The following is a 53,681-nucleotide window of genomic DNA, read 5'->3' as shown; positions in this document are numbered from 1 at the left end:
TTTTCGGTCCTTTGCTTGCTGCTACCACCTTGGCAATGTGAGGATGTGAGCTTCATGGTATAATCCGATGTCACGCTGAGGAGAAATTTGGTAGTCCATCTAAAGGAGTAATTGCCAGGGCTCGGCGTGCACTAATGGGCCTTAATGGCCCTAATCAGCCTCACCTGGGGCCTCCACCCCACACTCCCTGCCCAAGGGCACAGGAGACCTATTCAAGCTCAGCCCTGGGCCCTCGGTTTTTGTTTGAGCTATGCTGTAGGTGTGTGTAGTCCTAGCCTTGCTTTCTGGCTTGATATTAGACTTGCCTTGTCCCTATGGGCCTTCCTGATTACCATCACTAGTCCTGGTCTGGGGACCAACAGCCTGGCTTCACCTTGGACCTGTTTCACCACCATGAACTTTTCTGATGATCTGGACTCTTGGTTGAACCTGGCCGCTATTTTTGGGTCTGCCCACCTCACCTCAACCATGTACTGTGAGATGTACCCAGGCTGGTGAGTCCCTAGCCCTGCTGGCTCTCTTACTGCAGGTGGCTCCATGTCCCTTAGGGAGCCACTAGCCCTCAAGGTATCCTCACAGTGGTCTTGCTTCCTTCTTCAAGCATTGGTCTTCCTTGCTTAGTTTAAGCTATCTCTAATTAATAGGCTCATTCCCTGAGTTTACTGTAGGGTTAGACAAGAGTCAGTGCCAGTGCAAAGGAAGGGCTAGGTACAGGCCCTTCAAGCTCAGATAGGAGGGAGCAAAACCATCCCTTTTGTAGCAGCAGCTAGATGGTTCAGTTGTGAAGTTCAAGCCACCATCTGGCTTCTGTGGGCTGCCAGATCTTCCTGAGGAACATAAGCAGGAGACATTGAGAATATTAACATTTTTATTTTAATGTCAAAGCAAATTATGAATAGAACATTATGAGACAGTTTACAGAAAATGAAAAGGATTTCTGCAGGATATTGTGTAGCCTGTGAGCTATGCTGTGCTAGAATATGCAAGATTAATATCTCTGAAAGCTTTTCAGAGAAAGTGCAAATAGCCCTTTTTTAAATGCACATGCCTGTGTGCGTGCATAGGTACATATTTATCTACAACAAATACAGTTAGTATATAAAGTACCATGTGGACTTTCCACTTTCCTCTTGGTTTTATTACCTGGTATTCAGGGTTATACATGCAGCAGGTTCAACTGCTGTGCCTGGCAGATGGAGTCCTGGAATGAGGGCGAGGCTTAGCGCTCCAGTTGCAGAAGTTCAAGTAACCCCCCGAGGAGTGTGAGACAAGGGCCAAAAAACTGGGGCATGCAGAAAGCGTGGAGCTGGCAGGTCTTGTCCTGGCTACACAGCTCCTAGAGCCAGCACAGAGGGGATCAGCACCACCGAGTTAGAATGCCCAGCTGTAGTGAGTTTTGAACAGTGTAATCGTTAGTGTACCATAGCTGACTGTTCTTTATTACCTAATATTTCCAAATAATGCTCCTGATTAGTCTCGCTAAGCTTTAATAGCAAAGTCAAAAGACAAATAGTAGAACTGCTATAAAAGTATGCTGATGACTTTTTGCTAACAGAAGCATTGTTTCACTATAAAACATTAAATCACACCCACAAACACTTACTGTAAGGCACTCTACACAAAATATCCCATAGCTGGATTTATTTTTTTCCTTCTTGTGAGTACAAGTGTTTTCTGCAAAATGATAGGACACTGAGCAGGAAAAAAAATACTGCAGTTCATATGGAAAGTGAAATAAATCTCTTAAGTAACTCCATTGCCATCTCTTGCTATCAGTTTGTGTTCTTCCTGAGTCTGCATTAAGAATGACATTGAAAAAGAGCAGTGTTGGTGCATTTCATTTTACTGAATTACAGTGGAATTTACATTTGAGCACCAAAAAGCATAGGATTTCTCTCAATATCAAGGTGCCAAGTCAATCGCAGTTTTGCAAGGGAAGGAGTTGAAAGACTGAACTCCCTGGCCATGAGATCTCATGTTTCATTTTATTAGTCTTACCAGATGCAGTTCTTAGGTGGCTGTGGACCCAGGCACCAGTCCAATAAAATAAAGGTGCAATATTTCTCTCCAAGCAATATTATCTCACGTTGTTGTACCATAAACACAAGTTTGGTGTATTATTCATCAAAATTCAAATAGATCAATCTAAATTTCAGTACTGCTTCCTCTATAGACCCTTTGTAGTTCTGTGGATTGGCATCTAGATTATCTTGGTGGATATTTTTAGCGTAGAAGTCTTGTGCTCAAATTACAAAATTGAGCTTATAAAGCTAAACTTCAGCTAGATCCAGCAGGATTGCAGTGCTGATGGATATATTTCAAAACTTCCTTGCATTGAAATGTTTTCCAACCCTTACTTATTTCTTCAGTACAGGACTAGTAGGAAAAGCCTACTGTGTGTTTTCATGGTGTAATTTTCTGAATCTTTTCATCCTCGTTTGGCCAGAAGTCAGTTCCAAACTTATGCAAAGCTTTTCACTGTTTCAGGGTGTACCAGAAACCAAATTTTTAATGTGTAGAGGCAATGTCTTGGTATGTTCTCGATCTTACCAGTGGAATGGGAGTGAATAAAACCCTAAATTGCCTTTCTCTGGTACCATCCTATACAGCAGACATAATCCAGCAATATCATCATTCTGTGATGCATCACAGTCCAGCTTTTATAAGCACAGTTAGGTTGCAGGTGATCTTTTCCTGAATATCCATGATAACAGAAGTAATTACCATTGCAGAGCATCTTCCTTCTGTTGCTGTCTGCCTCCAGGCAGTTTACAATGTAAATACAAAACAAGAGAATGCAGATGCATACAAATGCATAAGGAATGAGAAGATAAAAGTTCAGAAGGAAAGTATTTCTATTAGTCAACAAGTAAACACAGGAGCATTCTAACAGTTTGATTCGGATGGAGGGAATTTTCAGACAGCTTTCCGCAATTTTTATATAAAGAAGTCTTGGGGCTCCAAACTTTTCCATGATGCAGGTATGATTTACTAGCTCCAGCAATACTACATATTAAAATTTCACAAGTCCTTCAGCCTGAAGAAGTGCATACCTAGACAAAAGCATTACAAATCACTTGCTAAGCTACGTGGGAAGCTTTTCAGCATCTTGCTCATTCTGGATTGTTTTAATGTAGTTAATGGCCTGCCCTTGAGCATGCAGAAAGAACAACTCTGTAAACCCATATACAGATTGAGGCCTGGGAAGCACTGTGAAGTGCAAGGAACAAGAAAAAACAAAAGGAAGTAAAAGTTGCAGGGGTGAAGGGATTTCGGAAATTCCCAGGAGGGCTGAGAACCTGATCTTGCCCGGGTCAGCATGTTGCCACTTAGATTGGTATAAACTGAATTTAAAAGGCAGGTTAATATCCAGTACATCACACTGAATGTCCCTTAAGCCCAGGTAAAGCTGACAATAAAAGCTACAGAAACATCCAAGGAAAATCAGGTCTAGATTATCCATTAGACAATAGTCACTTTATTGTAAGTATTTATTATAAAGTACATTGCTTAATAATTTATCCATCATGTTCTGAGTATTTTAATATAATTAAGTTTTACCAATAGTTCATGGAATACTACAGACAGCTAAACAAGAAAACATTTTATCTACCCTGGTATATGATGTATGTAGATTTCTTCCAGGAAGGGCCACAAGCAAAATTATAGTGTTATTGGTTGATTTTGGCATAGCTATAGCAACAGCCATATGGGAGGCATGTAATTTCATGGAGCTGCACATGGTGAAGTCATGGCAAATTACCAGGATCTCATTTGATGTGGCTACTCTCCAAGAGTTCTGACTTAGATCAACTAAACCCATTAACTTTCAAAATATAATTAGTCCAACCATATTTTTTTCTGAAATAACGAATGGGAAAAAAAAAGAACTGTGATTCTTTGTACACTGAAACAAGGTATGTAAGGAGAGAGAGAAACTTATAAACTGGGCCTTGTTTATATCCTTGGGCTATTATTATGGTAACACCACTATTGCCCATTATATTTGCTAGGAATAATACCAAAATGTGTGTCAAAAGATCAACCTAGAAAATATAAAGGAAGAATTTGACTGAAAATGTGATGACTTAAATAGGAACTTGATGTTCTGGGCAGAGGCAAAACCTGCAAAAGGCATGCTGTCTAGAGAAACACTGCATTCCTATTTACAGCTTGTTTTTCCATTCAAAATTGTTTATCTTTATGCTGCTATTCTGTGCTTTCTCATAACAAGTACGTTTTGTTCCTTTATAAAGCTTCTGTAAGTGAATTAGCAGAATGATGGCAGCAGGATTCCTACAACAGCAAAACAGGGTACGATTCTCTGCCTTTGTGTTGTATCTATACTGCACAGGCTCCACATGGTCACACCTGGGAGCCAAATAACAGTAATACATAACTTGGCCATGATCAGAAAATCTGTGCTTTCTCCTGTAATGGAAACATTATTATGTGTTCTCAGTTGTACCTATTTACTTTCTTGGCTGGAACAAATGTATATTGCTACCTTTTTCATATGATTTAATTATATACTTCAACAGAACTGAGAACCTAAATCAATCACAGCCATAAGTATCTGACTTGCCTTAGCGGTTGTACTTGAGGCATCAACTTTTGTGGTCACCATGTCATGAACCATTAATTTGAGTAAAACCCATAATAACTTGCAAACATATGTAAAAAATATTTTTTTTAATTTAGTGATCTTTTAATTTTTATTCAAAGATGTCATCCATGTGCTAAATCAAATCAGTCTGTCACTACTTGGTAAGTTTGCAGTTACAGCAGACATTGGAGGTAGCCATAACCAATGAGGATTCCAGCAGAGCACAGAAGCTCACCAGGGTAAAACCAAGCCTTAAAAAAGTGGCAAGTATAAGAGCAAGAAAAGTGCCAGATCATCAATGCTTAGACCAGAGGATCAACATGATCCAAGTGGGTCATTTCACAAAAGTAGTAGCATGAAGAATCATAGAGCATGCAATGGCACCATGGATTTTTGAGCTATGCAAACATTTGAAACTGCAAGCAATTGAATGTATGACAAGTAAACAAATTAGTTTGTGTTCTGAGACACTTGTTCAGACTTTAACAGATATTTACCAACTGTTGAGAGGGTTTTGCTGCTAATATTTGAGCTCCCATTCTAAATGGCATTTTGTAAGAGGGTTGTTTAGAAAGACTTGTATTATACCTTTTGGGTTTTTTCCTTGTTTTGTGACTTTTGAAAAAAGTATATTCTCTTCAGTTGATCCACACTGTTGACTCCTCAGATAGCTTTTAGAAGACAACAGATGTTAAAGGCTACTATATCACACCTATGGTCATTGTGCTATGTTACTCTTATTGTACTTACTTCAAGATAACACGGGGGGAGAGGACAACCAGGAGGAGAATTTGGAACTCACATAGACAGATGTCCTTCTCTGGATGCAGCAGTGTGCTGCTTGAAAATGGTACCAACCTTTCCAGTCAGCTGGATATTATAGCATCCACAGTTCTATTGGCAGAAGCATGAATAAGCACTCCCTAATTGTCTCCGGACAAAATGAGACATAACTAAAAATATCCTCTCTGATAGGTTAAATAATTTGGCTGCCTTCTTTCTAGCAGGATAAGGAATGTTCTCTCTAGCTGAATAAGGAACACTCTCTCCAGCAGCGCTGGGGGATAGCAATGAACAGCTCATGCAGTATCTTTTTCAATTATCACAGCTATCTGGAGCCCAAGTTTCTTGTTAAGATGCATGATTTATTTTAAAACAATGAACAAGAATAGTCAAATTAGTCAACAGTGGAAACACTTAAAAAATACTGCATTCCTTAATAAATAAATAAATAAATCAGTCTATTCCTAATGACAATGCTGCATGCATTAAAAATGGGAACAATTTCAAAGCACTATTTCTGAATGCTGGGTACCTCCACACTAGGTTTATTCAGTCTGTTTGGTAATATATAGAGAAAGAAACTGTTAACTCATTTCTGTAAAGTTGGGGTTTCTTGCTTGTCCTGCTGAAAGACTGTAGGATATTTTTCTGAAATAATGCCTTAATGTATCATCAAAAAGTATAAAAGCTGATTTCAACTCTGCAGTGCTGTGTCACCACTGTAAGGATTATATGTGTGTCTTTGAAGAAGACCACAGTCAATTTGTAAGAATATGCTCTTCACATGTCTAGTATCAGAAATATATCAAAACTAACAGAAACATTGTATCCAAGCATTTCACTCACTCTACTGCTTTTAAAAACTGTACTAAAAGCAAACACTGTGGCAAACGATGAAAATGAATATGTAAGTTGGGCAAAATCTTATAGACAAACAGATGACATGAATTATGTTAGCCCTTATTGCAGGAATAGGGGCATTATGCTTTTTCAAGTTGGTGTGCCATCCTAACAAGCCAACCAACTTGACCTTTAAGGACAACATATTTTGAAACCTTGCTATCTGAAAAGAATGCACTGGCAAAGCCCCAAATCAGTAGCTCTATCAGTGCAATTTCTCATCTGATAAACTTTCTTTTTTGGTCCAGTTTAAGAGAGTCTGCATTGAAAAGACCATAGGTACTTGTTAACATTACAAGATGTGAAAATCAGAAACTTTCCCTCCTGTATTTCCCTGCAGAGTAACTTCCAGTTTAATCCATTTGTGTGCTTCTATATATAGAACCTATATATACACAGTACAGTACGTCTCCCATGCTAATACTGTAAGAATCAATATGAGACATTTGTTCCTTTGCTTTAGGCCCTTCTTATGAGAATACCTGACTTATCTTGAATATTATGCATGCCCAGCAAGGGATCAGTTAACTGTTACCATACTGGGCAATACTGCAATTCACTTTGAAGAGTACCTTATGTTGCAATGAGCCCCAGTGAATCATTGTGATTATTCATTCAGGAATGTGCAAAAGCACAAATATCAAAATCTGTTCTGTGTTCTCCTGAACATACAGGGTCAGGTTACATGCAATTCCAACTGTTTAGCCTTGTGCTGGGAAAACTGCCTGACTTGACCTTTAGAAAGTTGCTTTTATGGAAATATTCGGTGTAAGTAAAAATTACATTTGACTCTATGTTAAGCCTGTTTGGTTTTTTGGATTACATCTCCAGACAGAGCAGGTACTCATGCTCACACATGCATTTCTGCTAGCTATGGTATTCAAATGACTCTCTGCTTGTCAACATGCATGAAGGTTATGCGTGCAGTCCCCTCCTGCATATGAATTCTCAATGGCATGGTAATTCCGTAATTTGGGATACTTCTGAAGGTTTGCTTTCCATTTACTTTTTGTTTTGCTTGGATAGGCTTCCAAATGGTTTTTTAAATTGTCTTTTTTTAACAAATTATGATCACAGTTCATCTACTGAAAATAAATGAGTGATAGCAATTTAGTAATTTTCAGTCTGGGAAATCCCATTGCCAATTAAGATTCCCGTTTTCTTTACTATTATAAGTCAGCAAAGTAAAGAGACTGAAATAAGTAATGACAAGTTCCCCAAACGAGTTGTTTTACTAGTCTGCAATCTTATTACTAGCTAATATTTGCAAGTAATGTTCAGTAGGAAGCAGAAAAGCTCTCAATTCCAGTTCATTTTCTACAGCTATTAAAAGTAATGGTTGATAAAAAGCTACATTGCAAAAATATTTGTGGTTTTTGCTTCTAATAAATACATCTGCAGCGTAACATTTTTCCTGTAAGTACCAGTAGTTTTCATAGTAATCAGCATAAATTTTGTTCAAAATAATACAGTTTTAAGCACTGAAGTTTCTTAGAGCCTTGTCATAAGGTAAAACAGTTAAGAAAATAGCCATGTAACAGCTCAGCAAGGGTCAAAAATACAAAATGTTCGTAAATACACAAAAGAGGACTGAGAACGAAGTGAAAATTGTAACTGTCACAATCTGCCTCATGATATACCCAAATGTTGATGTTTTAATTTCAGCATCTCAAGAACTGGATCGGGAGCAGGGGAAGGCAGTGAGGGCAGTTGAGCAATGGAATTGTTTCCTCAGTTGCGAGTGGCTTCATGCAAAGTGGGACTTAGGACACTTCAAGGGCAGTTGAGGACAGCTATAAGACACATTAAAACTCAAATGGTGCAAAGAAGGTGAAGTGGAACAACTATTACAAGCTATGGGATAGGATTATTAACCAGTGGGCTAAACCCAAGCAAAATGAAGCATTTTCTTTTATGCCACAAGGCTCTACCTAAATAAATCCTTCAGAGCTAATATTTTACAGTATAACTGGGTTCACAGAAGGGATTAGCCAAGTTCATAGGTCCATCAAGAGCTATTAAATTGTGCTGATTTTGGCTGGGATAGAGTTAATTTTCTTTGTAGTAGCTAGTATGGGGCTGTGTTTTGGATTTGTGCTGAAAACAGTGTTGATAACACAGGGCTGTTTTAGTTGTTGCTAAGTAGAGCTTACACTGGTCAAGGACTTTTCAGCTTCCCATGCTCTGCCAGGCGCACAAGAAGTTGGGAGGGGACACAGCCAGGATAGTTGATCCAAACTGACCAAAGGGCTATTCCAGACCATATGGCGTCATGCCCAGTATATAAAGCTGGAGAAAGAAGAAGGAAGGGGGGACATTACGAGTAATGGCATTTGTATTCTCAAGTAACCGTTAAGCGTGAGGGAGCCCTGCTTTCCTGGAGATGGCTGAACACCTGCCTGCCCATGGGAAGGAGTGAAGGAATTCCTTGTTTTGCTTTGCTTGCATGTGTGGCTTTTGCTTTACCTATTAAAGTGCCCTTATCTCAACCCGCTAGTTTTCTCACTTTTACTCTTCTGATTCTCTCCCCCATCCTACCGGGGGGGAGTGAGCGAGCGGCTGTGTGATTAAACCACGACATAAATATATTGGCTGAATTACAGACTTCCAGATAAGGATGCTGTAAACCATTTATTTCTAAAAACTGTAAGGATGTGCCATGGAAACAACTACTCTGTAAGTGTCTTGTTTCCAACACCCTTTTCCCAGGCATCCATTACGAGTCATCGTGGAGACAGGATTCTGAGCTAGATGGACTTCTGGTCTAACCCAAGAGAACAGGGGAAAACTCTGCTGTCATGCATCCTACACCAAGTCTAGTCCTGAACACTTAGATTACATCCTTCCCCTAAGGAGGACAGAAGTTGATCAAAACTGAGTTTGTAAGTTTAAATTTTAATACAGTTTCTTCTGCTTCTGCTGCTTTGTCTTGTTCATCAGCATGAACATCTTGTTCATCAAAGATCTGATCCAAATCCTTCTGAAGGAAGCATTTCTCTAAAATAAGTAGATTCAATTCCTTTGTAGAGATCTATTATGAGACCTACAGGGTATTAAATTTCCTTCTTGGGATGTGATTTATTTCATCCAAATCAGCTATTACGTTCTCGTAAGTAGAACATACATAAGCAGAAAATAAATTCTAATTTTCTTTGTAAGTGCAATTTAGCAGAGAAAATTGAGGATGTTTTCTCTTATGAAAATATTACAGTGCTGCTGGGAAGTAGATATAATTTTGCTTTGCCTATAAAAGTGCTATTTATGTAACTAAAATATTAACAGCAAGAAAAATAAATATGCAATATGTGTATATTTGCAATATACATACAGTTTTATTACATGTGATTACTGAAACTCTAATTCCTAAAAAAGGAACAGTAAAAAAAAGAAAAAGGGGAAATCATTCTTGTAATAGTTTCTTTCAGAGAAGACGTAAGATCTTCATATGAACTTCTACAATAGGAAGCAAATTACTTAGTCGAGCTAAAAATACAGGAGTCCTGTGATAGTTCTAAGTGTAAAAAGTACAAACTTCTGGGCTTCTGACAATGCTGACCCATTTTTCTTCAAAAGCCTCAGGAACCACAGCATAAGCGCCTCATCCTGTGATGAAGAGAAGCTTGCCACTCCACCTTAAGAACTGCAGTTTTCTCCTCTTTGCCTGCCTCAGTCAAAATGTTTAAACTCAAAGCATTAAGAAGTTGGATTTAGTTGCATCACAATGCTGTGTGACCACATTGAGATGCAAGCTGCATAGCCTCATAAAAAATAAAGAAAACTCACATACAAGAGAAGACGTGTGGAGCTACGCTCAGAAAGATGGTTTTAAATCACAGTCGGGATTTCATATGCTTTCCACTGTGTGCTGGTTTTGGCTGGGATAGAGTTAATTCTCTTCCTAGTAGCTAGTATAGTGCCGTGTTTTGGATTTTAGTATGAGACTAATATTGATAACACACTGATGTTTTACCTGTTGCTAAGTAATGTTTATACTACTGAAGGATTTTTCAGCTTCCCATGCTCTGCCAGGGGCACCAGAAGCTGGGAGGGGGCACAGCCAGGACAGCTGACCCCAACTGGCCAAAGGGCTATTCCATACCATACGGCGTCATGCCCAGTATATAAAGCTGGGGAAGAAGAAGGAAGGGGAAATGACAAACACGATGGCGTTTGTCTTCCCAAGTAACCATTACGCGTGATGGAGCCCTGCTTTCCTGGAGATGGCTGAACACCTGCCTGCCCATGGGAAGCAGTGAATGAATTCCTTGTTTTGCTTTGCTTGTGTGTGCAGCTTTTGCTTTCCCTATTAAACTGTCTTTATCTCAACCCACAAGTTTTCTCACTTTTACTCTTCTAATTCTCTCCCCCATCCCACTGGGGGGGAGTGAGTGAGCGGCTGTGTGGGGATTAGTTGCTGGCTGGGGTTAAACCATGACACACTGTCAAAGGAGACTAAAGGAAAAAAGACACAAAGTCTGTGCATCTCCAGATATTTTGCCATCCCTAGCACCAGGTATTGCCACTCACTGTGGGACAGCACTTGTCAGGGGCAGCAAACCAAGTTGAGCTTTATTATGCTAGCTCTCAAAGGTGGATTCCCCTTTTCCAGAGCTTTTCTATCACTGTGTGATCAGGTAAGACAGAAGAGGCTGAGAATCTGCACCTTCCCTCTTGTCTTATTTATTCTCCCTGTTCACAAGAACACATGCAGCTTTTTTTTAATAGAAAACATGCACCCCATTTTAGTATAAATTATGCATAATGATTTTCAAGATATTATTTAGTAAAAGCACTATTAGCTATAAAAAAGTATTATGTGTAGTTTCTCTGTCAGAGTACTGTAGTCATAACTCTTTGGTTGTCTTCTCAGGTTTTGCCGCTCATTAACTAACTGACCTTGGATAAGCCATGTAAGTTTACTAAGTCTCCGTATAAATACTTAGAACAAAGATGTGCAAGACCAAAGAAAATTAGATGCTGTGAGATGCATACACATTTTTGTAATTACATTTTATATAATTTTCAGCTCCTCCAAATTCCACAGAAAGCGCCATTTGAAGAGGACTGCTATTCTCCTGCAGTTTTGTGTAAGAAATTCATTTTACCTAAAATCTCTTTCCAAAGTTGTAAAGTCAAAATTTCATATAAAAGCCCCATATTGCATATTTTGGCCATTTTGGCTTCAAGGCAGAAGACAGTGAGGACAGAAGCACAACAAATCAATACAGTATCATTTATAATATATACTCAGAATACATACAAAAAAAGACAGTTTGAACCAAGAGCATAATTCACTGCATTTCCTTGTGTCGTTTAGACTGCAAATGCTTCAGGGTAGGGATTGTATCTTACTACTTCTAACAACCAGTTTTATAAAGCATCAAGCTTGTTGGATGTCTCTTAGTGCTGCTATATGCAAATAAAAATACAGCTATATTAAGAAACAAAGGCTCACAAAAAAACCAAACCAGTTTCAGAATAAAAGTTCTTAAAAGGTTTTTATTTTCTTCTTAAGAAGTAACTTTTATTTATTTACAGGAAATAATTCAAGTCCAACAGTAACACTAACCCAGACATACGATGGTAAGACGTAACATATGAGAGATAATGGATCTCTTCAATCAGTAACTTCCAGGAAGGGTGAATTATCTTGTTTTATTTCAACAGTTTGCAAGTGTGAATAGCACTTAAATTAATTTCACAACTATATAATATGTATCACCTAATTACAATTAAATATCATTTACCTTTTCACTCATCTGTATACATCCCTTACTATTATTTCCTAGCAGTTTTTACTCTAAAATTCCCAAAATATATAATAGTTGAATTTTGCAAAAAGATGCATTTATGTTAGCAGGTGAATAATCCGCAACACATTACATACACCATTGGTTATCTTTACGTTGGTACTATGAGCTCAATTCTTAAATACTAATCAACACTGACTAAAAGGAGGTAATGTGGACTACCAAACCAACACAAACAAGACCAGAACCTGATTTTGCAATTTCATCTAAGCCTATGCTAGTTTCTGTTAATCACTATTTTTTGGTAGATTTTAAGTTTGCCTAATATTTCCTTTTACAGCTTGGTTAGTCAAGAACTTACGCATCTCATAATTAAACTTAAGGTAACTGTGCTTTAATGTAGCTTATACATCTATACGATTTCACTTTTTTATGCTATTAAAAGTGTGTTGATAACGAAGCAGACATCTATTTTGAGAATTTAATTAGTTGCCACTACTCCCTGGTCCTGTGAGATTTTGTATCGTAGAGTGTAAGGATTATGGTAACTATGAAACACAGATTCCACCATCTCACTGCATTTTAGGACATTTCTCAAGGGTCTTGCTCACTTTGGTCTTTCTTTCTTCCCTCTTTTTGACAGACTAGTTTCAAGCTCCATCCCACTTCTCCATCTCTAGTTCTTCAGTTCGTGCTCTCTTCCTCTGCCTTCTCTGTTCCTCCATTTTTGTGGTTCCTTTCTTTTTTTGACCTGCTTATCTCACTGCTTTGAAAAAGACTGTATAAGTGCTAGGAGATGGCTCGTCTATCCGAAGGAAACTCTCCTCCATCAGAGCTATTCTACCCGTTCTCTCGTTAAAGATGGCCAATGCAGATGGGTGCTGCTGCTGCAGACGGCAGTCAGCCCTGCTCCGCAGGAGCCAAGGCAGCGCCACCCAACCGCAGGGGGATGACCCACGCTTCTGATGGAACGAGCAAAAGCCCGGGTTCACTACGCTTTTTCCCAGCCCATTGGCGGCTCTTCGCCATTGTTAGGAGCGGTGACTCCGCGTTTCTCGTTCCCGCCGGTCACGAAGGCACCCGCCGCCCCCCAGCCGCCTCCGGGCGGGACCCCACGCCTGCCTGCGGCTGCCTGTGCCGGGCGGGGCCCTCCGATGCCACCCCAGCACCGGCGTAGCCGGCGGCGGAACGCGAAGTGCTTTCAAGTGAGAAATAGCGTAAAGCTGCGTTCCGCCGCCTCCCGGCCCTGGCTGCTGCCCGTCCCCGAGGGGGCGGCGGCCGTGGCCGGCTGCGGCGCAGCGCGGGCACCGGCACCTCAGGCCTTTACGCACCGAAACCTTTTGGCTCCGTGTCTGAACAGACAGAAGCGACGGGGAGGCGGAGGCGCCCTCTCACCAGCCCCTTCAAACCGCGCTCCGGTGCCAGGCCGCGGAGCGGGAACACCGGCCGCCGCCCCGCCCGCGCCCGCTGAGGGACAGGGGGCGACCGGCCCCGCCAGCCGGGCGGCCGGCAGGGGTGGCGAGCGGCTGGCCGAGCGGCTCGATGGGGCCGGCCTGCGGGCGGGGCGGGGCCGGCGCTCGCTCGCGGCCTCGGGGATGGATTCTCGGCGCGCGGCGCAGCTGCCGCCGCTCGCGTACGCCACCATCTTAGAGGGCGGGCGGAGGGGAGGGAAGCGGGCGGTGCCGCCGCTGGACGGAGCTCCGGGCCCCTTCGCGGCCTCAGGTACCGCCGCCTTCGCGGGGACGGGGCTGCGGCGAGCCCCGAGCGGCCGTGCCCCGCGGGAGGTGAGCCGCGGGTTCCGCGGCTGCTGCTCCCGCAGCTCCGCCGCGCCTGTCAGCCGTCGCCGGGGCTGTCGTGGGCAGGAGGCCTCGCCCGCCCCGGCCCGCAGGGCTGAGCGGGGCGAGACCGGGCCCCGCCTCGCTTCGGGAGAGGAACTTTGCCCCCTCACGTCGCGCGTGGGCGGGGGGGCCGCGCCTGCCCGTGCCGGGCCGGGGAGTGCCGCGGCGCTGCGCCCGTGTGTGTGACCCGTCCCCGCCGGCCGCTGCCGGGCATCCAGCGGTGGTCGGAGGCAGCGTGTGTCGCCCCCTCCCCTCCGTCTGCCGGATCTCGGCCTCATCCCACGCACGTTTGTGTCAGCGGTGTTGGAGAAAGCGCTTTCCTCTCCCCGCCTCAGTCAGCCGAGGGTGCCCGCCCTGCCCGGGGAAGGAGGGGACGTGCGTGGAGGGATTCCGCTTTCCCGGGAGCGAGCTGGCAGGTGACGAGCTCTCTGTCCTGCCTCGCCTGAGGTGCGAGGAGGCTCGGGCTTCCCCTGCTTGGGCTGCGTCTCTCTCCCCCTGCGGTCTCCAGCGATTGTTTTACGTGCCAGTGCAGGACGGATACTCATTCCTCCTCCTCCGTGATCCCCAGGGCTTGAGCCATATTTCTTTCTCCTCAGGCATCCACTTTTTTTCTGAGTGTGTTAAGGAGATTTACTCGTTTCCTTCTCTTCTTTGTTCCTGCTACTTTCCCCCCAAGATAGCTGTCGGCAGGAAGGAAGGAGAAGACCCCATTCGCTCTGAAAGCACGTTTCTGAATGCGGTGATTTTGCCGATTTTTAGCATGCCTGGAAGGCTCAGCTTTCAGGTGCAAGAGTGACGTGTAGTTTTGAAGGCTGCTGTGCTTGTTCTTATCAGAGATCTGTGGCTGTTTATCCTGTGACAAAGCGTGATATGTTTAGATCTTGCACTAGACAAGATCAGATGGGTAGCATGTGAAATGGATATCACTTGTAATTCTTGGCTAATATTAAATGTAGAGCTGCTGGTGGCTAAGAGATTGCTGTCTACATGGTAACACTTCAAGAGGCCTTGGCAGCTTGACATGAAGTTTTTTCTTCTGATGTTATCAGAAGAGCATCAGAAGGAGGGCAATGTCAGTTCCACTTGTCAACTTTCACTCTGCTGGTGTGTTTCTAACTTGATGTGGTCATAGATGTTCATGTCCAACAGGGTTGTAGTCATGCTGGGATGCTGTATGAATGAACCTGAGAAGTATGTGGTTAGATACTCTGGTAGCTGGTAAAGACTCCAAAGTATGCAATAGATTAATATTCTGCATTACCATTTCTATATAAAAAAATCTGTTTGAAACTTTGTTTCATTAATTTTGAGTAAGTGCTGAATAGGAAACTTTTTAAAGTGTTCCTTTTATTCCTTAGATACGAGGATCCAGCTCTGCCATGACAGTTTGATAGTATGGCTGTTACATTGTGCACTGCCAGATTCCTAAAACATTTCTTTATGTTAAGCTAAATTCTGTTATTTTAGTGCTAAAATTAATGTGTTTTCTGTGCAAATTTCGGTCTTGTATAACTTTTTATTTAGCTAGGAAGGGTGATCTCTACTTGCAGTACTCAATAGTGGCGTGAAAAACTTGGCTTCAGTTTCTTGTTTTGGGTCGTTTGCTTCACTATATTCTACAAGAAACTTTCCTTGAATAAAGATTACAGGGCTATAGTGAATGTAATTGTCATGTTGCATAAGACTCACCTTTCCATCTCTTCTAAAGATTACTGCTTTTGCTCTCATCCTGTGATACCCCTTGAAAGTTGAGTGGAGGTCAGAGTTGTGTTAAATTAACGTTGCTTTAATGTACGTTTCCAGATTTAGAAGGATGGGTGTAAAATGTCTGTCAGTTTACTTTCAGCTTTTTTCTGGTTAGAGTCAAAGCGGTGTCTCTGTTTATCTTATCTTGAAAGTAATCAAATATGAAATGAGAATCACCTGATGACAGTACGTGTTAAAGGAGGGGGTTGTGTCCCAGAACTTGTGTTATTGGAGCAGCTGGTATAACTGGAAAAACTAAAACAGTTTCTTCTGTATGCAAACCTTATCTTGGTATGTTGTCTTTCAAATTGTATATGAAATAATCTTGAGTAAACACAAGGAAGAATTTCAGGTTGACTTGCACCATGGTTTGTGACTGAGCTGCTGTTCTGGGTCTCTTGTTATTCTTGTTATTATGTACTCTTTTGGGCAGTGTGTGTGTTTTCTTCATAGAACAGCTAGAAGCAATACTCCTGTTTTGCAATGATTTGGCATTTCTTTTACTTATAATGTTGTCTTCCCTAATTGACAATACAATAAAAGCTATTTCATATTTTGTGAACTTCATAGGATTTTCTCTTTTAGGGTGGAACTTTTAATATGAAAAAAGTGATAATCTGCACAAAGAAACATTCAGCGCTATAGAAATAAGATTGCATGTTAAGTATCAATGGTGGAGTTATACATCCTGTCCTCGGAAATTACTTATTGCATGTTCAGAACAGTAGAGTTGGACAGACTGTTGGACAAGCCTGTTGACTTTAGTGTAATCAGCTACATGAACATACGTTGTAGACTACATAGACCATTTTTATCTTTTTTGTGTATCATAAATTACCGTAACATTTCAAAAACAAAATACAGTGTCATGACAAGGAAAGTTAAGTATGGTTTTTTGTGTGTTTTTTTTTCAGAATATCTTCATGTAACTGGCTGAAAAATGGTTCCACAAGATGACAGCACCAACTCTAACACTGTTAAAATGGTAAATGAAAAAAAAAAAAAAAGACTTAAAAAGATCTCCATGCTGTTTGTTGAAAATTATAATGATATTAAGAAATGCCTTTTAAATGAATATGCCTTCAAATGTCAAATTTCAATTAGTATATTTAAAGTTACACCATGTGGAAAGCGTATTTATTTCCTAATAATGGAAACAAAAGGCAAACATATGCTGAAGTTTCTACTGTATTTAATAGAGTAGAATATTGTATTTACTTTTAAACCATCATTTCTATTTCATCCTATATGTCTTCTGGTGGCTTAAATTTATCGTAACTCTGTGCACTTGAGTAATTCAATGTTTTGTAAGGGTAAAGCCATGTTCTTAGAGAGAAGTGTCTTGTACAGTTCTTGTTTTAGGTGTCAGATGTTATATTAATATGCTAAACTTTTATCCTTATCCTGAAATGGGTTAATTATTAGTAATGAGCATTGAACAGGGTTCTGTGTGATCAGCTCCAGTCAGGACTACAGCCCACAGCAGATCTTGCATGCTGATAGAGGGCAAGATGTATGTCTTGCATAATAACTGAATTTAGGTGCAAGTTCTGCACCCGGTTACTTGAGTATAGCTAATGTGGATTAAGTAGGGGCTGAAAATAAGCAACTGAATAGTATCTTTTTCTTAGTGATATTTGGTTTAGTGTGCATGGAGGGAAGAATTTTTAAGCATCTTTTTTGCTTTCTGTTTATTTTTGTTATTGTTATACTCAGTTCTTTTGGGTTCCTAAATTAGGCATGCACAAACTGTTCGAGCTTTGTATGGATAAAAGTCTTCTGGTTTAAGTCTTGGTTATCTGAGATACTGATCTTAATCTCTAATTAGGTTGGTATTGTAAGAAAAATATGACCAGCAGCTACTGTTTGTATGTGAGGGCACTGAACTCCCAACAAGGTTGGGAGGTTGAGCTAAATAGGTGTTCAGGATCTACAGTGAGCAGAGGCTTTGTGGTATAGAAGATGGATAACCACATGCCTGTGTCTTAAAACTACATCTTCAATTTTTTTTTTTTTTTTAAACCAGCTACAATCATTTGGTAAACTGTGTGGTAAAGGGCTTGGACTTGCTGGATGCTGAGCAGTGTGTAAATCTTGATGAGTTCAGCGGGGGCTGAAGCCGTAGGCTTGTGTGGTCCATCTTTATAGTCTACCTTTTAATCTAATCTGCAAGAGGTGAAAAGCATCATTTTAACTTTTGCCTCCTATTCACAGTTTATAAACTTTCAGCCATGCTTCACAGGTAATCAAAGGCAAAATTTAGGGTAAGCATTTAGTTTTGCCCTTGCTGCTACCTCTGTTCTGCACACTAATTTGTGACTCATTAATATAGGGTGTGACTCCTGTTGATACAGGAAATCCCTAAAACAGAGCTTAGCAAGGTTTCACATGTATAAGAAAAGAAAAAAATTCCAGTGCTTCCAGGCAATAAAACTTATGGCTTTATTATTCTTGGTTGTCAGTTCCAGTTTTGTTGTGCCCTCTCTTGGAGTGCCATATACTTGCCAACATCTGGATTTGCAAATAGTTGCAGATTAGATGGGCTTCCGATTGGTCTAGTGTAACAGTTTTTCTGAAGTCCCTTATGTGTAATGTTTCTTTCCCTATATAACAATTTTAAAGTGGATTTTTTAAAATGTCTTTATAGGATCTGAGCTTTAAAAAAAAAGTTTTATGTAAGGTTTTTCTTTTTTTTTTTTTTTTAATACAGTAATAATACTGTATCAAATTAAGGAAAGATACTGGGCTTCCACAAGAAATAATGTGGAAGTGTCTTATCTTTCTAGATTATTTTAAGGCCAAAGAGCATATATGCTATTCCACTGCCTTCCTAATTCTAATGTTTAAATTCTTTGCTTAGGAACGTAGGCTTAAGAAATAGGGGTGTTCTCTGCATAGCTTAAAAATTAGAACTTAACATCATCAGGTTCTTCTTTCTCATGTGAACTTCTTACATTCAATTAATAAGGAAGGGATCGTGTTCTTTGAACTATCAAAAATAGTAAATGATCCTGTTCTCTTGCAATTCAGTGCTGTCCTGCTAGCATTTTCGATGTGGACTGATTCTTAAGGTTCTATATCTGTATGTCCCCAAAATTTAGGACTTGAGCTGCGGCAGACACTTGCAGAACTTGAAATTTTAGAAAATGTTTTGCAAAGATAAGTGCATAATATACACATGCACACAATTTTTCAAACTTTGCTTTTCTTTTTTTTTCTTTTTAGGAGACTACCTGCACTTTGACATGACGTGTGAAGTTTGTTAGCCTTTTTTTGTTTTTTTTACAGTTATTGTGGAAGGTATGTATGAGAAAAGTAAATTTTATTCTTTCTGTGTTCATTTTTATCAGAGCATATTGCTGTCAATATACAGAAGCCAAATATAAAGAAATATGTGGAATTGTATTTCATTACAAGTTCATGAATAGTGGCACTTTGTCAATAAGTGGGATAATATGTCTGTCTAAAACTTCTCAAAATAGTGATTTCTATCTGTCTTGGCATTCTCTGTGAAGCTTTACAGGTTTTAATTCTGTCCTAAAACTTATATAGTAAGTTTCAATAGGGTTCTGTTTTTCTGCTGAACATTCTAGGCATTTTAGTATTGCCACTTTGTAATTTTTTTTAGTCAACTACTAGCTTGAAGGGGTGTCATGCTGCATGATGAAGACTTTGTAGTCACCCATTCTTGTTAAGCTTTTCCTTGTTATGGAAGAACCAAGCAAAGGGTTATATTAGGCAGACAGGAATGTTAAACAGACAGTTTGTAGTCAGATGAGAAAGTAATAGCTGCTATTACTGTAACATATAAAAAGACTTCAAATTCAGGACAGAAGTATGGGCTCTTGAATTAGAATTTTAAAAGGTACTTATCATAGGTAGAAAAGAAATGGTACAATGTGTACTTATGCTCTGAATAACTTCATATGTAACCTCTTATCGAAGAAGTGCTAGATATTCTATCATCCTTTACTTCCCTCCTGCTGAGGGATCTTAAAGCAAGGGATTTGTACAAGCTTAATGTAGACAAGTGGAGTACAATATTAAGCAACTACAGAATGTGTACAGTATCTGTGCATGATCTCTATGCACAGTTTATATGTGCTATATGCTTTGAAGCAGTTTTTGGTGAGAACAGAAGAGCTAGGGATGCGAGCATCTGATGTAGAGATGTCAAATTGATCAGGCTACTGCAATTCCTTCCTGTCTCCAGGTACCTCTCCCTCTCCTACCTGCAGCAGATAACTGGTGGAAGACTGGAGTGGCTTCCATTTCTGGTATACCTTACTGCTATTTATGTGTTGTGCTGTAGCCTGACAAGGAATGAGATTTCTTCCTTCTGGCTCCTTTGGAACTCTTTTATGCCCAGCTTCAATTTTTGCTGCATATTATGCAAACATATGAGCAATTTGTAGGCTATATATAATATAACTTAATACAATGGCTTGTAGGCTATTAGTCATAATAAAATGAAGGCAAAGTTTGTAGAGTATAATATGTAGTATCTATTAGCCCAATTCATAAAAACTGAAAAAACCCTTATAAGCTTTCAAGCATGAAAACCTCTCTCTTAGCTTACTCAAGTTTAAGATAATATCCCTATTTATTCTCTCTTTGAGAACAAATGTTTTCTCCTTTATTCCGTATCAAATAAAAACTGCAATTCCTTGCTGAGTCTTTCATAACTGTGCCCCTCCCTACTTACAGACTTCTGCATTCTTTTGTCAATCGCACCATTTTATCAGAAAAGCAGAATAATTATCCAGAACTGATGCCCACACACGGACTATATCGGCATAGATCTAGTGGTGTAATTATACTTCAGGAACTCTGCCTGTTGATTTTTCTTTGGAAAGAAGCCCTTTGAGAAGTGGAGGAAAAAGTGTCAAGATTTGAACATGGCAGAGACTGTATTGCAAAGGAGAGGCATGAGTCAAAGGCAGGAAACAGTGTAGGGATCTCAAATGCAGTTGTGCGTATCTAAGCATTTAAATCATTAATCTGAGGAATAGGCTAGTCTGGAAAAAAGAAGTGTAGCTTCCTCACTGAAGACATTGTGGCACTGTCTCTTTTATAAAGAATTTGTAAATGATGAAAAGACAGTAAGTGTTTGTATGTTGACACAGGTGGAAAAAACAAAGTGAAATTTAAATTCACTGAACTGTATTAGCAAATCAGATGACCTCTATTTACTGGGAGAGTCAGGAGCTGTTCCGTAAAGGTGAAGTAGGTTTCAGTTCCTTGAGTTCTCTTAAAGATAGTGAGTGTTTGAGTTTCTGATGATAGATAGCAAGGTATGTTATGTAATCTGTAGTAAATTAACTCTTAAATAAATTGTTTCTTAAAATATATACATAAATAAGTTAATGTTAATCATAGAACTACCATATACATACCTTACTGAGGTTCATTAGAGACTATGTAAAAGATTCTAGTACAAGTAGACCAATGAATGAGACATCAGTCTCTGTCACTTGTACTTGAAGCTTTTTAATCATGAAACTGAAGGTTTTCCTAAATTTAGGTCTTCTAATGGGCAGTCGTAAAGCTGTATCACAAATCTGAATCCCCTTCTAGTAGCATTAGTGGATATAAGAACACATGTAGGTCTGGTATGGTCATGATTAGTACTTGTTTGGAGTAGGTCCAGTGGATCTCGTAATTTTTTTGAGTTAAAACACAAGCAAAATTTTTAAAAGCTTGTTTGCCTTGCCTTTCTTATTTTTTGGAAAGTACTTTAATGATCTCTTAACTTTAGCGTTTTCAGTAATGTTAATACTTATTTTTAGTACAAGTTGTGCAAAGTCAAATCCTCTAAAGTCACAGTGTACCACTTTTTTGGCCAATGCAAACAATATCAGTTCTGTTCTCTTGTGTTTACTCTGTGCATTGAATAAAGCAGAAGTACTCTGCCTACTGAAGGAAAAGGAAAGAAGGTTGGTCATGATCTATTTACACACTGCTGTAGTGCTCATGTCCTGCATAAATTTTAATGTTTTAACTGCAAATAGCGTTCTTCCTAATATGAATTTTTGCAGCTCAAGCCATTATCTTCAGAATTTTCTGTTGAGTGGTATACTCCTACTCTTCCAGTATGTAAAAGCAGTTGGCTGTAAGCATTTAAACCCAGCTGTGCTTTTCTGATAATTCACTAGAATTGCTTAAATTGACACCTTTCTATTACTACCTTGAACAAAGACTTCTAGGAGCTGTGAGGTGTGTATAGGAAAAGGAAAATAGGTTTCTGTGTGTCAAAATCCGAACTTGTTTATGCTGTAATTTCTGGCAAGTCTGCATGACTTTTGTACTAGATGACAAGCTTAAAGCTAGTTTACTGCTGTAGTTTTGATTTCTCAGAATATGAAGTGTTCTTAATTGATTATTCCTATGTGTAACATACCGGCGCACGGTCAAAATCATTATCAGTGTTTTGGGTTTTTCTTAATAGGCAAAGCTTTCTGTTGCATCTATTGTATGCTTACTCTTAGTTTGACAGGTTTTCACTAGAATTGGTGCATGCCTGTATTTCATAAATTATCAAATAGATACATGCATTTTTTGAGTTCAAGTGCATGTGTAATCTAATTTTGTAAGTTTACAATTAAATATTCTTTGGGGCTTTTTTCTTCAATCACTTTATGCTTTGAGGGATCATAGTTTACCCAAATGTGTTGCTATGTCTTCGGAAATGTTTGCTGAATGCTTAAGTTTAAACGTGTTTCTGACTACCTTTAGTAAAATTGTGTTTGACACAACACATCAAACTGATTCCTACTGTCAGCTTAGAGTGTCTGAATTTACCAAAATTTAGTGGTTTCAAATTTTGCAGAATTCATAGCATAGAAATTCTAAAAAGGCATTGTATGTTTTACCTACTTTTGCTTACTTCAGTGGTAAAACAGTTGATAAATTCTTGAAAAGTCAAGATTTACTTTCTAATTGCCCCTAATGTCTCTGAGAATCTCATACCAGATCTGTCAAAGATCTACTTTTTAACAAACATAAGCACGTGTTTCCTGGCATATTGGGTCCATTTCATATATATGAAACACTTGCCCCCACTGTTTGTTTGGGGGGTTTTTGCTTGTTTGTTTGTTTTTGCTGTTTGTAATCCTTTCTCAATCTTGAATAGGTTACAAATGGTGTGGATTTTTATCATGAATCGAATGAGCTCCCAGAGCAGTTCATCCACTCAGCGTAGGCGAATGGCTCTAGGAATTGTCATTCTTCTCCTCGTTGACGTGATATGGGTTGCCTCTTCAGAACTCACTTCTGTAAGTATTGTTCCATGCATCTTAAAAGGAAAATAAAAGCCTATTTATGAGAAAGATGCAGCAGAAACATGGTCGCTCAAACACTCAGTGAGTGTTTTACTGTAATGTTTAACCACCTTTTCAGTATGGGGAAGAAGATATCCTTTGGGTTAGTGAACTAACCTGTATCCACTAAAAGTTACAAACAGGCTCAACTCGGTGATGGTTGCTTTCAAGACAGAAGGTGTTATTGATGACTTTAAAATTAAACAACATAAGCTCATAACTATGTACTGTAATTAGGGAGTTCGTTTTGTTTTGCCATATTGATTAAAATAATGCCCATATGTTTCCTGAGAAGTAGTACATGAGCTGTAACATTGCAGACTAGGTGATATGGTAGATTATAGTTCAGAACATCTGGAAGTCTAGGACCAAAGGACTTGGGTCATGGAGTTTAAGCCCTATAATTGCAGACAAGTTTGTCATAATCTAGTTCATATATTCAACATCTTGAAACTGATCTGGTACTTACTTCATGTTAAGTTTTAGGACTTAAAACAGAGCTTTAGCAATGGAAATTGCGTTTTTAATAAATTCTTGTCAAATTCAGGTGTCTGAACTGTCCTTAAGTTATGTTCTATATCAGTTTTGAAACTAAGCATATAAAAATGTTTGTGCTTAGCATGCTATTATATTAATAAAATGTTTTTTCCAATGAGCTGGTGGAATCGCTATTGATACTGAAATGTTACTTAATCAAAGTAATCTTCTCTAATTTGTGATTATTATGCTATGTTTATAAAAGGGGTCTTTCATTTAGAAAATATTTGTATGTAAATGTATTTTCAGTCCTATTTGAGTTCAGTGGCATAACAATATGTTGCTTTGTTAGATACAAGTAATAAGTAGCTTTTCTCCAGTGGCATTGTATCTTACAAAATGGCTCAGTGCCTTCTTATTGGCATTTAAGATAGCATGGGAGAGGGTACTTCGAGAATAGGTAGGGCCACTTCTGTCTTTTGCTCATACATGCCAATACTCGCAGCACTGTCATTTTGGGAGCCAGACTGTTCTGGCCTATATACTTAAACCTGTTAATTCATTTTGTGAATTCTCACCTAATTGGTAATTTTGGATACTGCAATTATTTTCTTTCCACAGTATGTTTTTACAAAGTACAACAAACCTTTTTTCAGTACATTTGCAAAAACATCTATGTTTGTTCTATACCTCTTGGGATTTATTGTTTGGAAACCATGGAGGCAACAGTGTACTCGTGGGTTTCGTGGAAAGCATGCAGCTTTTGTAAGTATTTTAACTCTGTAAATGTTTTGATATTTCTTGAAGTTTGTACAGAAAGAACTTAAAATAGGGACTAGAGAAAAGCAGAGTCTACATATTTATGAAATAGTGCTTTCAGAAAAGCAATTATAAACTGAATCATGGCACAGGAAGACATGGCAATCATAATAGTAGTCTTGTGAAGGGGAGAAAAGAAAGGAAAAAGAAATATGCAATGTGTCAGGAATCATAAGATACGCTCTACTGGGCCAGACCATTGGCCCTTCTAGCCTGGTATTTTATCTTGGGCAGTTGCGAGGATAATTCTCTTTAAGAAGACCTTATAGGCCTCACCACTGTTGGTTCCCTTTTACTTGCCCAGCATCTGTAACCAAAGGAATCAGTATTTGAACTTTATAGTTGATTTTTATTACTGACTCTCTTTGTCTCTGGCAAACGATAAACTGTTTGCTAAGACATTTTGAGGTTTTTAAAGTTATATTTAAGAAAGGTGATAGAACTGTGGTGGTGGTGGTGTATTTTTTTTTTGTTTGTTGTATTTCTATAGCCTTTATGTATGAGTGACCTTCTGTTGCCTGTTCTAGAACTAAGCATAGTTTGTGCTAGAGTTTGTCCTTTTTTCCAAGGAAATTAAGAGATGCTGGGAAGAGCACTTGTTCTGTGCCAGTGTTTCAGAATGCTGAACAGCAGGACTCAGGAAGCAGTAAGGCATTTGGCCTGATATTAATTTTGCATTAAAATAACAGAAAATGTGATCCAAGAACGTGCTGTTAATCAACATTCTTTATAGAAAATAGCTTGTATGAAAGGAACTGACTTCAGTTCTTCTGGATATATTAGACTTCAATGACAATACCAGTTGTAGGTGTAACATACTTACATGACGTTAAGCCAAATGATTTTTATTAAAACCAAAACAGAACACCACAAAAAAAACAACCAAAAAAACCCCCCCAAAACCGAAACCTTTTGTTTTTTTAAAAAAATCTTGTGTTAAACACCTAGAACATTTAGAGTTGCTGATATCTTGAAATAATTTTTGCTACAACAGCCTTTAATACCGAGTGTCTGTGCATAGTCTGGCACGTGTTAGACTTGATACTGTTCAGGATCTTCATAAGATAATTGGGAAACAAACAGAATTTACAGATTCTTTACTGGCAGTAATGACGAATAAGGATGATGAAAGCTCTAAAGGACGCTTAGTTGTACAGAGCAATTATATTGACCAAATTTATTAATCTGAGCAGATGAGTAGAATAAGGGGCTATTGCCTAGCGTGAATTGTAGTGGCTATATTGACCAGCTGAACCTTGTGCAGTGCTATGTCAAAGAGATAATATGAACTCGTATGAACTGGACAGTAATGCATAAGAGTGCTCAATCTGTCACATTTTGTGCGTGGCATTCATGGCACCACTACTGGAATCTCATTATTTTTTTTCTAATCCTATAAAAAGTAATTTTTTAAATAATTTGTAGGAAATAGCCATTACTTTTGATATTAGCATATTTCAAAAGAACAGTGCAGAGACAGGACTGTAGTGTGCAGTTAGAAGATTCCCCACCCCCCCCGGAGTTTAGTTAAATATTCAACTGTCTAATTATTACAAATGCCTTTAAAATGTCTTTGTGTTTATTAATCTGGAACAAAAATTATACATTTATAGATTTTTATTTCAATAATGATTGCCTAGGTAAACGCTCATACCTTACTTTTAAGCCCTCTTCCACATTAGAGGATTTGTTTAATAGATTTCTTATCATCATGGTAGAACAGCAAGCTGCAGGTCAGGGAACAGGGGTAGTGCTTGTTAAGATGCAGAAAGGGAGAGGAAAAATGATACTTGACCTCACCTAATTTAAGTCTTGTTAAAACTAAGGCAGAGTTCCAGGTTTTTATGCAAAGGAACTTTGCCTCAATAAAATGAAGAAACAAGAGGCTTGTTGTTAATACATGCACAATAATTTAGTGAAGCATGTCTCGCTAAGACTGAACTTTACAGGTTTTGGCATTCTAACAGCCTGATCCTGAATTGATACCTGGGTAGTTCTCCAAGTGGTACAGTGAATTACTGAAATTATCTACCGAACTTGTAAGTCCTCTTGTTTATTGGGGAGGAGGGTTGGACAGAGAGAGGGAATTGTGATAGAATTATGGAAGAAGGTGTTAAAAACCTTATTCTCAAAAAATTTCACTTGTTAATAACTGCCTTGATAGATCATTACATTTAAGGTTCTGTAATTAGTTTGCAGATGCTGAAGGTTATTTTGCTGCTTGTACAACGGATAACACTGTAAACAGTTCTCTGGTAAGTGCCTTGATTTGTGAAGGTCAATGCTTTACAGTAACATGACACCATTATCCTGACTTACTGTTTTTAAAATATGGCAGTCTTGAATGTAACAGTTTTTGGCAAAGGGGATTGGTAACTTACACGTTACTAGTAAGTGCTGCAAATAACGACATTGCTTATTATGAGAAATACAGGTTCTCAGCTCAATAAAACACTTCAATGTTTCTGTAGTAGTTTGTGAAATAAATATTTATGTCGTACAAAGGAAGACTTTACATATTCAGATCAGTAGTTGCCAAAGCAAAATGTGGAGAGCTAGTGGTAAAGCCAAACAGTTTTCAAGACTAAAATCCACAACAGAATCATTCAGTTAGTTGAGTATCTTGTATACTGTGATCCTGCATTGCATTTTGAAAGAGAAGTGGACTGCCCTCTTCCTTCCAGTGGACGGAGTGACTACTGTTTACTGAATCAAGTCTCAGTACTGGTTTTCTGCTGATAAGCTGCATTGCCAGATGGCATTTTTGTGGTGATTTTCATCATCCATAAATGACGGTTTGTTATGTCCCTGTTGATCACAGATTGCTGCTTAATCTGCATACCTAAATCAGAGGCCACATGCAGAAATGTATCCAAAACACAGAACTTTTAAAGTTTGCGCAATCTCTGTAATAGAGTAAGGGGAGGCGATTGAGTGTTGACAAACTACCATATGGGTATTTTATACTGAATAGGGAGTTGAAGAGAGATTTTTCAGAAGTATTATTCATTTCATTCTTTGTTTTTTTTCCAACTTTATCTACATTTAAGAATAAAATCTTCTTAGTCTGCTCAGTTCTTTAAGATCATCTGACTCTAGAAGCAGGATTCATTGTTAATCTTGGACAATTTTGTATTAATTTAAACATCCACAAAAATTCAGGTCCTAAACAAGGAGCCTAATGAAAATGCAGCTACCAGATCTTTTTCATTACTTCACTCTTACAGTTTATTAATTAAATTTAAACAAGCAGCTTAAAACTTGTCTTGTTAGAAGTATTTTAAGCAATTCAAACTTCTGCTAAGTGCCTTATGTATTGGAGTTCCTTTCCCAAAGTTTTTTTGACTTTTAGTTCTAGTTCTTGAGGTTTTTATGGTCATGGGAGGAAAATGAGTATGTATTCATTTTTATATATGTATTCTGTGTTTTATGTTTCTAGTTTATCATTTGGACCGACACTATAGATCTAATGAAATGTTTGTGATTTTGATGAGTTATTTTTCAATTTTAAATCAGTAGGTTTGAATTTTCTGGGTATGAGTTTTGTGTTCATGAGGATATATACAAAAGCACAGTTGTTTTTGAGTACTGCATTTTACCAATGTGTTTAACATAAAACATAGGTTATGTATGAACATTTTTGACAAGCCTATATACTGTGTGCAAAACCACTTTGTTAAACTTGATTCTCTTAATATTCACCCAGCTTTTCTTTATTTATAATAGAAATAAAAAAAAAATCTATAAAATTTTATTTAGAAACTTTATTTCTAGAAATAAAAAATTAGAAAAGTAAAAAGTTTTCTAATTTGCTAAATTAATTCTACTGTTTATAATTTAAATATCTTGCTTAACTGTATTTTTACTTATACTGATTCATTTCAGAGTGAACCTTTATATGTTCCTGTAAAGTTTCATGATTTGCCAACTGAAAAAAATGGCAGTAATAATAGTGATGCAGAGAAAAGTGAGTAAAGACTTTTGGAATGCTGAAATGCTAGTTCTTTGGTGAAGGAATTACTTTCCTCTTTGTTGGTATAACTGCTGTCATGTTGCAGGAGTTGTCTCCCCCCCCCCTCCCCCCCTTTTTTTTTTTCTTAAATCTCTTATTGCATGAATCGCAGTCTCATATATTTACTTTCAGGTAGAGAAAACATAGGCCTATCGTTCAGTTTACCTTTCTTGGTCACTACAGATCCAGCCTATGTTTATCTCAAGGGACCAACTGGGTTCAGTACTTGTGATTCTTTCCTTCTGGGCTTGTATGACCAGCAGCAGTGAGTCAGCCTCTGGAAAAACAAGCTATTGTCCTTTTTAGAGCAGGAGCAAAGCAGTCAAAGTAAGAATTTTAACAGTCTATGTGCATTCTGATCTTACTTAAGCCTCACTATCTTGTGATAGTAGCTGAAATGGGCCTAACTGTCCCAGACAATTATAGAAAAGTTGGCTGTCAAAGAATCCAATTATCTGATCCTCAGCAAGAGTCCCTGCTTATAAAAGGGAAAGTGCCTTTGTTAATTTCTAGATGACACATGCAGAACCGCTTTGGTAGGCTCTGCTGTCCTGTGATAACATGCACCCATCACTTGAGCTGTAGCTTTTCCCTTTACTTTTTTTAGGAAATTAGGTATTGTTTCATGTTGAATTAGGCTAATATTGGTATATAGCATGTAATGTTTTCTTTATACAGGAAACTAATGATACTTACAATACCCTTATAAATAAAATCTGATCCTGGTTTGCAAGATTAGTTAGAGGATGGATTTCAAATGAGCAAGTGACCTTGTGATCTCTGCTAAGCTTTGAGGTCTGTTGGACACTCTCATCCTCTGAATGAAACACTGTCCTTGCAGTTAGGTATAGTTGGGTGCAGTTTTTGGCTGTTTGACTATTAGACAATTAAAGAAAATCTTATATGTAATATTTATCAATACAGAGTAATTCCTGCTTAAAAATTTGTTGTTACCTTGTGGGGATTGTTTGACAGGGAGGGAGGGATGGTGCTTTTCAATGAGGTTTTTGTGGATGGACAACTGTACTGATTGAAAACAATGATTGTGCTTTGTCTTATCAGTGGCCTATCAAATAGCAAAATACTAGTTTAATAAATAAAAATAATGGCATGTCTTCTATTTGGATAAAAACCTGTTATTATTTGTGAAGTATTGTAATCAATGACATATTATAACATCATAGTTTTATTTGCATATTGTGTTGGCTTGAAAAGTTTAATGATAATATGAAGCCTTTTTTTTATCTTCCCCCCCCCCCCCTCTTTTCTTAAGCTCCCAAAAAGCCTCGTGTAAGGTTCAGTAATATTATGGAGATTCGACAACTCCCATCGAGCCATGCATTGGAAGCAAAGTTGTCTCGTATGTCATATCCAACGGTTAAGGAGCAGGAATCAATATTAAAAACTGTAGGAAAACTCACTGCAACCCAAGTAGCAAAAATTAGCTTTTTCTTTTGCTTTGTGGTATGTGCTCCATTCTTTCAGAAAACTTAAGTATAGATGCAATTAAAACTTGTATAATAATAGTGAAACAGTATTGCGATGACTTGTATTCTTTATGCCTCATTTTATAAATACACCATAAAAAGTAAAACCTTCCTCATGTGCTGGACATGAAAGTGCAACTTTTTAAAGGGAGGGTGATAAAAAGAGATCCTGGATGTGTAGTTAACTGTAAGGTCAGTTGTAAGATATGCCATGCTTTTGTGCCATGTTGTCCAGTGTTGGGTATGTTTGGTCAGCAAAATCTGGGATTACGTGCATAGAGGCTTTTAACAGCTGCAGTGAGACTGCATGAAATGGGTAAATGTGGCTATGGCTTCTTTCTGGGACATCAGAGAAAGAGTACTGTCTTGTGCCTCACTGTGGCATTGTGCCATCCAGAAGTATGAAGAGAAGATAGTTAATTGTCCTTCATCTCCATTGAGGGCTGCAAGATTTACTTATGAATCCGTTGGTTGCTGGTGTTTCTGCACCATGCCTCAGTTCTCTCTCTCGCTAGAGTTAATGGTGGCAGGATTTTTGAGAGACAGTAAAAATGTAGAGAGCAGATCAGTGATAGCTTGTCTACAAGTAGCTTCACTGATACTGCCGAATAGGTTATATGTAATGTGGACCCACCACAGCTTTTCCTCAGGAAGCTGTGCTCTTAAATGTTTAAAATAATAATAATATTATTAATACTGTTGATGCATAGACCAGAAAATGGTGATGTGATCTTCTGTGTATACATAAAGGATGTGCACACAGCAGCAAGAGAATAATAAGCCACTCTAATGATTTTGGATGGATGAAATAGCTTTTTTAAAAATTATTTAAAATTCTGTGTGTCTGAGTGTATTTCCATATATATACATATGCATATTTTCTAGGGTAGAGTTCTTATGTTCAAAATAAATCCTGTTGATGCTATTCATGGATGCTGCTACTACTGGCATGTGTGTGTATTTCTTCTTGGACAGTATAAGTATTTCCACCTAAGACTTCAGAGAATGGTAACTTCCCTGAGAACATATCTGAGATCTCATTAATGAGATCTCAATCAAGAAATGATAAAACACTTGCCGTTTTTTATACTTACGAAGGAATTCACAGACATGAATCCTTCAAAAATATTTTTGAGGTATTGAATGTAAGAGATGCTTGTTTTTTAGGGTGGAGATGTGTGCCTGGTTTAAGTACTCTAAAAAACCTTATTAGGCTGACTGATGTCCCATGTATCTCTGAAATTTCTTTGCAGCCCTTGTGCATCATCTTGAAGCACTTGCAAAATGAGTAAAAAGTACCTTAAGTTACTATAGAATAGCTATTATAATTTCATTTTAATGATTTAATTATGTTTCAGTTCTGAAGTATGTTACTTCATTATTAAACACGTAGTTGAATGTGGTTGGTTTGGGCCAGTTCTAATTTTGCCTTTATCTTCTAATGTACCTGCCACTTTAATAGAAGTTAGAAATCTATTTGAGGTAAAAGTCTTGTTCTGATTTAATTTTTGGACAAATAGTTAGGTTTTTTTCTTTAAGTAGGATTTTATTGCACTGATAAACTTCAACTCTGCTGTTGCTATCCATATAATCGCAAAATTATTTTTCTTTTCCCCCAGTGGTTCTTGGCAAATTTCTCTTACCAAGAAGCTCTGTCAGATACCCAAGTTGCCATAGTTAATATCTTGTCTTCAACCTCTGGTAAGTTTTATTTACACCATCAGATGTGCATTATAAGGCTATTTATAAAATAAAAATATTTTTGGTTACAATGGGCTTGTGTAATGATTTACCTGTGGTTTTGGGGGAATTGTAGGGCTTAAAGTTATTGAATATGTGCATTTAAAAATTTCATTATGTAATTGCAGGGGTTTAAGCTATCTTCATGATTCCCCTGCTTTTTGCTTTTCAAGTTTGTGTGTGTGTACTTCTGCAGTTATGTCTGTGTACTGAGAGATATATTGGGAGTGTAATAGGTTTGAAGGAGAGGTGGTATAACTTTTTATCAAAATAGATACAATTCAGAGTGAATTATTCTTGCTAGTTATTGTTTTTTTAAAAAAATGGTTTTAGGGGTAAAGAACTTAAACCACCTAAATATTAAGCATATCACTTGCTTTACAGGTTTTGTGAAAGGCTCTAATATGAGCTTTAAAGTATTTAAATTATGTGACAGTCCATGTTTTGAGGAGTAACTTTTGTTGTTTTATAAAATCAGTTTTAAAAGCACAATTATGTGACATCCCCCCCCCCCCCCCCCCCCGACTTTTCAGGCTTACTGCAGTTTATTTTGTTAGTATGGCTAGCCTTTCTCAAAGTTGAGCATGTATTTACTCATCTGAGGATTCACATCACAAGGTTTTATTTTCATAATAGCTCCAATTAAAATTATGGTTGCTAAGATCAAGAAGTTAAAACAAGTATGTGAAATATAAAGAAGAAAATGTGCAGTTTTCTGAACAAACTAGTAGCAAAAATTGGTTGTATAAACTCTTCTTAATTTCTCTTGCAGGGCTTTTTACTTTAATCTTAGCTGCAGTCTTTCCCAGTAACAGTGGAGACAGGTTTACCCTGTCCAAATTATTAGCTGTTATTTTAAGGTAAGATAATGGGATGGAACATTTGACCAAAAACTCCCTGATACAGTGAGAGGATAACTATACCTACTATACCTATGGTATCTGTGACAATATGATAACGCTTCACTTTTTAAAAAATCCTTGTTTCACAGATAAATTGAGCAAGTGAATTAAGTCTTTTTAAATACTTCTCATCATGAACAGTTACCAAATCTCATGCCCCTATAGGAAATTAGATTAATCAAGTTTCTTTTGGAAATATGTGAACTTATTTTCTTGTTGTTTGATTATGGTTTCTCTATTTTTGTGTAAATGGTGAAAAAGGAAGAGGCTTGACATTCAGTGTTGTCAGCCTGTTTCACTAAATGCCTGGTGCGTTGTTCAGGGAAGTTAAAAGTGAGGGTTTTTTGGTTTGTTTGTTTTTAGCTTAGGATCAGGCCTTAGCAATAGAGAACTCCTGGCTTTGCCAGAAGTGTGTTTTGGTTAACTAAAAATACCTAAACATAGAACTCTATTTTGATATTTTTCTCCCCCTTTTTTTCTGTCTTCGTAAAAAAGTTCTTGGGTTTAAGTAGTATTTTGCGTTTCTTCTGTTTTGCTAGCATTGGTGGTGTGGTACTTGTCAACCTTTCTGGATCTGAGAAATCTGCTGGAAAAGATACAATAGGTATTTACTTTTTTTTTTTTAATCCTAGAGTATGCAGTGATGAGTACCATCTTTTGACAATGCTCAGCAGGTCATATAGCAAACTCTATATTTCTTACTTGTGTAACATTTCACAATCTCGCTTTTTAGTTTCAACTTCTGAAACTGGACATTTATGATGATTATTTTTCCCTCTATGTATATAGCTTAATTGGGAAAGTATTTACATTTTCGAGCTTTCTGCATTTTCCCATACTTTTCATATAGTAATGGATTCTGTAATAAATTGTTTATCTCCGACAGTTTTACAATAGGTGTATGTTTAGGAGAGTTGATTTGAGTGTGCATAACATGTTTGGCATGTCTTGAGTGGGTGTGTTTTTTTTTTTTTCCATCTTTATAGGTTCCCTTTGGTCTCTTGTAGGAGCAATGCTGTATGCTGTATACATAGTAATGATAAAAAGGAAAGTAGATAGAGAGGATAAACTTGACATACCAATGTTCTTTGGTAAGACTGAAAATAACTCTATTGAAAGTTCTAATACAGTGTGTGATTAAGTTGTTTGCTTTCAGGCACTGAACTGTATATGAGTGGTAAAGGGGCTCAGAAAAGCCAAGGAAGTAGAGAAAGCCTATTGCTCCCGTGGTTACGAGTACTTTAGAGACTGGTTGTGTGAATTGTTTCTTGTTTAGAGTCTTAACAATGAAATAACACTACCTGTAGGAATGCAGCCAGCCCCTTTGGACTCAATGGAAATTTTTTTTTTTCTTTTTAAATTTCAAACCTGTAAATATTTGATGTAATTGTTGTTTGTGAATTTCAAGTAAAGTTTCTTATATTCCTTTACTTTGAAAGATTTAAAATATTGCTTTGTTGCTGCTTTTATGTATGCATGTGGTCAAAATAGCAGAGTTTGCTGAGAATTTAGTTATGTTGAAGGATATTTATTGTGATTTACTTAATATTGTTTTTATATTCAGGTTTTGTAGGGCTGTTTAATCTGTTGCTGCTGTGGCCAGGGTTTTTCCTGCTTCACTATACTGGGTTTGAAGCATTTGAGTTTCCCAATAAACTGATATGGATGTGCATTGTCATTAATGGCCTTATTGGAACAGTTCTGTCAGAGTTCCTCTGGCTGTGGTATGTACTACATGCTTTGTATATATTTCACATGAATTGTCTTACCTGTGTTCTCAAACATTGAGATGTCAGATTGCCTGGGTAGGGGTTTTTTTGCCTGTCCCCCCCCACCCCCTTTTTTTTGCTTTTTTTCTGTCCATATATGCAGTTTGAGTTGGAGGATGTCATCCATCATGTCACAACGTCCTGTTTAAGAGCAACAGCTAACTTTAAAAAGCAGGTGTTGTGGTCTTGTAGTATTTATTAAGATACTGTGTGCTTAGCTCATTCTAGAATTAGCTTTTTGAGACAAAAAGACTGTGGTATAGAGTTGCAGTAGTAATAGGAGAGCATGAATTTCTGTTGTAACAGTTCTTCAGTTTCCAAGGCCTTGTGCATGTTGGATATATATGAGTCAGAATCTAGTATTCTATAGTTGATTATGTTTGTTTAAATCTTCAAAGACTTAATGAGCTAAATCTCATTAGAATGCATTAAGCATGAAGATATGGCAATTCATAAATTAGCCTAGCTTTTGTTTAATTTAATTATATGACAGTCTGGATAGGTCGGCAACAGAGGATTGAACGTGAGACTTCTAGATGAATGGCTCAAAAACTGTAGCAGACTTAAACCTTTGCATAGCTGTTAGGAGGATGATGTTATTAGACAACTGTTTGGTAAGTGAGGGTTCCCAGCTTGAGAGAACTGAGTTTCTTCTGAGCCAACATTAGGTTAAAATAGGGGTGTAACAGAAAATTCTGCAAGTTGAAAAGTCCTGTTTTATTTTGGAAGCACTGAGGAGGAGCTTCCAAAAAGAGACATGCTTCCAATGCCATACAGTTGTTCAGTGAACCATGTCAGTTTCAGTGCTACATTTTGAAGAGATGTGGCAGTCTATGAGCTTTTGCCTGAGAACCCTTGGCGTTCAGCCTCTCAGCTCTGTGGTAGAGAGACTAGAAAACCTCATGGGATAGCTACTCTGAAACAGAGACATCTGTAATCCTAGGATCCTAAGTTCGCAACAGTACTACAACAAAAAATCTAGGTGGAGTTGTGTGAAAACATTTTTTTTTTTTTTTGGTGGTTGTTTGTTTTCAGATCAAGTTTAAAGTTATTTAGGAAATTTAATCATGACATTTTTTGTTTATTGGCAACCTCTTACACCAGGCCTAGTTATAAATGCATTGTAGTATATGTTCCTTTGTAATTTAATTCATTTATTGATGGAATATTTTTGTGATGTTAATGCCATCCTGTAAGATTAGACTACAGTTCAGTATCAGTTGGGAACAAGGTTAAGTGCAGTTTCAATACTGAATGAATTTCATATGATAATGATAATCCAGTCAATTAAAGAGCTATTTTTATTTCCAGTTCCTTTTCCCTAGAATTTTGGACTAGGACTAATTTCAGAGTTTGTGCTGACATCATCCTTTTACCTGTCCAGTGTGCCACTACTGGTCCTCTACTCTTTCTTTGGAAGTAAATATTATTTAACCTATTTGTTTACTCCACCCAACCACATAATGCCAACTGAATAATGTAGTGGTAGATGTGACTCTTTAATTAAATCTTCTTTCCTTTTTTTTTTTTTTTTTTTTTAACCTGCTGATAAGTTTTCATTGGATTCTGTACCGTTTATTCATTTACAGTGTTCTCATGGACAGGTTGGTTCTAATTCAGAATTAGTCAGTGCAGAGATACAGAAGTATTCTCTTATGGTATAAAAGGGGATTTAGAATAGGGAGGAAGTTTGCAAAAATGCAGAGTATCTAAAATGCTTTGTTTCCTTTCTGTTCCTTTCTCATCTGTGTACATTTTTCTTTGTTTTAAAGACACAGAACAACGCAAAGCAATTACAAATATCCAAACTGGTCATTTTTGCTTGGCTGAAAGTCAGTCATATGGGAAGACCTAATGGCTTGGTTTGGGAGTACTCTTCTAGTTTAATTAGAGAAATACATGCATGAAGTCATGTTCTAGAAAATGTTTTCCAAATGTGTGTTCAAATCTTTGTGTTTAAAAGGTGTTAACAAACTTCTGTGAGATGAATTAAGATAGCATTTTCTTCAGTGAATCACATTTCATAAATATAGTTTCAGTGATGCTGCATCAGTTTTTACAGTAACCAGAATAAAGATTGACTAGGTTAAAAAAATTTTTTTCAGAATTCTAACAAAATTCTAACAAAATTCAAAATTTTCAGAATTCTAACAAAAATTGCAACTACAAGATTTTCCTTGTTTAAAATTAGTTGTGTGCAGAACTGATTGCAGTTCCGCAAAAAAAGCATAGCTGGTACTGTTTTCAGTACTTGCCAAGGATGAGAATTGCCTTATCTTAATAAATAAATAAATTCTGGATGCCTTTGAAATACGAGGCTGACTCAGTAGTGGGTGTTACTGATTTGGATTGGGTAGAGACCCCCTTGTATTTATTTTCTTCATATGGTAGAATAGGCTATTTCATAGAGGACTATTTGCTAACAAGCCTCACTATGCTCGGTAACTTTTGATTTGGTCAATCATAAAATGGAAATTGCAGGTTTTTATATTGGATGTTATGCCCTTCACTTGGTATCAAAATGGCTCAGGCTAGTCAAGTTTTATTTATAGAGCCTTAGGTTTATATCAAAATGCCAAAGATCTCAGGAGCTCACGTGTTCTCTTAGGTCTATCCTACGTATACTTTGAGGTTCTATTATTATTATTTTTTAAAAACTTCATTCAGTAAATCAATCATTTGCAAACTAAATGTGACTTGCAAAGGAATTTGGGAAAAAGGGTCAGTTTTCTGTGGCTGTAAATGAGTACTGCTCTGATGTATGCATGTAGTTTTGTTGTTCTGTCATTTAAATAAATTGTAATGGCTTTTTGTGACTCAGTGATTTAGAAAAGTCTAACGACTTTGTTCCTGCTTAGGATATATGATGAGACCACTTGTAGAATGCAGAGAAGTCTTACTGAGACTCCGAAGAGTGATTTCAAGGGTGCATTTTAGAGTTAGATTTAAAAAGCGCAATCTGTTAATTTAAGAATTTGTCCATTTGTAAAAAAATATTTCTCTTTATGGGTAGGATTTCTAGACATCAGTAACCTTTCTTTTTTAATTAACCAGACTGGGGCAAAACAGATTTAATTGCTGTAAGCTGGTATTAAACTATTTCAAAATGGAAACAAAATGCAGATTTTTCTAGGTAAAGTCACTACATGTGAAGTAGTGAATTTTCCATCATCTCAAAATGTTTGTATGGAAATTAAACCTCACTCCAGAAGACACAAATAGTCTAGTTAAGAATTTTATACAGTTTTACAGATTTGTGACGGAGTGTGGGTATCTCAATTTTTGATCTTTAAAACAAACAAGGACTAGCAGTTAAGCTTGATCAAATGTCTTCTGCAGTTTGATGTATTACTTTAGTTGTCTTTTAACTTTTAAATAAGATATTATTATTATTAGTTATAATAATTTATTATTTTTTATTATTTTTTATTATCTTTTAGGGGCTGCTTTCTTACCTCATCACTGATAGGCACACTTGCGCTAAGCCTTACAATACCTCTGTCCATAATAGCTGACATGTGCATGCAAAAGGTAAGTTTTGAGCATTATTAACAGAATTTCTTTGAATTAAATGGCAGTGGTATTTTTAACGATGTATACAATGAACAGTATTTTCCTTCTGTTGCTTGTTAATAACTGTTGGACTGCATTGTAATGAATACTTTCTTGATATTGACAGTTACAGTAATTTTGCACTTGCAAGCATGCACTTGCACACTTAAATATATTTGATTAAGATGCAGCTTGTGTGAAAAGTACCCAAAGTCATCAGCAACACCTGGCCAAATGCTTTTTCTTGAACAAGCACTTTTCAGAGTTAAACAACAACTGCAAGTACAGCACACCTTAAATTAATACCTTTACAGTTATAGAATTGTTCTAGACTGCCTATCTTGAAAATACTCAATTAGTGACAAAACCAAAAATCTGCAGGTTTACCACAAAGGAATGTAGCAGCTACAAGGCTTAATTAGATTCATGTGGATGTTAGGCTTCCATTTAATTGTCTTCCTTTAAGTTAGTCTAGTTTCACTGGTATTGAGGTAATAGCTGTGGAAAAACTCTGCATGTAAAGAAAGAAAAGAATCTGATAATATGAGTTTGAATAGAAGCTATATGAAGTTAGTTTATATGACTCTTCAAGCTGTATAGATACTTTTCATGCTGGTAGGGTAGAATTTTCAGTTTTAAATACTTCATTATGTATGAATGTCAACTCTAACTTTGAATATTTGAATTTAATATTTAATCACTGGCAAGGAATATAAAATTCTTAATTTCATGTGAATAATTATTATTTAGCATATACTGCAAGCATGCAGTTATTGGTTTTTTTGGGTTGTTTTGTGGTTTTGTTTTTTTTTTCTTTAAATCAAGGTCACGTAACTGTTTGTGTTTCCTGAAGGCAGGATCATTTGTTTCTGTTCTTTATTTTGGATTTAAATAATCCCTACTGCTAAAATTTTATTTTGAAAGTTAAACCACCTGTTTAACTCTTTGAAATAGCTTTCATAATTTTATAATGCATCTGTTGTTAAAGCAAGCTTAATTTTTTTTACAGTGATAATGGCCTTTTTTGGCAGGGCATCCCCACATAGTCCATTATTGCTATGCCTTTTGACACTCTCAGTGTAGACACAGATGTATTTCTCACTGGGCTAAAGTGTAAGCATTTCCCATCACATGCCTGTGTGCATTTTGACTGTTGGTGACACCTGTATTTCATTGATGTTAGATGTGCATATAGGCTTGTGGTATGGAGAGGCTGCAGGAGTTTTTTAGAAAGCAGGGAGTAAAATTATGTGCCAGGTAATGTGTTTTCTGGGCTGAAAATAGTGAATTAGTCAGCATTTGAGCACCTTGGCCTAAATACAGTTTGTTACTGAAATACAAGAAGTTCTTTACTGACATGATAAAATTTTTTGTGTGAATTAGGAAGCAGTTTAGTCATGTGATAGTTTAGCTGAAAATGAAATCAATAAAAATGGGCAAAAATGACCAAACTTAGAACTAACTATACAATACTACTTCTGAAATTTTGAATAGACTGGTCGTCTTGCTCTGGCAGCTGCTGCTTGCTTACACTGCTTTGATGTTCTTTTGAGTCTTGTAGCAAATGCAGTTATGCTTAGTTTGTAAGCTCTGTATAAATAGAAGTGTGAAAGTATGAGAAAAGAAAAATTCTGACTATGCCTGGAACGTAGCGTAAATGGAGTAATGGCTTCGCTGAAGTAAGTGGGGTTGTGGGTCGTGCATTATCTGTGGTGATTCAATTTATGACTTGTTTTCAGTCATTACATTTGAATTTTTTCTTTTGAGGTTTGTACTTGATTGTACAAGACTGACTTATGTACAATAAATTAGTCAAGTCTTGTACTTAGAATGTTTCCTGCCAAAAAGAAGCTTCACTGCTCAGTGTTTTCACAAGCAAAGTGTAAATTCTAATGAGAACCTGTTGACTTCTGAAATTTTCTGGCAGGCATGTAAAAATGGGGAAAAAAATCCACACAACTTGTATTTCACTTTCACTTAATGCCATGTGGATTTTGGAAAACAAAGCGGAAAAATAAAAGGATAAAAATAAAAAAAGGAAAGTCAAATTGGAAAATAAAAGGAGAGTCAGACCCTGAATAAATACTTGTGTAACGAACATGTGAGATACAGTATGTTTCATATTAGTCTTAGCTGAATATTGCCGCATGGAAATACAGCAAAACCTTGCAGTGATTCCAACAATAATAAAGCATTCATTGGTAAGATAACTGTATTTGTGTTGCTGTTAACGTATCTGCAATATACACTGGGACATAAATTGTAATAGGACAGTAAATAACTAATGACAGCTATTAAGGAAACAAGGAAAAAAAAATCGGTAGACTTTTCCCCCAAAAATTCACTTTAGTGAGGTGGAATTAGGTTTATATGTGAGCTAATGCTGGTAGCAAAAAATAAGAATTTTGTATGTTACATGTGTGCATCTATACCTACTTACATATATACGTGTGTGTGTGCAAATACATTTTTGGAGAGGTTTGTATATATATAGTTACACATATCGATATATGAAAAGCTTAGGTTGGCTTTTGAAGTGATTCGTCTAAACTTTCTTCTGGAATACATTGAGAAATAGAATCTGCTTTTCTAACTCTCAGTAAACAACTTCATCTCTAGGCTATTTAACCTGAGTAAACACAGAGTACCAATCTTTTAAAATTAATTTATTTTTCATGTACTCAGGCAATATCGAGGTATTTGAAATAGCCAAAACATCTTTAAGGCTCTGTTGGATGACTTTCAGTTGATGTTGGTAACACAAGGGCAGGTTACATTTTTAACTCATTTTTATCGCTTATCACTGTTAGAGTTGATGATTTTTATGAATTTGGTATTTACACACAAACAAGCCCCACAGATGTAGCTAACTATCAACCTAACTTCCTGTACACCTTGTATTTGCTCTTTTCCTATTTCTTGTCTTAAATCTTCACCTTCCTGTGTTGTCTCAGTTTGTGCTGGCAACGTCTTTCATGATCTGAATCTTCATGCCTCTTCCATTTCATCCACCGTTCTTTTCATCTGCCATCACTTGGTTCCTTCTGGAGTTTGTGGTCCATGTACTTGCTACCTTCTGTGCCTTTTAATTTTTCTTTCTCTGAAAAGGCTGCTTTGTCTTCCTCTGGGCAAATACAGAGCCTGACTGTTTTTAGGCAGCTGGCCATTGAGTGATGCCTCTTACATCTTGCCATATGCGGGAGAGTAATCAGGGAGGGGTTGGGGGTTCATTTGCTTATTTTTTTTGTTCCTTTTCTGATTCATATATGCCTTCTACATTACTGCTCTTCATTCTTCCCCTGGCTGTTATGTACTTGCTGTCCAAATTTCTACTTTCCCATCTCTTTGGTGCTTTTAGCTTGTGGCTGCTTCTTGTATGTTTGAGGGTATGTAAACTCTTACCACCTTCTGATACTGAACTGTTCAGCACGAGGACATCAGGGGGCCATTTAAGACTTGTCTTTGTAAAGTAAATGTCCTACCATATCTTCTCTTGCTGTTGGAGGTAAATCCTTTGTCTCTTACTTTTTTGAAAAAGAAATTGATAGTATTAGAAGCACAAATGAGTGACCCTAATTAAAGGCAAACTCCTGTAGACTTTGAGGTTGTTTGTACATGTGTATTTGTGCAAGTATGTCTCTGTCATACAAACATCAAAATATCCTAAGCCAAGCCCTATGCTCACTGAAGTCTCACAGGCTAATAGAAATTTAAGCTTCCAACTTCAAGCTTTCCAGTTAGTGCCTCTGGCCAGTCTTGTCTTTACACCACATTTCAGTTTTCTTAAAAGGAACCTATGTAAGAACGCCACTGACGTGGCTAATAATGTAAAGATGAAACTATGAATATATGCAGTCTTCATATGACTGTCAAGTGGTATGGTAATTACACAATATGCGTAATTACTAACTTTTTGGGTCTTTATTATTCTGTAATAATCTGACATAAATCTGAATCTTAAGAAATTACAACCAAATTTTCAACAACTATTTACATATTCCTTTTGATGACTTATGTGTTTATGAATTTGTTAGAAATCAGTAAGGATAACATAAGTCTCTAACAATTGCAGTTTATTAGCTTTTTGAGAGTGAACATCAGTGCTAGGTATCAAAACTACCTTTTTTCTCCAAAGTCTTCACCTTTGGAAATTTTCCCCACGAGGGGGAGCCGTGCTCATGGTTCATGGCGCTGTTAGCCTGAACGGCCTTTCGGAGACTAGTTCTTGTTCTTGCGCCCTTGATTTCTCTAACCTTCTATAATTTCAAGTTTTAAACAGTCTCAGATGATCATCACTTCTGAGTGTAGTAGTAGACAGGTACGAGTAGTAGTATAGATACAAGTTGAATTTAGTTTAAATTGGGCAAATAATGTGCCCTGCCTTTTTTAAAATGAAAAATAAAATTACTGTAAATTTCCAGTAGTATAGTCTTTCTATGTGCGTTGATTTCATCAGTTACCATTCAGTGACAGTGTATTCATAGTGAATAAACAGGTGCACAGGTCTTTCAGGTGAGATCTCTTATTCAAGATTTTTGAAATGTGTAGGGGACTTTCTCATTGGTACCAGTCAGACAGCTAAACCCTAAATAAGAGACTATTGGGAAATAGCAGTCTTCATCCACCACAGCACAAACAGTATGTTCCATTGTAAAGAACGGATCGGTCAGGAAATGTTATTCATTTATTAGAAGTAGCAGTGGTTATAGAAATTGTACCAAATAACTTTTGAAAAGTATTTGTAATATTTCACCCAATTTAAAAGAACTGAAACTTTATCTCAAACTTGTAATAATAAAATAGACAAATAGACAGTATGCCAATTTAAAAAAATTATTATTTTTATTTATTTATTTTTTACTCTGAGTGAATGATGTTTGTGTTTTAATTCCAGGTGCAGTTTTCCTGGTTATTTTTTGCAGGGGCAGTACCTGTATTTTTTTCTTTTTTCATTGCAACTCTCTTATGTCACTATAACAACTGGGATCCAGTGATGGTGGGAATCAGAAGAATTTTTGCCTTTATTTGTAGAAAACACCGAATTCAGAGGTAGGCAGTCACAAAGTATAATGCTATCTCTTCTTTAGCCTTTCCAATGTCCTATACTCTTTTATAAGCCACAGTATTCATACTGTATTTATTTTCATCTGATTTTATATTCGGGTGTATTCAGGGGTAATAATTTCTTAACAGTAGTAGTTGCCAATCCATTTATTAACCTATGTAATGCTCAGAAAATGGAAAGATGTGAAGTCTGTTTACCTTTTAAAAGAAGTTTCCTAGTGGCTGTTACAGTTTTCTTTTTTTTTTTTTCTTTAATGCCTCTATGATAGCTCCTGTACGCAGAACATGCAGTGAAAATTGTGCAAGCTTGAGTATATTTTATGAAGTTAAGGGGTCTTCGTATGTTTTTAATGGCTGCAGTTCAAACCACTAGCATATGTAGTACGTATGTTGGCTTCATAACAACCAATTTAATATTACTGTGTAACTTTAAATAAATAAATTTGGTTTTTTTAAGAATGCCGGAAGAAAGTGAGCAGTGTGAAAGTCTCATTCCTATGCATAGTGTTTCACAAGATGGAGACAGTTGCTGTTCATAGACAAAAGGTATGCTTAATAAACTTCAAACAGTAACAGAGAAAGGTGAGGATTGGTTTTGATGATGGCATTTGTGTTATATAAGCACACATTTTTACAGAGTATACAGTTAATCTTGTTCTGTATTTACGGATAGAGTTTTGAAGGGTATCTTCAAAATTATTATTATTCGTTACCAAGCATTATTCTCACCTTGATACAGTTCTTGGTCAATGGTTTTGAAATGTAAAGTAGTTTTTTACTTAAGAGTATTACAACGCTCATCAAAAATTGGACATGAGTCAATAAACCAGAAGAGATATACAACTTCTTGGTATGGATGATGTGTGTGGAAGAGAACTGAAGTAATTATTTCACTCTTTTTTAATGCTGTTGAGATCTTAGTTTGGGCTACTGCAGTTCATGGAAAACATTGACCGTTTAAGGAAGTTTAGAGGACATGACCAGACTTTATCATTATGGGTCTAGAAAATGGGAAGGAATCCTTGTGTTTGTGGTTGACAGGAATTAAGTTGTTAAATTGCATTAAATATTAGGGAAAATATTTCTCATTATAAGGATAGGGAAACTAGAGTAGAATAGCTAGGGAGTTTGCAAAATATCCTTCTCCAAGAGGAGGTTATGCAGACCTCTAACAGGAGCATTACATGGTTTGTTGATATTGTCTTGGAGCATAAAGATAGACATAGTTTAGGACCGTCTTAGCCTTATGCTTCAGGGCTTTAGTTTTCAAATAATGCATGCAGAATTACATGATGAGAAGTATATTTTTATTTTCCAATGTTGCTTAAATCTAATAATGAAATTAAAAATATCCTAACCAAAACAGTAATTGTGTTGTCTTAAGCTTAAAACAAGCAAGTTATTTCCTTTATTAATAAGATGGAAACAAATACATATAGCAATTCCTTTTTGGTAATCTTTAGTCAAGTAGCCCTGATAATTTTCTTTTTTTTTCTTCTTAGTTTAAAAATGGAACGATGCCCAGCGAAGAGACAATCTTCTGGAAAAGTCCCTAAGGAATCATGTTTCAGTGCCTATTCTGAATTTGTAGTAAAAATAAGAAGTTTCAGTTCTTTTGAAACTCTAAACTTTTCCTCTTTCTTGCTTTCATCTGGTTTTATAAATGAACAAATTTACTACATGCCTATCACCATAGGGAGTCTTAGACCATCTGAGCAACCAACCTGCCTTATAACACTGAGCTGGTGAAGTTACTTGACAAAATCAAGAAAACGAATGCTGTTAAGTGATTTATTTCTTTTTTTAACTCACAATTTTGTTAAATGCTGGACAATATTATTTTTAAAAAATACTTTCAAATGAGTTATGTAAATAAGTTTGCAGGCCATCAAGTCTTACAGGCTTTCAGATGAAAAGCTAAATAGATATGTTACCTGTAGTAGGTACAAATTAACTTTTTTATGTTGTATAAACTATTTGCATATTAATAGAAGAAAATAGAAAAATAATTTATTAAGTGCATTCTTATAATTATTGAGGCAGGATCTTTGTACGGTCCTGGAACACTACATATATAGTCTTACGCCATTTTGAGAAACCTTGTAATGGCAATGGGTGCCGATGTTTAAAAATCTTTTGTTACCTAACAATCTGGAATGTTCAAAATTTTACAGAATGGTAAAATATTTCTAATTACAGTACATTTGGGTGTACATTCTCAAAATCAATGTTTGTTTTAAACAGACTGACTCTGTAACCCATTCTTATTCCCAATTATCTCACATGGAAAACTAAATTTGAAAATTTTCACATGTATAGCTGCCAACTTATGAAAGAGATCAAATTAATTGTGAAAGTTTTCAGTCAATGGATTGGCACTACAGTAATCTGCTAAACAATCTGAAAGATAAAGGTGTTTGCATTGATTTTTTTTTCCCAGTTACATTAATAAATTTATTCTAAAATTGATCATTTTTTTAATAACTTGTATGTTCCTTCCACTGCAGTGCTTCTGTCCTATTTGATTCTGAAAAGTTATGAATAATTACATTCAAGAATATTTGAAATTAGTCAGTGCCGTTTTCCAACTTCTGGCCTATAAGACACTTGCATTAAAGTTAATTTTGGATTTTGATGGATTTTATTTTTTTATAAAGAATGTAGGATGGATTTTCAGCCAACAATATTCTCTTCCACATAACAAGATATTAATAATGTAGGGTACTTCTACTATCCTTCCACATAAATATAGAAGGATGACATAACACAAATGCCTTTTCATGTTTTGACACTCAGTAATGATCCTTCCAAAAGAAATTTTGATAGCTTGGTGATACAACTATTAGACAAGAGGGAATGCAGGAAACCAACATGCTTAGCTATACATTTAGAAGGATTGATTAGCCACTATCTAGAATTTAATGTAAAAATCTGTAAGTACAGGAGGAAAAAAAAAAAAAGAACCTGGGAGCTGTTCTGGTCAAATATTGCACCTTTATCAAAATTTTCCTTCCAGTTTTTAATATTGGATTACACTACAAGTTTCAGTGATCTGAGGCATCTCTTTAAAATGAGATAGTAAATCCTTCTTTGGACACCTGAAATAAGAATTTTAAAAAACAAACAAACAAAAAACCCACAACAAAATCACAAACCCAGAACAAACAAAAAAAGTGTATTAAATTTATGGGCATTTTGAGAAACTCCACATTTCAATTCCCAAACCCCACAAGTAGAGGGGTTGAAAATGCAGTACGTAGACCTAATTTTACATTTGACTTTGGTAGAATTTTCAGGGATTTTTTGGTAAGTGGAGTTTCCTTAGTTGTTTGGGGGTGTTTTAAGGATTTTTTTTTTTTTCTTCTAAATTATGAAAAATTAGAGGATGTTAGCTTCAACTTTTTTCCAAGAAATAATGTTAAGGCCTACTGGCAATAAAAAGTTAATGTCTGTTTTCAATTAATGATATGTTTCAATGAGATCATACCAAATATATAATACCAGGCATTAACTACAAATTTGAATCTGTTGGGACTTGTGGCATCGGCAAACTAAGCCTGGGAAGACTGAGTTTGCTTTCGGATGGGCAATTACAGTATTTTTAGCAAAATATTATAATACTGTCTTTTGAAATTGGTTGTACTGATAGAATTGGAGCTGTAATGTATAATGGGCAATTGCTGTTCATATTTGTCCCTATGTTCATGGCTTAAAGTGAAAGATCATCATACTCTCCCACGTATATGACTTTTGTTAACTTGCATTATTCGTTAGTTTGAGAGGTTAACAAAATAAGTACTGGGAGAATATTCTTCTGTCTCAGACCCCAAGAATGTTGAAGAATGTTTTGTTCAGTAAATTCAAAGTTAGGGCCTTCCCGCTGTTTTTGTTTTTAACAAAAATGTGATAATCTTTTTCTTCTTTTTTTTTTTTAAAGATATTAAATATTTTAATCTCATGGCACTAGGTAGCTTGAGCAGTCTTTTTGCATTAAATTACAGTTCTTTAAAGAATACAAACGAAGCAAACTGTCCTTCCTGAAAGGATTTTTAAACAGTGGTGCCCCTGTAGTTACAAGAAATGTGTTACAGTTTTAATTACGGAAGCTATGACATGTAACATTGCTCCTGCATTTAATAGAATGTGATGAGGTTTTTTCTATAAAATCTTGTGGGTTTTAGTACAATAATATTTTATAAATATAATGTCTAATTTGAAATGTAAATTGCGTAGCGCTCTAATGGGTGCTTGGTAAATGCACAAGAGATTTAGCTTTGATTCTCAGGTACCTCTGATGTAATGGAGACATGCTGGGTTTTTCTTCCTCATGACACAACTGGAATGTGAAGGAGCTCTCTCGAAAATGCTTTACCCTCTGTGTGCTAGCGTAAATTGTCATTGCTCTTACTGTTTCAATTTGGGAATGTCTTTATTATGACTTATTTCTTGTAGGAAGCACACTTTAAACAAATAATGAATTTTTATCTCAAGCATTTCTTTGGATGTCATTAGATGCTTAAGGAACCGTGATTTCCCATGCCTACAAAATGGAAAGTGAATACTACATGTGTTGCTCTGTCAAACAGTTGAACTAATTCCTGTAATCCTGTGAGAACCAACAACTTCTTCCCGTGTGCAACTGGGGTTTTGGAGCTGTTTGGTTTTTATATATGGAGGAAATGATGATAACTTGCCAAATGCCATGTAGCATGCCTTTGCTTTTAGGGTTTTAGTGAGTCTTGCATAGTTTGATGTACTGTGTACTGCACTCCAGAACAAGGGGAAAAAAAGGATTTCAGTTTTTCTGGTTACTTTCTGTTAGCTTTCAGTCATGCCGAAAAGGTGTTCACTACGAGGGGCTGCTGTAGATGTAATACTCATTCAGCAAAGGAGTGAAATGCATGCAACATCAGTACTCAGCAATTACTTAGAAAGTATGGGGCACATGAATGCTGCTGAAGACACTGAGGGCCCGATGTTTCTGTTGCACAGTGTGCACTGCATCTTGCTTGTTGGCTTTTTGCCTGTGGAAATCCATGTGGGGGAGTGGGGGCTGTAGTATGTGACTGATTTGGCTTGTCATGGAGTTGGGCTAGAGTGGACTGCACACTGAAACTCAGAAGCAGGGAGGCTAAGGTGCTGTGTCGTTACCTCACTGTAGTGTTGCAAATGCTAAAGTATTTTGCAGAAATACAGTGTTAAGCAGTGGTATTCTTCGAATGACAAACCACGGTGCTGCATGCGATACTTGACTTGTATGGCTGGTATGCTGATGTATGTATGACCTGTATGCCGGTATATGCATTGCATACCTCCTTGTAACGTACTAGCAAAAATGGGAAAGCCTGCAAATTACTTTTCTTGGTGTGTGCTGCTGTAATGTCATTCTCTTTCATGATCCCCATTGTGCCTAGGTACTGCTATTCACAACTATGATTGCTTTAAATAAGGTGCTAAAACAATTTCTTTGTAATACTTGGTTCCATCTGTCTGTTGATCTGTTGAACATTATCATTCCTATTCCTTACTAAAAGATCCTCCTATCTTAGGAAATTAAGTTACTGAGCTAAACTAAGTTATCAGAGGAGGGGGAAAACTAGTTCAGTTTTAGACATAGGGTGAGTTTATGGACACACTTTCAAGTTTCATATGAAAATAGGGCTCGGTAAGGCTGAGTTTGTGTTTGTAAATGAAGTTAAGAAGTGGCATACTCAAAGAAGCAGAAACTAATGTTAATATCAGTGTTGAGTTATATGGCTAACTGTAGGATGGTACTTTTAATCAGTTTTCTTTATTTGGGATAAGTTTTGAGTTAGTTACCGTTTCTGTTATGACTGTCGTATGTAGCATCTGTAATTGAATAGTTATAACTGCAGTAGCATTTAAGTGTTGGTTCATAAACAGTTGTTATGCATGATTTTTTTTCCTATCTAATCCAGATTTGCATTAATGCTGTATTTTGTTTTACATGGTTATTGCATAGCATGATTTCTCAGGGAAATACGGGTGATACCATGCGTTGTGAGAGGTGATAACTAATTCTTGCTTTTAAAATTGTTACAAACATTTTCAGGTTTCACTGAAACATTTCACATCCCATAACTTTCGTGTTGCACTTCCTTAGGCTTATCAGGTAAATCATGATGAGGATGTTAACAGCGTTTAAAGGTGTCAATAAAATATACGCTGCCCAACACTTCGTTACTTTTTGGACAAACATCCATTCTAAACTGATGCTGCAATTTGTGTGTGATTTTCTACTTTATTGTACTATGCACCATATAAATTAATAGTTACACTGCTGATTTTGAAGCTGTGCTTATGGCATGACCATGACATTAACTTCCAGGGTTAGACAATGCTGTAGTAATACATAATCTGATTCTGGGGTAGAGTACCAGTATAAATCTTCAAACATAAATATATTCATTTATATAATTAAATTTTTGCAAAGTCTGCTCACTTTGGGGATTTTTCTTTGTTTTTCCAGTGAAGTTACTTTGGCTAGACTGGGATTTCATCTAAAGCCCACCAGAGTCATAGACAGCATTAATAAGGTAAAACTTTATTGAAAAGAAACTCTGCAGTCAGGTTGACCTTTATGCTTTTGCAGTATTTCTGTCTGCAGCATACGTTTGGAGGGGTTTGCTTTAAGACTTCAGTAACATAAATTTGAGGGATTTTAGTGCTGGTAAAAATGGTAAAGATACTACTGTAACTGGTCACAAAAAATATTTCCCTATAGCCAGCATGCAGCTTAATTACTTAGAAGGCGAATTTGTCGTGCTACATGACTTTTCTTTAAAATCAGCAGTATAAGAAATGTTAACCACTTCACTTAGTTGTATACTTCTAGGAGAAGTTTTTGTCGATAGTGAGAATATGTGATCATAGTCATCATAGCCTTGAGGATCAACTTCCTCTTGATGATTTCTGATTTGACATTTCCATTTACATTCACTTTGCAAAGAATGCAACAGGGCATTTCCTCTCTAGGTAAAGCTACTTTAGCTGTATTTTGACTGCCCTACTTCTCTGTAATTTTAGCAATCTAACATAAAACATAAATCTAACATATAAATGTGACTCTGGTTAGTGATCTGTGTTCTCACTGTCCTCTGAGGTAAAGTATTGCATCGTGACATCTGGTATTAGTAGGTAACCAGACTTTTTCTGGAATGCCTACTGTGATGTGGAATGCATGCAGAACTTCATCTGGTTTTCACTTCCTACTTTTTTAAAAGCAGAAGAAAGCTTTTCTCTGAGGATTTTTGTAGAAAGCAGCTGTTTAGTTTTACAAATGCAGAGTTCTTTAATTGCATCTCGGTTTATAAAGTTGCACCCAATGTTCTTTTTATTTTTTAATGAACTTTTGACTGTTTTGTCAGGGAAGGTGCATAGATTTTGTATATGTTCTACAGAAGAAATGTGACTCCACACTGGAATGGCCTCAGAAATAATAGTTCAGGGATGTTTCTGTAGTTCTTCACATACGTTCCTGAAGTTTTTCCACAGGTGTGTTTTTTTTTTTTTTTTTTTTTTAAACCCAACCAAACAAAAAACCACATTTATCAAGCTAGGGGGAAGTAGCCATTTAGCATAGAACTAATTTTATAATATGCAAATTACTGTGTTTTCATTAGATATATCTTTCAATAGATTACTGATGTTGCCAGCCCACATGTCTTTTCTTTCTTGCCTGTGTTATAGGTGATGCTTCTCTTCTATGTAAATCTGACCTTTTGCATGCCAATTAAACTAGTTCCTCTACCAGAATGAGTAATTTCTAAAACATTTTTAGAATCTTCTTCTTTTTCCTCTAGCTAGGGGAACAGCCAGGGCTTTCCAGCCAAACAGTATTGCTTTCCTACTGGAGGAGAAAAAAAAAACAAAAACAAAAAACCAAAAATGTTAATTGAGGATAAAGAATCTTACCGGGCAGCATGTGGGATCAGCTGTAAAATCATCAGGGTCATTTCTTACAGAGCACAATTACATATAGGAAGTGCTTAGCCAATAGTGTACTGGATTGGTCTCTCTCTGGTTGATCTTGATTTAATATAGAATGTAGATATTTTAAATAATCATTTCATATTGAAGCTGAATGCTTAAATTAAGCCCTGTGGTTGTAAAAAAAAAAAAATATATATATATATTTGGAGAAAGAGTGCACATGCTGAGGAGTTTATTCTCTGTATTTTGGGGTTTTTAGGGTTTTTTTGTGAAGTGTTAGAAAGTCCCATGTACAATCCAGTTACAAATGAGTGCTCTATCAATTGAAAATCATAAGAGGCTGTTTACGCAAAGCTATATTGAAAGCTTAGCCAGTTGTTCCAGTTGACATTATCTGAATGGAATTAGAGAAGTGTAATGAGTATGCAATACAACTTCAGCATTGTACAGCTGAAGGGGTCCTTGTAATGATGTAAAATTTGTTCTCTTTGGAATGGGTATTAGTAAAACAAAATTGTTTATGAAATTTCTTCTTAGTTGTTTATACAGATTGATTTGTAAAACTTCTAAAGCTTTTGTGCATTAAAAGATGCACAAAACCAATAGTAGTGTTGATGATCTTTTTGGCATTACATTTTGTACTAAGTTTCAGTGGATTCTGAATAACAGTTTTAAAGCAGAAGCTGCTTTAACTGAAGAACTTTCAACTGAAGAAAACTTTTGTTTGCATGAAGTCTGTACAGTTTGCTGATAATTTGGATGTTGTGAGAGCACAGCTAGTTCCAGGTATATATTGTCTACGAAACATCTTTATGCATAATCTTTTAACCATTTTCCTTTGTGAGACCAGAACCTGAATTGCTGATGCATATTGCATTTGCACTTAAATACCTGATTTCAGAGTGCGTTAAACCTTGATCTATTTTTGATAAAACTGAAATGTTGCAGTTTTATCTAATTTCCATTTAATTATAAGTATATTCATGCAGAGAAAAACATATATCATGGCTTGATGCAGTGATTTTAAGCCAAGAAAACAGCAGGATGGCAGTAGCAAATCTGAAATGAAGATGCATGTCTCTTCAGAAATTCTGGCTTCTGGTTTCTTCCCTCCCTCTTTTTTACCAAATTGGTGTCTCCATTATTCCAGAATTACACAGGTGAAGCAAGGACCAGAACTTTTACCTGTTGTTTTTTAAAAGTGAACATTTGCTTTTTCCTGGAGTGTCTTTGCCCTGTCACTTCATTTGGGGGGGTGGGCGGTGTCAGTTAAATGAGAAATAGAGAGTAAGTATTTTTAATTAAAATCAGATTTAAGCTATTAAGTATTTTGAAATTCTCTATATTAATAGAGATCTAATGAATGGAAATTAAAGGCCTATATTGCAAGTATTGAACAGTGCTTATATATTTTTAACAAAATCAGTATATATATGAATATTTGAAACATGCGTAAAGGTGCAAATTGGAAGATTGTTCTTGTGTTGATAGGTTTATAAATTGAAATTCTTAATATCCAATACCAAAACCCTATAAAAGGGCTAATGAAAAGAAAATGTAATGTATTCTGATAAACAGCCTGTGTAATACAGTCAATGGGTGTGATGTTTTGTTCTGTATTATATTTATTATATGTAAGTAAACAATAAAGATTATAAATCTTATTTTCTTAACAGGAATTAGTATTTGGTTGGGGTTAATGCTTAATGTATTTTATACCATCAGTTAAGAAAAAATGAATGGTCGCTAAGGGTAGGCTGTCTCGGGAGAATAGCATAGTGGTAAAAAAGTCTTGAGTTGACCCACTTAATTCCCCTCTTCCACCCTTAAAAATGAGTCTCAGGATGTCTCATTTTACCTGAAGTCAGCTAGGATGCCAGAAGGCTATAACTTGGTCTCAGATTGGTCTGGTAATTTAAGTAGTAAAATACCAATTTGTAATTCATTTTCATGGCTGCAGGTGATTTTTACTTGCCAATACATGAATTATAAAAGATACAAGAAGACTTTCATCAGCAGGGGGAGCTACTGTAGTATCCATCTGTCCACTGCATTCCTGAACTCCAGTATAAGAAATTATGTAAGTGGTAAAAAGAGAATTAACTTATCTGTTTATCATCCTTGATTCTTGGAGTTAACCAGGACTAGATGCTGATCTTCATTCATGCAGCTGAACTTTCAGTGTCTTTAATAATTAAAAATCTCTTGGGGATGATAGGCATTTATCTAAATACTTAATAGAAAAATTATTTTCCTACCATAGGCTTTTCTGAGTTTTCTGGACTACCGACAGCTGAACTCTGTTTACTGACATAACCAGTGTTGCTGCACAGCTGTAGCAAGAAGCAGATTTTTACACTAAAACAAGGGGATACTTGCTGTGCCGTATCAAATGCAGTGTTATGTTACTGACAATGCACGTACCAAATAGATGAATCTTAAGTTTTAGACCAGAGTTCCTTAGAAAAATTATAAGCATAGGCATAAAGACATGCCAAATATAAATCAGTGTGGAGAAGCAAGAGTGTGCGTGAAACAAATGGTAATGTAGCTAAGGACTTGAGACAGTGTAATGCAGGGAAGATTCCTGTCTCAGCCATCTTCACCTTCTCAAATCCCCTGGGAAGAGCCGTGGGTTTACCTGCCACTGCTGCGTCCTAATGTCTGAAATGAAAATTTGTAATGAGCAAGGGTGATGTAATCGGAACAGTTATTTCAGGGAAGCTGCTCTTACAGTGACTGCACTGTCTTGTGAATGGTGCAGGACCAGGAAGAACTATTAAAATCAAACAATAATAGGCCTGTGACTTTTTTTTTTTACAGTAGACTAATAAATTGTGGTAAGAAACTTGCTTGCTTAACTGCTTTGAAAAACATTTCTACTCTAAAAGGGTTTATAAAAATCCGCTGAAATTGTCACTTATGCAACAATTTATTCTTGACACCAAATGGACAAGTATCATA

At 36.7% G+C, this 53,681-nt stretch overlaps 1 protein-coding gene across 10 annotated transcripts; it reads left to right on the top strand.

The window, feature by feature from the left end:
• The first annotated feature begins 13,624 nt into the window (after positions 1 to 13,624).
• On the top strand, positions 13,625 to 52,374 carry SLC35F5 (solute carrier family 35 member F5). 10 transcript variants are annotated; one of them, XR_012044292.1, is made up of 19 exons: positions 13,626 to 13,761; positions 16,538 to 16,608; positions 18,849 to 18,923; positions 19,837 to 19,900; positions 22,756 to 22,897; positions 24,041 to 24,184; positions 26,431 to 26,493; positions 28,124 to 28,205; positions 29,524 to 29,714; positions 31,357 to 31,438; positions 32,250 to 32,337; positions 32,919 to 32,983; positions 33,366 to 33,470; positions 33,944 to 34,103; positions 37,589 to 37,679; positions 42,595 to 42,749; positions 43,222 to 43,310; positions 44,267 to 49,321; positions 50,153 to 52,374. XR_012044292.1 is itself a non-coding variant. In XM_072874246.1 (18 exons), exons 5-17 carry the CDS (start codon positions 22,763 to 22,765, stop codon positions 43,301 to 43,303), a joined length of 1,422 nt encoding a protein of 473 aa, XP_072730347.1. In that variant the 5' UTR covers positions 13,625 to 13,761; positions 16,538 to 16,608; positions 18,849 to 18,923; positions 19,837 to 19,900; positions 22,756 to 22,762; the 3' UTR covers positions 43,304 to 43,310; positions 44,267 to 52,374. The 10 variants fall into 10 exon arrangements, 9 of the variants coding, with proteins under 9 accessions (XP_072730347.1, XP_072730349.1, XP_072730348.1 ...); XM_072874246.1 differs by having other exon boundaries at positions 13,625 to 13,761; positions 33,387 to 33,470; positions 44,267 to 52,374; XM_072874240.1 differs by having other exon boundaries at positions 44,267 to 52,374.
• The last annotated feature ends 1,307 nt before the right edge of the window (positions 52,375 to 53,681 follow it).

This window comes from Ciconia boyciana, chromosome 10 (assembly GCF_034638445.1).
Source record: "Ciconia boyciana chromosome 10, ASM3463844v1, whole genome shotgun sequence".
Classification (NCBI taxonomy): domain Eukaryota; kingdom Metazoa; phylum Chordata; class Aves; order Ciconiiformes; family Ciconiidae; genus Ciconia; species Ciconia boyciana.
Note: the sequence above shows the minus strand (reverse complement) of the source record. Positions and strands in the feature narration are given on the sequence as shown.

Excerpts from the sequence above, each read along its gene's own strand:
- SLC35F5 (XM_072874242.1), top strand. The coding sequence starts at position 22,763 with ATGGTGTGGATTTTTATCATGAATCGAATGAGCTCCCAGAGCAGTTCA. Across the intron at positions 32,984-33,365 it reads TGCTGGAAAAGATACAATAG|GTTCCCTTTGGTCTCTTGTA; the intron begins GTATTTACTTTT and ends CCATCTTTATAG. Across the intron at positions 37,680-42,594 it reads CTGACATGTGCATGCAAAAG|GTGCAGTTTTCCTGGTTATT; the intron begins GTAAGTTTTGAG and ends TTTTAATTCCAG.